This window comes from Dermacentor variabilis, chromosome 1, assembly GCF_050947875.1.
Source record: "Dermacentor variabilis isolate Ectoservices chromosome 1, ASM5094787v1, whole genome shotgun sequence".
Classification (NCBI taxonomy): domain Eukaryota; kingdom Metazoa; phylum Arthropoda; class Arachnida; order Ixodida; family Ixodidae; genus Dermacentor; species Dermacentor variabilis.
In genome coordinates this window covers 29,567,001-29,639,089 of record NC_134568.1, presented here as the reverse complement: position 1 = coordinate 29,639,089, position 72,089 = coordinate 29,567,001, and the positions used below count along the sequence as shown (strand labels likewise).

The 72,089-nt window shown below is 45.1% G+C and overlaps 3 protein-coding genes across 3 annotated transcripts; 2 read left to right on the top strand and 1 right to left on the bottom strand.

The window, feature by feature from the left end:
• The first annotated feature begins 6,920 nt into the window (after positions 1–6,920).
• On the top strand, positions 6,921–10,459 carry LOC142570674 (uncharacterized). Its single transcript, XM_075679052.1, has 2 exons — positions 6,921–7,401; positions 10,303–10,459. Exons 1-2 carry the CDS (start codon positions 6,980–6,982, stop codon positions 10,457–10,459), a joined length of 579 nt encoding a protein of 192 aa, XP_075535167.1. The 5' UTR covers positions 6,921–6,979.
• Positions 10,460–30,740: 20,281 nt separating this feature from the next.
• LOC142570649 (uncharacterized) lies at positions 30,741–31,768 on the bottom strand. The gene has a single exon (XM_075679012.1). It carries the CDS (start codon positions 31,751–31,753, stop codon positions 30,896–30,898), a length of 858 nt encoding a protein of 285 aa, XP_075535127.1. The 5' UTR covers positions 31,754–31,768; the 3' UTR covers positions 30,741–30,895.
• Positions 31,769–43,705: 11,937 nt separating this feature from the next.
• LOC142570639 (uncharacterized) lies at positions 43,706–65,125 on the top strand. The gene is made up of 3 exons (XM_075679003.1): positions 43,706–44,160; positions 47,107–47,259; positions 64,631–65,125. The coding sequence occupies exons 1-3, from the start codon at positions 43,739–43,741 to the stop codon at positions 64,668–64,670; spliced, it is 615 nt and encodes a 204-aa protein (XP_075535118.1). The 5' UTR covers positions 43,706–43,738; the 3' UTR covers positions 64,671–65,125.
• The last annotated feature ends 6,964 nt before the right edge of the window (positions 65,126–72,089 follow it).

Sequence of the window (72,089 nt, the reverse complement as noted above, 5' to 3'; positions counted from 1 at the left end):
TCTGGATGTGTTTCACTCTACAAAAGACTACTGTGGTAGATAATCATAAAGACAAAAGAATTAAAAGAGGTATGTGTCAGTCATCCTTCCATGACTTCCAGTGTTTATAGAAACACTCGTTTCTGTATATGTGCCAAGCTGTAGGGAGGCTTTATGTTACTCAGTCATGCTTTCCAAGTTAAAAATCTGAATAAGGACAATCACAAAAACATTGTATGAGTGATTTGTAAATGTGGCACCTAATGTAACTTATTTACGTGTGTGCTGAGGGTAGATTACAGCCAGTGCATAATCTGCTCTTACAGGATAGCTTGTGATGAGTAAAAGAAGCCTTCCTCACATCTTCCTCTTTCTTTTGGACATTGGTGCACCATGTGTATTGCTACAGCTGCATGCATGCAGCTGGGTATAGTTTGTTTATGTGTTCTGCTTCCTCCCTTGTCCTCATTATTCATGTGCAATCTTTGCCGTAACAAAATACAGCTACCTGTGCTACATATTTTGTCAGCGTGTTTGCAATATGGCAGGTTTTGTATTAGTGGGTATTGCAATCTGTGAAATTGTCTGTGTCAGCTATTATACTTCGTCTTGCAAAAGTATGTTTGTCAACATAAATAAACAATTAGTATAAATTTTGCTGTATTTATTTTTGTAATATCTGTTGTGAAGCTTTTATACACTGTTGCACGTTGTACGACAGAATAAAATTGATGCACAACTTTTTAATGTGGTATTTTTCAGATCAATTTTCAACTGCCACTAACACGCACAAGTTGTGGGGGAAAAGTGCCAACAAGAGTACCATAAGGTAAGACAGCTGTTCTTACTGTTAGATTGGATTATCAATTGCCGACCAGTTGTTTTCAGCAAGCATAGTGTAACGCATAGATTATGTAATCTAAGTTGGAATATTGTTTATTGCACTTGATTATCTGGGTCTCCTTTGTACATAAGTGCGGCCTTTTTTATTTGTTATGTGTAGCTTACTTGCTTAATATGTTAAATCGTAAGTTCTAAATAAAAACACGTCTCGAAGAACAGTGAAATAGGTTTGACTTATAAATGTTTTGACATTAGAGACTTGTGCAGTGCTTAATTGAACTTCTACATGAGTTACCTAATATTTTGGGGTCTCATTATGGTTCTGAGTTGCATTGCAGTGTCATGCATATGCACCTGCAGGCTACATATTGGATGTTTATTTAAGGCTGTTTTGCTTGGTTGGCTATTGATTCCAGTTTAATAGTAATGAGAACTGTCTTGCTTTCATGGTGATTCTGTGCTGACTAATACATTTGAATTTTCCAGAAGACAACAAAGGGTGATGAAATGTTAACTTATTGTTGCTAACCTGCCACGTCCTTTTTGGCAAGTTTGCTATGGGTTCTTATACGTTGTCTTTTCACAGTAGTCATCTTGAGAACTAGCCGTAGTCGTGTGTACTTACAGCAAAAGTTGGTGACACATTTTGAAAAGCGGCTCGACACTGCCATCCGAGAGTCAAACGACTTACATGGATTAGTTATTTTACTCTATTTGCAAGAGTCCTGCACCACACACTAAGGGTAACTTGACACACACTGCTGGAGTCGTCAGACTCATCACGACTAGTTGCCCGAATCCTTGAGCAGTGGTCATGTGACCCTTTATCTTGACTCGTCTGACTCATGCAGAATAGTTAACGGGACTCCCTCAGCAGTAGTCGTGTAACCCTTTTGAGAAGGTTAGGAGACTACTACAAGAGAGTGTGCATGACTATTGTGTGCGGAGTCACGTAACCACCTTGTATCGAGCACAGATAGTCTCGGGACTCTCTGCCGAAAGAGAGTTCGGGTGTCTCCCACAAAGTGTGTCGTATACGTGGCGAGTCCAGACTCCGAAAAGAGTAAGCGGTACTCTTTTTTTTCTTAGTGTGTATGGTCTACCACACTGGAAACTTCCAGACCAATCAACTGGGCAATGCTAAGAACAACAATACCTTGCGATCAAAGCAGCCGCTTCGGAACGCGCCGAACTGGGAGGCATAAGCCATCGCTCAGAGCCAAGGAAGTTCAGCTAAACCGTTGCCGTAAATGAAACTCTATCGTTGCTTTACACATACTGTCGTCAAATCCAGCTAGGTACAAAATAGGAGCGGTAATACGCAAATCAAACAATATCAAGTAATACACTTGGTGCAATACCAGTACAGTACAACGCCATAATGCAGTGCTCGAATATAATAGAATGCAGTACTAAAACAATCGAGTATGATGGAAGACAGCTCCTCATGGTTTTTCTATATTCACAACGTTTACTGGTAGCCTAGCTGTTACAGCTTCGTGCTTCTTTTAAGGAAAACGATTACTGAAACCAGTTTGTGAACCATTTTTGCTCTACATGTGTATTATGTTTGTTTCGTGTAACATACAGTGTTGTCTCGCGCATGTACCGAATTTTTTTCAATTAACACATGGTCGCCCACTTTACTGTGAAAGAGTGTAACCCTGTTGTTATTTATTCTTGAATCAGGAAAGGATAAGTTTGGTAGCTGATAAAGTGAACATACTGAGAATTTTCTACTGTAAGAAGAGGACATAAAACGCTCGCCGTTGAGCCTGTTCCAGTTGTGCGATAAACGTCTGTGTGTGTACGTGCCAGGCCTCGCAGGGGCATTCAGCTGTCGCTCTTAGCAATTCGTAACATGCTAGCTTCGTTTCTGGCGTAGTGTATTTAAGCATTCGTCTGATGTAGCCTAGTCTTTTAGCTTTACGAACTATATGTATTGTCCAGACTGAATTCGGCGTTACGTGGACCCGAAGTGTTAGTATTCTGTTACTTTCTGCATTTACTAAGGATGTTCTGAAAGTAGGTTTCGTCATTTTTTTTTTGAAGGAGAAGATGGTACACCAGGTGAAACAAACAATCATCATAAGAATTGATCCACGCCCGTCGCTGGTTCAACGACGGAAGGAGTGCCAGCGGAGGAGGAATGACGCATGTGCAGAGCGCCGAAAAAGAGAGAGTAGCAGCAAACCGGCGTGCCCTAGGTTGTTCGAGCATAGAGTTTCCTACAATATATCAGAGGGAACTCTAGCGCTGCAATCAATGAGCCACCATGGGAATGACGGAAAGTACATGGATTTTTCTGATCTTCGTGCTTGTGGATTCGACGTTCTTGTTGATTCGTTTTTGCGCTTTGTATGCCTTCATTGTAAATTTCACAGCAATTTAAACTTTTCTAAGTGCAAAAGTCGCCGCCAACAAGCAAAACCGCTGCTAATTGCAACGGTTAAGCTTGTCAAGGTGGCCAAATTGAAACGTACCAAGCGTCTCAAGGCACTGGCTTCCCCGCAATAAATTCATACGGTATTTATATCTTGTTTGATGATACATGCGTCCGTGGTGTAATGCTTTCAATATCGGGAGTCTGTGCTGGAGGTCCAGTGTTCGAATTCTGCCGCCGGATAATTTTAATAATGTTTACTTAATTATTTATTACCCAGCACTTTGTTGAAAACGACGAGTTTGCAAATTCACGAAGCCGAAGCTTAGGCAAATCCATGTTCTTCCCATAATTCCTATGCAGGCTCAACCGCTCCCATTGCAGCTCCCGAAGACACTAGCGCCAGAGTTCCCTCTCGTTATTATTCTATGAAACTGTATGTGTTTGAGTACACATCATGATGGCAGACAGACGTTTGCTGACAACGTGGTTGCCAATGGGAATGCGTATTGTTAGCTGGTATGAATGGACACGTTGGACCAGTGTGTCCGTCATCCATGAACGCCTACAGATCGTGTATGGTGAAGAGGTCAGGTCCCAGGCCTTGCATCGCAGGGCACCAAGCTTTGCCAGAGTGTTTTCTTCAAACTGATTGCACGCTATGACAAATGTCTCAATGTCGATGTCAACTATATGCAAAAATAATGCAAGTTGCACAGTCCATGATTCCATGGTGTATTTTCTTTCGCCAAAAAAGTTTACGTCTGAAAATTAATGACGAAACTTACTTTCGTAACGTCCCTCGTATGTCGAAGGATACCGTCATCGGCCTAAACCATAAAGTCCGCTTGTGGGCTACGTTTGAAAAATCATGGCACAAGGTGCGGCTCTACGCATTTGCAAGGTGTTGGCGTGGATTACAGAGCATTATAGGGAATGAAGCGAAGGGAAACACTAAAGCTTGTGACAATGTCCCCACCATTTGGTGCATGACGATGTTTCATGAAGGCGGCGGTGATAGGTAAACCAGCGATGACATGGCGATCGCAGTGTTGTCAGTTTATATTGTAACTAAGATTATATGGCCCAATATGATTATACAAAAAACTGGTCTTTCAGTGCACACTTCAACTCGAAATTTCAACTTTAGGTCACTGCCTCTAAACGCCTCCTACAGACAGAGACACTCATCTCGCCATTGCTGTATAACGTCTGGAAATGAGAGGCGACAGTTGGGTCGTCTGCTTTGAAACAGTTCGAGACCACATCGGAGGTCTTGGCCCCCACGCTCTGGCGTCCAATGGCCCCGCAAAGAGGTCGCCGTCGAATTGTGCCCGCGATTCGATGCGCCGAAGTCACATGCCTTAGAGGAAGCTGATGGTGCACCCCGGCATATAACACTTTCTTGTAAAAAAAAAAAGTTATTGACGCAGGACATAGCTCTATGAAAGCGACTGAATGTGTTGTTTTAGGTCGTGGGGATTTGGGGAATTCAACGCACCATTGCGCAGGCGCATTTCGCCTGTTCTGCAATCCCTACGCCTCACTTCTTCACTCGCACCGAACCAGTTGTCAGCGGTGGCGCTCCACTAGCGATGGTTCGCGGTGAGGGCGGAGCATGGGGTGGAGCTTCGACGTCACGAAACGGCCCCTGGCGGCTACTCTCGTGGGGTTAGCGTGCCTGTTCTCCCTCGGGACTGTACCGGGTACGTACATGCTTCCTCTCGTCCGCCGACACCTTTGTGACTAGGTCTGAGCTCACGCACGGTGCCTTTGCCCGTGCGGGGAGCGCGTACCTCGTGTTCATCCTGTCCGGACGCTAAGCCGAAGAACGGGCCGCACTCATCGGAGGCCCAATTCGAAGGAGATTGCCTGAGTTCTCGCGAATTGGCCCATTGGTTATCGCAAAAGCAAGTAGCATAGCCGCCGGGACTTTTCCTAGCGCCGTGTCCCAGCTTCAGCTTGTGCTCTCGCAGCGACGTGCTATCGTCGTCCCTGACTACATTTTCCGCCCTTGGTGGGGGACCCCTTTGGTTCCCCGCCGCCTTGAGACCGGGCGTTTGTGCAGTGTCTGGTGGCACCAGATACAATAAACTGTATCAGTTAACTCAGGGCAATACTGTGTTCTTGCGTGCGTCGCCCGGTAGCGCTTGCGGCCTGAGCTCGCGCGCAGCGGCGCTCGAGGCGACGACTGACGCGGCCCTGTGGCTCGCTAAGCTCGAACCCGCGGGGGTCAGTACTCCTGTGAGACCCTAAGACCCCACAAGGTTTCCGGTGTGAAGCCAGGCACAGAATTCAAAAGGCAAAAACTTGTTTAAATTATCTTCTCTCTTTAGTCGGATATTTATCCCAGAATAATTGCAGCTGGTAGAGGACCAATGATCGGACACTCTAAGGTCAAATAATTGTGCGTATTTTAAACCACTTAAAGGCTCAATTAAAGATCAATTCCACCGGTCTACCACACGTAATCTAGAACAAAAGAAACTCAACGAATGTCGTACTGATTACTTTAAAACGAGTGATACGTTTAGAATTCCAGTCTTGTTATACGAGTGACATAAATTTGGAATGTACCTCCCAGCAGCGCGGCATTAAGCAAATATTGCCAGTAACTGAGTATAAGCTTTATCGACATTTCTGTTCCTAGTAATTTGTATTCCTCATATGTCCTCACAGTACTTCTGCAGCACATCGACCCTTTATTTTCCTTATTGATATGTCGCGAAGAGCGAATTTCATACTTGTATAATTAGATGTGTTTATAAGATGTGCCTAGTTGTGTATATGTTACATGTAAATTTACTCTAATGCAGGAGGTTATTTGTTAACCAAAGTGCTCTCTGTACGCTTATCAACTTGCTGCCACTGTATGCCAGTTTTCTCCGTGCCTGAATACCTTGGTAAGATTTCATAGTTAGATAAATTGATTGATTGATTGATATTTCTTAAAACTTGGCTAACGCAACCCAGGACACCCCATTTACGAATGCAAAAACAACGAGTAGATGGTGATAATGCTTAATTTTCTACAGCAAGTCCAAAGGAAATAATTATTCTTATGTCCCAATTACCGTAATCACATTGATGTTAGCAGTTTGTTGACAATTCACGCCTGGTTCTTGTTTTCTTTTTTCTTCTTTTTTTTACGGAGGTACGTCACGCATTCGTGCAGTGGGCGATTGTCCACTAATTCAGAGCTTATGTGAATTGAATAAAGAAAAGTTAAGGGTAAAGAGAAAAAAAAGGATAAAGGCGATTTGGAAGTTGACACTTACGGCAAAAAATGTCATGCTGTGAAAAATAGAATTAAAAATAAAGAATACAAAAATGTATAGACAGATAATTAAGAAAACAAAATTTAGCAAGGTGAGATTATTCTGAATTCCTGCTAACTGTTTGATCTGCCTGGAAATCCCATTATCCCACATTTGGTCCGAATCGGAGTCGTAATACAATGGACTACAGGGTAAATAAAAGTGTTTATTGTCTCTATCTCTCTCTGCCTGGGATATTTTATTTTCCAGAGTCATTGCCATCGTCGAAATGTTTTAAAGTGAGGACCGATGAGATATTGGAGACCAGTCGAAACACAAACCTCAAGATGGAGTAAAGGAAAAAGAAGAACGACACCGAGGTCGTGCCCTCGTGCGCTGGCGCGAGAGGCTCGTGTGGCACAGGAAAAGCCTGCTCGCACTTTCGAACGCGCCGGGGGCTGTGGCGCGCCCATATCCGAGCATCTCTCCGAAGAACGGGCCTGGCTTAGCGTCAGCCATGGGAATCGATGTACCGAGCGGCATCCGAACTTATCGTCTCCTCCACGGCGGTGCATCCGCCTTCTCAGAAGCGCCGTCACCCCAGAAGATGCCTTCGTCCATATTGCACGACCTACTTCCAGAGAAAGCCAAGGCCGACGCGTCCTACACGTTCGGCTACTTGGCCATGGAGGACGTCCTCCCGAGGAGCTGCGACCCTGCGGTCAAGACTGGGAACATGGCTGAGGAGGAGGCTTGCAGCAGCAGTGCCGCACATCGGCGGAGACTGGTTCCGAGGGCCGAGTGCGACCGGTTCGTTGAGATGGACGTCAAGGACAACCTGCCTGAGTACAACTCCATGCAAGCACCGTGCACCGTGCAAGGAGCTGGACTCCAGGTGGAGGACGTATCGCAGGGCACCGGGCACCGAATGATATTCAGGTAAAGATAATTGGGTCTTTTGTGCGCCATATCCAAGGGCCGTTACGAATATCCTCAGTTTGTGAAATGACATTTACTATTTGCTATGTCCTGCTAACAAAACGTAATTGAGGTTATTTATTACTGTGCCCTATAAGGAAAGTATAGCTGTAGTAAGGTGTATCAGCCAGGGTGCATAAAACATATTGATTTGCGTATAGTAATGCGATTTATTGCCGTGCTTATACACCTCACATTGCGCTAAGCCAGCAACAGTATTTCGTGTTGTTGCAATAACTACGCTGTTGTCGCAGAGCGATGATAATGTAGTCACAGAAGTGAAATAAAAAGAAAACTCTAAATGCCCTCGCCGACCGTACACAACGCACCGTTTCGTTCACATTTTTGCACAGTGTGATCTTGAGACACCTGCGTGGTAGTTAGGTTCCTTCTTGATATGCCCCTTTAAACAGTCGCACGCATGATTAGCTGGCGCATCCATGTTGCTGCTTTTACCATGCTCTGACCTTGATGTGCGCTTGGGCGTCGACACTTTTCCGTTGGTCGCTTCACGTTAGGCGGTGAAGGCAGATGAAGTCTTCAACCACCTTCCGGAGGATGTACAGCTGCCTCACGCTGCCTCACAAAGGCGTAACATCGCAATGGTGCAAACTGCACATTTAAAAACATATAACAAGAATAAAAGTGATCAATTAAACACTGCGCTAAGTATACCACTAATGTGTGAGTAAGTAGCTTAAACAACCCTTGCAAATATTGCATCAATTTCATGTAACCTTTGAACTCGCGTGTCACATTTGCCCGTAAGAGATGCTCTAACAGGTTTACAGAACAACGGTACTTTTTTTTGTTGCAGAGTTAAGAATCTTCATGCTTAGTGCTTATATATATCTTTAACGTACCAATTTCTGCAAAACTAGTAAAAGCTCATACGCCCTAAACCGAAATTCTGCTTGCGCCTATCGGAATGTAAGCGCACATAAAAGAATCAACTCTCATGCAAATCGGTTGAGCTCTGTTGTCTAATCACAACATTTCTGCGTTTAGAGAAATAGGAGTTGGTACTGAGCTAAACCCTCCTCTTTAGTCGCCGAGCTCAAATTGCGGTACCGCACGACGTCATTTTCTTTGCGGATGCAAATACGGTTCTCGAGAAATGTATACATTTTTCAGAGAAGTCAGAGGACAACCACTCCTGTTTCTTTTGTTTCTTTCATCTTGCAAGTAGTGCCACTTGCTTCGCTAGTTTTGCACTTTCGCGGTCAATCTCCTGCACCGGTCTCATGCGCCAAATGCACCCGGGACGTCGGTGCTATATTGCGGGCTTTGCACTTTAAGAGATGTACATGGGCGATGACCTGCAGGCACAAACCTTTCGGTAGTCATAATCGGAGGAGATATTCTCGTGCGACCACTATCAGAGATAGTGCCACTTTCGCGAGATTTCGTGAGACTCAGTCCACGTGCGCCAAAGAGGAATCCTTTCTCGCGTTTGGCCTGCCCACTATACCGCCGCCGCAAGTGATCGCCCGAGAATACATCTCCAGAACTGGGTTTGACAAAGGCTTCAGAGTCCACTTTTATTTTATTTATATATTTACACGTACGGCCAATCCCTCATGGCAGTAAAACTTCTTCACAACTGACTGTAGTATTTTCCATAAATAGACGCGCAACAAATCAGACTGTATCGTGTAATGAAATTTCATTTTACGGAAGCTACGAAAGAACGGAGCATTGAAGTCAGTACAATCGATCGAGCGGTAGAAACGCAAGGTGTGTGTATGCGGCACTGCAAGAAGTCTACATAGAAGGACAGGGCTGCAGTTCGCTCACAATGCAAGTAGCGCTCATCGGACGCACTAGTGAGATGACATGTCGCGTCTTGCGTACCGCCGACGACGTGCCCGCCGCTAATCACCGATTCTGGCGATCCACCTTGTCTGCGCGGAGGCACCATGGAGACACCCACATCAGTGGTAATGCACGCTCGTTTCTCGTGGAGAGCGCCGCGACCTGCGCTATATATGCACGCGAAATTTCGTAGAAAGAACAACCACGGGTCAGGGGAATCACGCACCTGTCGGGCACGATTTATCCGCCCTCGAGTTTGGTACCTAGAAAGAAGTCGTCGATCGGTTTACGCGAACACAGCAAGTATTGCGTACTTTCGTCATTCACTCTTTACTTGGCATCTACTTAGCAGACGAATATGAATGCACCCTTTAACTGCCAAAAGAGGGTTGCACAAAACTTAGTCGGCGCGGTGTCACAAGAGAATGCTCTAGAAGCGAAGACGGGATATTGTTGTGGTGGAAAGAGATTCCATTCAGGCTCCTTCAATGATCGAGGCGAGCTTAACATTTTAACAAACGAAAAAACTGCACTCGTATACACTTTGCAAAGCGAGAGAATTCCTGCAGATACCGCCTAATGAATTCTAAACGCAGCTCGGCGAAAAATGAACAGCTGAGCTGCCCTCCACTGAATCTTGGAAGAAAGGCCCCAGCAGAAACAATTTCCTTTTCTTTTCCTTGGGAAAAAGCAAATTTTGCGTCCTATGCCTCAAGAAGAAACTGTCCAGTAAACTGGCGGCAATCACATCGACCAGGAGTGATTTATGAATAGGCCGAACAGTAGCTATTGGTCTTTCAGTGCTCTGGTAGACTTGGGTAAGCACTGGCAGCACAGCTCATCCGAAAACGCCATAACTATACAAAAAAGGAAACGTTTTATTGAAACAGCTGCAGTCTTTGGCAAGTGCGTTTCAAACGCTGTGTTCAGTTACGGCCTGTGTTGTCAACGCATTTCGGAGAAACAGATTACGCGTGGAGTTGAAGCTGCCGTGAGTGGCAATCACCCCGACAAGGATTGGAGCGCAGTTGCTTGGCCCGATTACAGGTTCGAGGTCTTGGGCTGCAGACCACACATCCACCTGCGCGACACGCTGCCGCTTCGGTTGACGGCGCTGAGCTACTGCAAGGGCGAGTGCAACAGCGACATGGCCGGGATGGCTACGCCAAGCAGCAGCTGCCTTTGGAGGCTACGCACGAGGTGAGGCTAACTGGGGCCGTATCCTGAAACGATCCACTTCGGCGATACTATCGGCTCGGCCACGCCTTCACCATCTGCGCGCACTGATTGATTGTTTTAGCAAAAACGTATCAGCTGCCTAATGCGATTTTGCTCAACCAGCCAATTAGCGCATACCTTACGGCAATACTATCGCCGAGGCGATAGTATCGATCATTATATTACGTTTTTTTATTAGTGAATCGTGAGCTAAGTAATTCTTTTTTACCTCGGTTGCACTTACGGTTGTAGTATGTAAACTGGTACGGTTCTATACATGTCATATGTTCTATGTATTGTCTATGTGCTGCCCCCCTTACTGAATGCCTTACTTTGAGGCCTGCAAGGTATTTTTATATAAATAATAAATATATACTCCCTTAGGATCCCATGTATACTTATGGAGGGCATCGTGTCATGCGTTCAGACAGACGGACGGACGTCTGTCCCGGGGAAGCACCCATATAGTGCTTAGTCATTAATACTAGCTGGGGAACCTGGTTGCTGCTAATTGGACACGCTCAGTTTACTGTCATCTGTGTATCGGACCATGCCAATGTCCCCTGACCTGGGCGGGCCCCGTCGCTTCACCAAGTGGGGGCCTTTGAAAATAGCAGCGTGGCACCAGTGTTTGTATCGGGATCTCATGAAGGTAGACGCCAGATGGCGTCGTACGGCAACGTGCGCAGGGCAAGGAGTTTGGTCGCCTGGTACTCCGCCCAGTTGGGGAAAACACTATAGTTTTCGCGAGCTCTAGCCCCTACCTAGGGTACCAGTCTGCGCACTGCCTATATATTTAGGTTGTGCAGGATTGCTCGTTGGCGGCGCGTGATCGTGCGGCAGCTGACGGGCCTTCGACGCGTTTCGCCCAGGTGGTGCGGTCGTCTTTGTGTTTGTAGAGCTGCGCTCTAATTGGTCCAAGCACTGGATGTAATGGCATGGTGCCGAGAGTGGGGGCGCTCGATTCTATTCCTACTCCATTCCGCAGAGTTGTGGTTTATGTGATTCCCCTCCTTTTAACTCGTCGGAATTCTGACAGTTGGACCATTCCCACTCCTCCAGTGGTTGAACTAATCTATTCCAATCCTCCAATTACAGTAAGTAAAACGCTATTGGTACAATTCCTTATTACTTGCGCCACCTTCCCCCCCTCCCCCGTCCCTCTTGCGGGCCTATTAACTAACACATATTTTTGACCTGTTCACAACGTTACAAGTAATGTCACGTACTTTTTTTCCCACGAGAACAAACACGCTATGGGGCCTGTTGTCCTTGCAGTGCATTGTTGCCGGTAATCTCTTTAACATATGTACACTGCTCTTAACCAGGGCTGTTTCAGCAGTAATCTTAGCCGTGCGGGCTGAAATCGCAAATAAATGACGTGATCGAAAAATATGTTCTGTTGTTGCACTTTTAAAACAAATGTCTCCAAGACATGTCAAATTCGTTATATTGGCCGTATGACAGGCTGCAAGCCTGTGATTTATTTGGTCATCTCTTCCGAAACACCTCCCACATAAAAAAAGCCAAGAGACAAAGCAAAGGCTTAGACGCTCTCTAGGTTTCTCCAAACAAAAGCTAAAAAAATTATAAAAGAGAAATTGTAGAAAAAATAGAATTCTATACAGCAGTTCTACTTTTGTAGACTCTAATCTATAATATGTCTATCAGTAAATGTCTATAGGCTATCAATAGACATTTGTCTATAGACATTCCATAGACTTCAGTCTACAAAAATAGAACTCTATACAGCAGCTCTACTTTTGTAGACTCAAATCTATAAAATGTCTATAAGCAAATGTCTTTATACTATCTATAGACATCTGTCTATAGACATTACACAAACTTCAGTCTACAAAAATGGAGCTATATACAGTTTTCCTTTTGCAGACTGAAGTCTGTAACATGTCTATAAGCAAATGTCTATAGGCTATCTATAGACATTTGTCAGTAGGCATTCTATAGACTTAGCATAATAGTCTACAAAAGTAGAACTGTATAGTCCTATACACTTTTCTCTATAGACGTTCTGCAGACATTTGTCTACAAACATGAATTTTCATTAATCTATAAACAGTTTATAGAGTGTCTATAGACTCGCACATTTTTTAGACTAGCTACAAAAGGGTAAGGTCATAAGTTCATAGACTGTCTGTAGAAAATTCCTGCAGATCGGTCTATAGCTAATGCATAGACTTTAGCCTTACACTATTTGTGGACTGTTGTCGATACAAGGTGTCCGAGCTAACATAAATTCAGTGAAGCTGTTCAACGAAGAATAATGCAAAAAAAGACAGTGCAGTAAGATCTGATTTTAGGACTTATAGTGTGCAGCCGTCAGAGATATGGCTTGTAGGTCTTTTTATTCTAGTATATCTTGCACCGGGTTCTTTTAAATCTTTTATTTTCGTTGCCCAGATTGGCTAAAATAGCCGGGATCGACAACCTATATACTAGCTATATAAATAATATATTTTGCCAACTATGTTTCGATTATATATAAACACTCGCTGCTGGGGTTGCTAATAAGCAGTTTATTGGAAATGTCTCTAAATATGTACTGCATCCAGCATGCATATGGGAACATACCCAGGGAACTGTACATAGAAAATCATGCATGCGGTTGGAAGCGGTCGAAAAATCTCAAAGGCATGTAGCCGGGAATCTCTATGGAAGACTGCACGAGTATTTGTGCACGAGAACATCTAAGAAATATTACAGTTGCATGCAGTTCAACCGCTTAATCGTACGATATCTGTTAGCTATCTGTTATCTACAAGTTAACATTTTCGTTTACATATGGCGCCACAAAAAATTTTGAATGTGTATTATGTATGTTGACGTGTTGCTTCTCATCTGTACTTATGCATTAATAACGATAGGTTAATAAATCTCCTGAACCAGCTGCACTCTCATATGTTGCATAAACAGAAAAAAAATTTGCCCTGCTGCGCGACGAATATTTCTTCAACTGCGAGGTTTTTCTTTCGAGGAACCTATGGGTTTCGTTTGTAGCAATTGCTACGAACGGGTGGATGTCGGATTTTTCCTTTATAAATTATGCTACAGTATGAACGGTACGTTTTGTTTCAAGACAGGTTCAAGTGACACATAGCGTATTTATCCAAATAATAAACAAATGCGAGAATCCCAAACAATTCCTATAATAATAATTGCTGAAACAAAGATACCCGGCTGGAATGTGCACATTTTTCGGGTGTTAATGCAATATGCCCGTGCCGAACGAACATGCTGCGAATAGTGACTGCAGTTTTGAACAATCACGTTATGAATTGCAATTTATTTCCGCTTAGAACAGTCTGCATGGGCTCTTTCCTCATACTCCGAGATGAATACATTTGCCACAATTTCAGTAGAATGCTCATCAATGGGGGGGGGGGAGGGTATTGATAAGGTTACTTATCAGCTAAAACATGTTGCGGTCTCTTAGGTCTGTTGATAAGGATAGAACAAGTGCAATGTATGCTAAATTATTTTAATAATATGTGCCTTATCTACTAAGAAAAGACCACCAAATGGATAATCTGGCTTGTTTTTTTTTTCTTTTTTACAGCTCATGTAGTATACAGTCTGTAGAAGACGGCACTGAACGCAAAATTAATGAAAGCCGGAACACTTATTACGCACGACAAGGGCTTCATACCATGCACGATTGGCGAAATGCGACTCTGCGTCAGCAGCTGCCTAGTGATTAACAGCACGTAAACTGCACAACGCCGAAGCATGGAAAGGCGCTTAACGCTTTTCAAATAGCCCAAAAAATAACTTCTGCTGCTAAACTGTTCATAAAAGAGACAGAACAAAAATGAAATCTTCCAACTATCGTCAAACGCGATGCCTTCAGTTTGAAACCTGTAAAGGTGCTTCCCCGAGCAACTAATTTATTGTTCTCTAATTCTTTCGGCTAAGTTACGGAGTAGCGAGTGACTGAGCTTATCGCAGGCTTCATGCTGTTTTCTACTTCATCTCACACCTTACCACAATCGGTATACGGGCAGTTCGCTCAAGTTAACATGGCCTTTGGTGACGCGCCACCCCATATCCTTCATCGGCTGTGATATAGAAAACCGTGGAGAACAATTCGAATTGTAAAGAAGTATACGGGGATTTTCACTTAAGTTGAGCTAGTCTTTGCAATATGGAAATGCTACATAGCTGGAGAGAACCAAGATAATGTTGTTTGTCGTCGCTTGGAGATTTTTTTACATTCCCCCTGATTAGATAGTTAGTGTTATTATAATTTCTCAATTACTATAATTAGATAAAATTGTCAATGGCTAAATGTAGAGCAACATGAGAAACTCCCGATACAGCTTTCTGTTGCTCAAGACGTGCTCCATAGAAGTGTTTTTCCCGAACATCAAGACGCCCGCGATTACAGGCAATGTGCCTCGAGCGGCGCGCGTGTGTGTGTGTGTGTGTGTGTGCGTGTGCGTGCGTGTGTGCGTGTGTGCGTGCGTGCGTGTGTATGTGTGTGTGTGTGTGTGCGCGCGCGTGTGCGCGTGCGTGTGCGTGTGCGTGCGTGTGTGTGTGTGTGTGTGTGTGTCTGTGTGTGTGTGTATGTGTGTGCGTGCGTGTGTGTGTGTGTGTGCGTGTGTGTGTGTGTGTGTGTAGAACTATGTAGGCTGGGAATAGACAAAAAGAAATGTACACATCATCATCATCAGCAGCAGCAGCAGCAGCCTGTTTTATGTCCTGTGCACGACGAAGGCCTTTCCCTGCGATCTCGAATTAACCATGTCCTGCACCAACCGATTCCAACTAGCACCCGCGAATTTCCTAATTTCATCGCTCCACCTAGTCTTCTGTCGTCCTCGATTGCGTTTCTTTTCCCTTGGTACCCATTCTGTAACCCTAATGGTCCAACGGTTATCTAACCTACGCATTACATGACCTGCCTACCTCCATTTCTTTCTCTTGATGTCAATTAGAATGTCGTCTATACCTGTTTGCTCTCGGATCCAAACCGCTCTCTTTCTGTCTTTTAACGTTATGCCTTGCAATCTTCGTTCCATCGCTCTTCGCGCTGTCCTTGTTCACAAGCTTCTTTGTCAGTCCCCAAGTCTCTGCCCTATATGTCAGCATTGGTAAAATGCCCTGATTGTGGACTTTCCTTTTCAATGATAATGGTGAGCTTCCAGTCAGGAGCTGGCAATGTCTGCAGTATACGATCCAACCCATTTTTAATCTTCTGTGAATTTGCTTCTCATGATAAGGGTTCCCTGTGATTAATTGACCAAGGTAAACGTAATCCTTCACAAACTCCAGAGGCCGACTGGCGATCCTGAACTCTTGCTCTTTTGCCCGGCTATTTATCATTATCTTTGTCTTCTGCATATTAATATTCAATCCCGCTTTTACACTCTCTCTGTTAAGGTACTCAATCATTTGTTGTAACTTGTCTGCATTGTTGCTGAATAGAACAATGTCATCGGCAAACCGAAGGTTGCTGAGATATTCGCCGTCGATCTTTACTCCTATCCCTTCCCAGTTTAATAGCTTGAATGCTTCTTCCAAGCACGCAGTGAATAGCATTGGAGAGATTGTGTCTCCCTGTCTGACCCCTTTCTTTATGGGTATCTTCCTGATTTTCTTGTGTATAATTAAGGTACCCGTAGAACTTCTATAGATATTTTCCAAGGTATTTACGTAAGCATTTTGTACTCCTTCATTACGTAATGCCGCTATGACTGTTTGTATCTCTGCTGAATCAAATGCCTTTTTCGTAATCCATGAAAGCCATATTTGAGGGGAGGACTTACGGAGTCGCCATCTGTCGAAAGCGCCGCCCTTGCGTAGTATGAGGGATCACGCTTCGCGCTCCTCATAGGTTTGGCTTACGGCGCTTAATAAAAACACTACGTGGCAGCCCTCCTGTATATTTCTGGAAGTACTCTCAAAACGAGGGAACCTTTGTCGATATAATAGTCTTGGGCAAACTGAAAGCGCAGCATTATTTATAGACGCCATCTCTTTACCGAATACGTACAATGAAAACCACTGCGCGCGGTCGCCGCGATGGAGTCTCCCGAACCGGCATGCGTGAAAGGTCGGCAGTCGCTGAGCGCATTCACGGAGCAATCCAGGCAGCCTTCGCAACCAGGCAGAGGCTAACCGCCTTCTTCGTTCATTGCAGAAATGCGCGTTTGAGGAGCGGAATCCGAAGCTGCTACCGTCACTGCTGGTGGAACCTACACGTGTCCACGGATCGTCCCCCTCCCTCCGTTCTCTACTGGCAAGCCGCACCTGCGCACTACTGTCCGATATCAACGGCGTCCCCTATATAACCGCTGCACGACGGTCCCCACATCATTCACGGAGCAATCCAGGCAGCCTTCGCAACCAGGCAGAGGCTAACCGCCTTCTTCGTTCATTGCAGAAATGCGCGTTTGAGGAGCGGAATCCGAAGCTGCTACCGTCACTGCTGGTGGAACCTACACGTGTCCACGGATCGTCCCCCTCCCTCCGTTCTCTACTGGCAAGCCGCACCTGCGCACTACTGTCCGATATCAACGGCGTCCCCTATATAACCGCTGCACGACGGTCCCCACATCATTCACGGAGCAATCCAGGCAGCCTTCGCAACCAGGCAGAGGCTAACCGCCTTCTTCGTTCATTGCAGGTGTGTATCCTGTATCTTTGATTACATCGATCTTAGGCTACTGGATTGCTCCGTTCGTGTTTGTGTCCAGCATGGGTGATAAGCCTCCTTCAACTATAAAAGAACTTGTAAAGGCTATGACTGACTTGAGTGCACAGTTTAACTCTAAGCAAAGTGAACTAAAGCAAGATATAAAGCATGTGATTGAATCTGTAATGGAATCTGTCAAAACTTCAATGGGCTTTATCAATGAAAAGTTCGAAGAATTTAGAACAGAGATCTCTGAGCTCAAAAAGACCCTGTCTGACGTGAAAAACGTAAACCTGGAAATGAAAAAAGAAAACAACCGACTCACAAATGAAGTGAAAACTCTCAGGCACGAATTGACTGAACTGCAGCAGTACAGTAGAAGAAATAACCTTGAAATCAAAGGCATCCCTCCAGCACCCACTGAAAATCTGATTTCAGTGATGACATCGATCTGTCATCTCTTGAGCACCAAGTTCGATGAATCCGATGTTGAAGCTATCCATCGTGTGCCCTCAAAAAACAAGGACGAACCCAACATCATTGTTAAGTTTGCTTCCAGAAAAGTGAGAGACAGCATTCTGAAAACAGCGAAAAAGCAACGGCTGAACACTACACTTCTGAGCTTTGACGATCACGAAAATCCCGTGTTCATCAACGAACATTTGTGCCCGGCAAACAAAATTTTGCTAGGTAAAGCACGGAAAGCCAAAAATGAAAAACAGTGTAAACACGCATGGGTATCAGATGGCAAGATCCTGATGCGCAAGACAGATACCTCGCATGTTCTACATATAACCTGTGACGCTGATCTTGCTCAGGTAGTCTAGAAACATGGCCTTTTCCGTCGAGGAAATCAGTGCTAAGTGGCACGAGAGCGAAAACCTTTCCATTTTTCATTGCAATGTCCGCAGCATAAATAAAAATTTAGACCAACTCACTGTACATTTATCGCAACATTCTTTCCAGTATGATCTTATCGCTGTAACTGAAACCTGGCTTAAGAAAGGAGAAATACCGTACATACCGGGTTACACAACGCTATCTTTACCAAGAGATAGCACCGCACGAGGGGGTGGCGTTGCTCTTTTTATAAAAAACGGCATAGATTATCAACAGCTCTCGGATTCCTCTCTGAGCTCTAATACCACAGAAGCACTTTTTATTCGCCTTAAGACAGACGTCGTAATAGGCGTGGTATATCGTCCGCCAAACACGTGCACAAGTCAGTTCATATCTGATATGGAGTCCATTCTGGTTCCTCTGATGTCTTTTAATAATCAGTTAGCAATAGTTGGTGATTTCAATATCGACTTATTAAAGGATGACTGTCCAGATTATATTTTCTTACTGGAATCGTTCAACCTCAAGAATGTTATCAATGTGCCCACTAGAATTACACATCAGTCTGCAACAATTATTGATCACATCTTATGTAACCGTGATATGGATGCCTGCGCTGGTGTTTGTAACCAAAACATTGCTGATCACTGTTCAACTTTTCTGTTTCTGCCACGGTCGGGTATCGATTGTATTTGCCCTACCCATACCAATGTATTTTCACGGGTGGACTACGCGCATGTCAGGCGTTTGCTCGAATCTATTCATTTCGAAAATCTGTGTCACAGTGACGTTCACACAGAATTTGCTAACTTCGTATCTGCTGTTTCCGATGCAATTACTAAGTCAACACTGAAGTTTTCTCGGCGCAACTACAAACATGCCATATGTCCTTGGATTACTGAGGAAATACTCACAGTATTGAAAAAGAAGGATTCATACTATAATAAGCTCAAAAACAACAGAACAAATGCTTATTACTTGAAACAGTTTAAGTATTACAGAAACAAATCCGTGGCGCTGATGAGAAAATCAAAGAAATTGTATTATACTAATTTGGTTAATCGTCAAGGAAATGACACAAAGCAAGTATGGAAGATTGTAGGAGAAGTTACGGGAACAGCTAAAAGAAAACAGATTGTTCCTGTCAACTTGTCAATAGAGACTGCAGACCAGTTTAATCAGTTCTTCACAACATACGGTCAGAACAGTGCGCAACCTACTCCCTTAGCTTCAGTGACATCCGACATACCTCGATGTATTAATAATGAATTCAGTTTCTCGAACATTACTAGCGATGAAGTTGCAAGTGTTGTGGCGAACATGCCCACGAATAAAGCGGCCGGGCCAGACGGCATAATGGCTAAGGTAATCAAGGACAACATTGATTTGTTTTGTGTTCCTTTGTGCAGAATATTCAATCATGCGATACACTCTAGCTTATACCCCGATACTTTAAAAGTTGCAAAAGTTGTTCCGATATTTAAAACTGGTGACCCTAACAACCCGTCTAGTTACAGGCCAATATCTGTACTGAGTGTCGTCAATACCATTTTTGAAAAATTAATTGCTTTCCAACTGAAAACCTTTCTTGATGTTAATCATATTATTTGTCCTCAGCAACACGGATTTGTTTCTTACAGGTCCACGTCCACGGCTGTAGTTACTCTATCACAGCTTATCCTATCTGCTCTTCATAACCATAATGTTGCTGTAAGCGTATTTATAGACATCAAAAAAGCTTTCGACACAGTTTCACACTCCATTCTTTTAATGAAACTGGAAGCATATGGTGTGCGTAGCGGGGCCCTTGAATTCTTTAAAAGTTATCTTTCTTCACGACAGCAGCAAGTTGTCCTCAAACAGTTCAAGTCTGCATACCAAACTGTTACGTGTGGTGTACCCCAGGGGTCAGTTCTGGGACCGCTTTTATTTTCGCTCTTTATTAATGACCTCCCCAATGCAATACAGTGTTCTCAAATTTTGATGTATGCGGATGACACTGCACTTATCTTTACTGGCAACTCACTTGAATCAATAGAAAATCCTATTAACAATGAACTCCAACGTATCTCGACCTGGTTTCGTAATAATCATCTAACTTTAAACACTGAAAAAACTAAATATGTTATTTTTCGTTCAAAACAAAAGTGTATTGAATTAAGTGATTTTTCTATATGTGTTGACAACAATGTTATTGATAGTGTGTCTTCTTTTAAATATTTAGGGGTCATGTTCGACTGCCACTTGTCTTGGAAGGAACAGGTGCACAGTGTGTGTAAAAAGGTTGCGTACGGTTGTTTTACCTTGTCTAAGGCACGGCGGCACTTTCCACCTGCTATTCTTAGATCACTGTATTTTTCATTATGTCACAGTCATCTCAGTTATTGCAGTGAATCATGGGGAATCACATACAAAACGTATTTAACACCATTGCTAAGACTACAAAAACGTGCCTTGAAAACCATGGGATTACCTTCTTCGAATAGTTCTAACAATAACATTTTTGACGCAATGCAAATCATGTCATTCACAACCTTACGCGATTACAAAATAGCTCTTATGGTTAATAATATTATAAATACCAACTACCCCTTACCTCTTGGTGCATTCAGTATTCCCGTCCGCAACACTAGACAAGCCAGCAATGGCAATTTTAACCTTCCTATTTGCCATAATGCGTACGGAGAAAGACGAATAGAATTTACAGGAGCGAAAATTTGGAACTCGTTGCCAATTGAAGTAAAGCAAGCTAGGAATTTCAAACTGACATGCAAGAAACATTTTTTTGGAATGGAAGCAAGGCTACAAAGTTAGTTTTTCTTCAATGTGTTTGTGATTGCTGTCCTATATGTTATTTTGTATTGGACCGCTTACTAGCCTCATTGGCTATCGGTCCAAATATCTGTGTATACATTTTGTTTGTGTTACTCAATAAAGACTTCTTGATTCTTGATTCTGATTCTGATTCATGTGAAATATGTTCTTACAGTGGGTTGTCCGTATAACCAAATGGCGCATAACGGAACGAAGCCTCAATGCATGCAGCGATCGCACGTGTTCGCAGCGACCGACTGCGCATCTGCATGCATGTCCGCGCAGAATGGTTTGCTTTCGCTGTGAGCGCGTTTTCGCACCATGCCGTGAGATTTAGCCAGCAGAAAATGAGCATTTGACAGTCCACAAGTAACCAATGTTGCGTGGACGTTATCAGAGCTGTTCAAAAACAATTTCCTTCTAACAAGGGACTTCGACGCCTACGGCGCTTGTGATGTACCGTCGCGACGATTCAGTATTATTTTTCTTCTAATATATTGGACGTTTCAGTATTATTTCTAAAGTTGCGTCCCACTGTATGCACTCAGCGGGCAATTTCGCGCTGCTTTTTCGTAATCCAGTGCGTTAATTCATAACACAAACATGACCATATGCCATGCCTTTGTTTAATGTGTTGCTTACCACTCCCTTTCCATTTCCGTAAACTTCCCAGTGTCTAGCACCAACAAGTTCATAGGCCAAACCGTCGTGACATTAGTCGGCCAGCGAGCGCTGGCGAACGTCTCAGTGCGCGTTCTCTGCTACTGTGCTTGCTGCATACCCGAGTTGTAGCTGATGGCTGTTTGCCGGTCCTAAGTTTCGCGAGCCAAGCTTCACGCAGCTTCTTGTCCTGCGGCTACGTGTGAATAAGGCTGTCACCGGGTCTCCGTTGCGCACGTCCGGCCCTGTGGCACCGAGCAGTAGCCTACCATGCTGCACGCCTCCAAAGGCAGCCACTACCTATTATAGTGATTTCAAATGTTGTCAAGGAGACACCCAATGCGTGAAAGCCTCAACGCTTAATTAGAATCGCAGCGCAGGTGGGACTTCAAATTTTCGTTTTCAGCTCGCTTCGGCGCTTCCGAAGCAGCCGACGCGGTCGCTGTTTCCACGTGATCCCTCATAAATGTCACTCTGACGGTGGCGCCTGCTTTTCCAGTGGTGCAGCCCGCTCCCAATCGAGAGGCTGATTGTACTCAGCGGATTTCTCCATTACCTGAATAATGACAGGGATGTGGTCCATTGTAGAGTATCCCTTCCTGAAGCTAGCCTGTTCCCTTGGTTGACTACAGTCCAGTGTTGGCTTTAATCTATTGGAGATTATTTTGGTAAATATTTTATATAATACTGGGAGTAAGCTAATGGGCCTATAATTTTTCAATTCTTTAACGTCTCCCTTTTTGTGAATCAGTATAATGTTTGCATTCTTCCAGTTTTCTGGGACCCTTGCAGTCGATAGACATTTCTTATTAAGAGCCGCTAGTTTTCCAAATATTATGTCTCATCCATCTTTGAATAAATCGACCGTTATTCCACCTTCTCCAGCCGCACTTCCTCGTTTCAAGTCTTGCAAGGCCCTTCCGACTTCATCGCTAGTTATAGGAGGAATTTCTGCATCCTGTTCATTACTGTTTCTAATTGAGGTTCCCGACTGCTCTGGGTACTGCACAGGCCAGTATAGAATTCTTCTATATCTTAGAGATTGCTTATGATATTACCCTGCAATGCCGCCTCCCCACCCGGCACTTAGTCGGGAGGAGGCCGTAATCCTAAGGCAATTACAGACCGCGTCACTCCTCGCCCCCGCAATGCTGCACGTGCTTCACCCGGAGCTCAATCCGAGTGGGCTGTGCGGTGTTTGTGCAGCTGGTCCGGTGGACCAATGGCACATCATGTGGGACTGTGCCAGGTTCCCGACAGCAGCTACCTCCAGGACTTACCCGCCCGGACTGCAAGGTGCACTGCAGTCTGCAGACAAGGACACACAACTATGGGCCGTCCAGCAGGTCCGGGGTGCGCTCGAAAAGCACAAGCCTCATGACCCACTACAAACGGGCCCAACTGGGGTAGTGCACAGTAGGGCATAATCCCCGGTCGACGCTTGCCCAGCGTCACCACGCGTTAAACCGTCGTTTGCCGGCACTTTATTAATGTTATCCCCATCCTATTACCCTGCTTACCTTTTAGTGCATACATCTTGGTTTGTCCTATGCCAAGTTTCTTTCTCACTTATTTCCGGCTGCGTCCATTTTTTACGGCTTCTTCAGCCTTTCTCACGTTATAGTTTCCAATATCGCTTATTTTCTCCTTGTTGATCAGTTTTGGCAGTTCCGCGAATTCTATCTTATCTCTTTAGTTGAACACTCTCATTTTTCGTCGTTTCTTTATTAGGTCCTTTGTTACTTGGGAGAGTTTTACTACTGGTTGCCTTGGTGCCTTGCCTCCCACTTCAATTGCTGCCTCTGAAGCCAACCTAGTTACGGTTTCATTCATTAGCTCTATATCATCATCTCTCTCTTCTAAGGCTGCATATTTGTTTGCAAGTACCAGCCTGAATTTGTATGCTTTTACTCTCACTGCCTCTAGGTTGACCTGTTTCTTCTTGACTAATTTTGTTCTTTCTGTCTTCAAATTGAGGTGAATCCTAGCCCTCACTAACCTATTATCACTTCACTTTACCCTACCTATCACTTCTAAATCCTGCACTATGTTGGGATCAGCAGAAAGTATGAAGTTAATTTCATTTCTTGTTTCACCGTTAGGGCTTTTCAAGGTCCATTTTCTGTTGCTACGCTTCCTGAAAAAGGGGTTCATTATTCGAAGCTTATTCATTTCGGCGAATTCTACCAGCATCGCTCCTCTAGCGTTCCTAGAATCAACGCCGTAGTTGCCAAATGCTAGTTCACCAGCCTGCTTTTCCCCCACTTTTGCATTGAAGTCGCCCATTACTACATTATACTGAGTTTACACTTTTCTCATCGCTAATTCAACATCGTCATAAAACTGATCTACTTCCTCATCACCGAGACTGGATGTTGGAGCGTAGGCTTGTACCACCTTTAATTTACACCTCTTATTGCAGATACCCTCTCATTAATGCTGTAGAATTTGTCAATGTTGCCCGCTATGTCCTTATGGATTCTTGCTTCTTATCTAGGAGACGTCTATACAGAGGACATGTCCGTTATTCAGCAATGTATAAGCTTCACCAGTTCTCCGAATCTCACTAAGACCGATGATATCCCGAACAATGTCTGATAGTTCCTCAAAGAGTCCCGCTAAGTTACCCTCACTCGAGAGGGTTCGGGTGTTAAACGTTGCAAGGGTCAGTTTCCGTTGGCGGCCTGTCCGGACCCAGAGATTCTTAGCACACTCTGCTGCGTTACAGGCCTGACCGTCGTCTTGGTCAAGAGCTCCGCAACTGCTTGGTACTGAAGGTCATTAGGTAATTGACTGAGCCATGTTGGAAAGGGTCGCCGAATGCTGCACCAGGGAGGCCAATTCCTGTTCTGGTGAGGGAGTGTCGTGTTGAAGCTTAGTGGGCCTTCCTAATTTGGTTGTACCTGGATTAGTTTAGCCCCACTCGCTTTCAGCATCTTTTGCCGGTGACTGGCGTCACTCCAAGCATGCAAATGCTGTGTACTGGAGGATGCGAATTTCAAGCTCACCATCATAGAAAAAAAAACCTTATCCTTATCAACTTTTGTCTACAGACAATCTATAAACCGGTAGTAGACAACAGTAATCAATGCCTTACCGACTCTCGTCTATAGGCAGTCTATAGACAGTCTATAGACAAAGAAGCAATAAGGATAAATGAAGACTGCATCGAATTTTGTCTACCATTAATCTATAGGGCGAAAGTAGACAAAATGAAACAAATATCTTATCGACTTCTATCTACAGACAGTCTATAGAATTCGAGTACGCAAAAAGGAATATTAACTTTATCGACTCTCATCTATAGATGGTCTATAGGTATAGAATGGACAAAAGTAAATAGAAGCTGTATTGAGTTTCGTCTACAGCCACCCTATAGAGCGGACATAGATAAAAAGAAACAAACGTCTTAGCGACTTTTTTTCTATAGACGGTCTATAGAATGCCCGCAGACAAAAATAAATAGAAATCTCATCGACTTTCGCCTATAGACAGTCTATAGGCAAATAATGTACAAAATTAAGCAGAATTTATTGACTTTCGTCTATAGACAGTCTATAGAGGAGACATAGACAAAAAGAAATAGTAACCTTATGGACTTTCGTCTATGAACTTTGTATCAACTAAAGACCAAATCTATAGAAAGGCAAGGTCGTCTATAAAAAGTATATAGACTTTCTATAGACAGTGCAACCTCATTTTTGTAAGGGGCAGGCCACGACACGGCAGCGGTGCACTGCATAGATTACTGCACATTAACGGTACTCTTTGATCACTGAGAAAATAGTACCATTGGTCACCACGCCAACTATATGCCCCGGTAGCGTGTGCCAGCTGCTCATTTTTGAGACGCACCGGCGGTGTAGGCTAGAGTTATTGTCGCAGAACACATGTCACGATGAGTGTCGACGTTAATGCGATTGGCAATGAAGCAGTGTAGCAATACACCGTATAGACACCGCAGAGATGCGTCATGTCTGAAGCATGTATGCAGCCTGGCTCCTCTCTCGCGCTTCGCTCTGGACACACTGCTCCATCTAGCGCCACCACAACGAATTTCTCGTGTGACGCACGTGTGCATTAAAATTGAGACAATATGTTCTAAATACTAGACAAGAGTTTGACTCCACCCAAAAGTCAAATTTGTGACTTTTGTCGTTGAATGACAGCGTATATACGCAGTGGCATGGCAAATACTCAGTGAATCAAGTTGGCGTCACAGAAGTTCATTGAAGGTCGGCATATACCCAGTTACACATAGCTAGTGACCCAAGTCGGCGTAAAATACGTTCATTGAAGAGCGGAACGTACTCAGTAACCCAAGTTGGCCGTGAAAAACGGTTATTGAATAGCGACACGTACCTTTTGGCGCATTCAGTGATATGCACCCAATTACCAAGTTTGCGGTTAAGAGGTTCATTGAACAGCGGCATGTACCCACTTGCACACACCCAATTACCCAAATTGCCATGAATGATGTTCACTGATGTGGGGCACATGGCTAGTTTCACGACCCCTGTAATCCAAGTTGAGGTGAACAAGGTTCATTGAAGAGCTGCACTTAAGTAGTAGTACATCCCCAATAACACAAATTGGCTGAAGCGGGCTAACTCATGAGCGGCAGATATAAAATCTCACATACCCATGACCCAAGTTGGCCCGCCTATTGCTTTCGAACGCGGTTCCCTCACCACAACGGCGCGATGCTCTAACCAGTAGACCATGAACTACCCAGTGACCCAATATGGCGGGAAAACGGTTAGATACGCAGTCACACAGGCAGCCAGATGTACAGACCGACAGATATCCCCGGCAAAATGCGTGAAATATCTTAATAATGCTAACCGCATTTAAAACCGCTGAACCCACCTCGCGATGACTATTGACGGTAATGGTTTCAGCATTGAATCAATACAGCAAAACAACATATTGCCACCGTCGTAACGAGTGGCACATACCAAGCTTACACAAGTTGGCTTCAAATACGGTTCATTGATGAGCGGCACGCACTTACTGGCACATACCTAGTGCTCTATGTTGGCGCCAAAGAGTTTCATTGAAAAGCAGTTCATACCCAGTCCCGCATCTACAGTGACCCATGTCGGCTGTAAAGCGGTTCATTGAAGAGCGGCGCATACATATATACAAGATTCCCACATGCTCATTGAGTCAAGTTTGTCAGACAGTTGGTTTGGAAACCAGTTCCCTAAGCATATCAGCCCGATGCTCTAATCATTCGGCCATGGATTACACAGTGACCCAGGTGTGCGAGAAAACCGTTAGATACAAACATACAAAGATACTTCTTGGTGTTCTAGCGCAGAACTTGCAAAGCAGCAGACAGAGACACGAACGAAACAGGCTGTTATGAGATGCACCAAGCTCCCATGGGCAGCATGACACGAAGGTCAAAGGTATGGGCAGAAGGAGATGCTGACAGTGACGAGGCAAGAGGTAGGTCAAGGAATAATGCGTTTACTTCTTAACGAGGACGAAGTACGATGACGAAAAGGCACGGAACGCCAGAGGCGCCGGCCTTTTATGTACACCGGAGGAGGAGGTTGCAGCTCTGCACTACCGGGCGCGTGCAGTGTGTCCAAGAAGGGTGCCATCAAGGGAGAGAGCACTGCGCGTTCCGACATGGCCGCAGCTCGGCGGCGAAGCACCTTCTCAGGAAGCGGTGTTTGGAGTCTAGCGGTGAAGCATCACCGTGGAAGCCTTTGCGGCTGAGGGCCCCCGCGCGTTTACGACAAGGCACTAACTTCCAACTAACGCTTAATGCCAGATGTTCTGAATATATACTGAAAAATATACAAAAAAGAAAAGAACATAACGAATCAATTGATCATACCAACGCGTGTGCATTACTAAGCGCTTGTTACCAGCTGCCTTCAATAAAGGTTTATTTCGCAAATAACAAAAGAAGCGATGAGCTGACGCACAACTAATCCTCATTATTCATTACCGTAGCTTCAACATTCACGCGCGTGCAACCATCTTTTTCTCTGAACAAGACTGCAGTGTTGTCAAAAGACTGAGCACACCCACAATCACGGGAGTGTAACACCAATTTTCCTTGTCCTCCCTTTGTCGTGTTCCTGCCGTGCTCCTTTGATATTTTCCCAATCCGCCGTGGTTGCTCAGTAGCTATGGTGTTGGGCTGCTGAGCACGAGTTGGCGGGATGGAATTCCGGCCACGGCGGCCGCATTTCGATGGGGGCGAAATGCGAAAACACCGGTGTACTTATATTTAGCTCATCAACATCAGCATGGTTACGCCCACTGCAGGGCAAAGGCCTCTCCCACACTTCTTTAACTACCCCGGTCATGTACTAATTGTGGCCATGTTGTCCCTGCAAACGTCTTAATGTCATCCGCCCACCTAACTTTCTGCCGCCCCCTGCTACGCTTCCCTTCCCTTAGAATCCAGTCCGCAACCCTTAATGACCATCGGTTATCTTCCCTCCTCATTACATGTCCGGCCCATGCGCATTTCTTCAGTTCAGTTCAGTTCAGTTTTATTCCTTAAAGGCCCCCATTTCAGGGGGTGTTACATAAGGGGTGGGATTACATTTGTAGTGAGGAAAACAAAACAGCGATGGTGATTTAACATTGAAGGTGATCTGTTACGCGTTCTTGAAAAGCAGGTGTTGAAGCGATGGCGACGATGTCATGGGGTAGGCCGTTCCAGTCCGTGGCTGCTCGAAGAAATAACGAAGCTGAAAACGTAGTAGTACGTGATAGTGGGCGGGCAACTTGAAGGGGATGACTGGTGCGATGAGATATGCGTGATGCGGCGGTGATATACGGTACTTGATTGAGAGGAGAATAAAAGAATTTGTGATAAAGGGTGAGGCTAGCAATGCGACGACGAAAAGAGAGGGGTGACAGTCCGGATGTAGCTTTCAAGGATGAAACACTGACGTCATATGAGTATGAGGAATGAATGAATCGGGCAGCACGATTCTGTACAGCTTCCAACGCGGTGATTAGATATGCTTGATGTGGGCTCCAGATGGGGGATGCATATTCTAATTTGGGTCTTATAAGTGAATTATACGCGAGCAATTTAACACGTGGTGGGGCAAGACGAAGGTGACGTTTTAGAAAACCGAGTGTTTTGTTTGATGCTGAAATGATGTTACCGATATGAACCTGCCATGATAGATTAGAAGAGAGGGTGACTCCTAGATATTTATATGATTGTACTTGCTCAATCTGTGTGTTAGAAATTAAATAATGAAAGAGATATGGATTGTGACGACGAGTGAAGGACATGAGTTTACATTTACTAGGATTGAGGGACATTAGCCAGTTATTACACCAATTTAGTACGTTGTTAAGCTCTGTCTGAAGAGTGTATTGATCGTGACAGTTATTAATGGCACGGTAAATAACACAATCATCTGCGAAAATTCGAATATTACAGGAAACATGCAGGGGCAAGTCGTTAATATATATTAAGAATAGGAGGGGACCCAGGACAGAACCTTGTGGGACGCCTGAAGTAACCGGGAGAGATGTAGACAGATGGCCGTTAAGATAGACTGACTGAGAACGGTTAGTTAGGAATTCTTCAATCCATTTGAGAATATTAGGGGGTAAGTTCAGCTTTGAGAGTTTTAGTAATAGCCGGCGGTGGGGAACCTTGTCAAAAGCTTTAGCGAAATCAAGAAAGATGGCGTCGGTCTGCATATTACGGTCTAGATTAGTGTGCAAGTCGTGAAGGAAAAGCGCTAGTTGGGTTTCGCAAGAGAGGCCCTTACGAAACCCATGTTGTGAAGGGTGAAAAAAATGGTTTTGGTCCAAGAAGTTTACGATTTGTGAGTAGATGACATGTTCCATGATTTTACAAGGCACACTAGTCAATGAAATGGGGCGGTAATTCAAGGGCGAGTCTCTGTTACCTGATTTGTAGACTGGAACGACCTTCCCCGTTTTCCAATCAAGAGGCAAAATTCCTGAGGAGAGTGACTGTGAGAAAATGAGACATAAATATGATGCACAAATTGATTCCACATTTTTCAATAGTTTTGAATTAATCAGGTCCATACCAGCTGATGATGAAAGTTTCATATTGTGAATTATGGATGAAATGCCTTCTTCGACGAATGTGACTGCCGGCATGGGGGTTTCTAAGTTAAAGGGTGGTAATTGTGAAGGTGCGTCGAGTTCGGTAGTGAACACAGATGTGAATGCATGGTTAAATATTTCTGCGCATTCATGGTCAGTCATCGCTTCATTTGAATAATTCGTCAGTTTAATATCGGGAGGATGTGATGGGTGTAAAACTTGCCAGAATTGCTTGGGGTTTCTTATAAGTAAGTTTGGTAAGTCATTGTGATAAAATGAGTACTTGGCGTTACGAACAGAAAGTAGGTATGATTTTTCGGCCTCGAAGTATTTTCCCCATGCGGCAGGCGTGTCGTTTCGTTTGGCGGTACGAAACAATCGTTTCTTTTTGTTTTCGAGTCGTTTTAAGTGCTGGGTAAACCATGGTTTATTGCGATTAGTATGAAAGGTAATCCTTGGTACGAACATATTAGTGAGATGATTTAATTTGTTCTTGAATATCAGCCAGTTTTCATGAATTGAGCGAGTGTGAAATGCGGATACGTATCCAGGAAAAAAGGTGTTAAGTTCTTCAGTTATTGCATTATAGTTACCCTTATCGTAGAGTTGTATCGTTTTATCGGATGTCTGTTTTTGAGTCGAGGTAAATGAGAATAAAGCATGCATGACTTTGTGATCGCTGATTTCAGGAAGGTAATTGATGGATGATACATTCTCGGGGCTGCTTGTTAGTATCAGGTCGAGCGTGTTTGCTGATTCTCGTGAGACACGGGTTGGTTGGGAAATTAATTGAGTGAGTTTAAAATTTAAACAGACATCGATGAAGTTCTTCGCCTCTGCATGACACGTTATTGTGGAACTAGCTATGTTCTGCCAATCAATATCCGGGTAATTAAAATCACCAAAAAGAAGAATATGGGCATTTGGATATGTGAAAACAAGTTTATGAAGGATGTTGTTCAGATGACGTGGGAAGTCTGGATTAGTCTGGGGGTGCCTGTAGCAAACGCCAAGCAGAACTGTTACGGGGGGAGCGCGACAGATGAGCCATATGGCTTCAATGTCGGATGCGACGTCAACAACAGAGCATGATATGCCTCGATGAATGGCAACGAGAACACCGCCCCCCCGTTTGCCTTTTCGATTGTTTCGATACACTTCGAAGTTGGGTAAATCGGCCAAAACTTCCGTATCCGTTACATCACTATTTAGCCAAGTTTCTGTTAGTATTAGTATGTTGCTCCCGGATGACGACATGATGTTTGATATGAGTTCGCGCTTTGGAAGAAGACTACGGATGTTAGTGAATATTATCGAAAACGAGAGAACATTGTGCGGTGGAGCGGGTCGACGATTTGTTAAAGTTTTGTGACGGGGCAATTGCTATGCTATTTCCTTAACGGCTTGGGATGATGCGTCAAATACATAGCGTTTTGAGCCGATGTGCAGGGTTTTGAAGCGCAAGGAGTACTTGTTGGAATTGGCTTTGGCAAACACTAGTAACTGTTTACGCGCGTGCCGAACGGTGCGGGAGAAGTCCTCTCCAATACTGTAGTTTGTGTCTTTCAATTTACGGCCATTTGATAACAGTGCGTCTTTGGTTTTATGAGATAGGAATTTTACGATTACGGGACGAATTCGGTCGGCTGAATGATTTCCGAGGCGATGCGCTCTTTCAATGTCGTTAGGTTCCAAGGTTATATCAAGATTTTTGCGGCAAACATCAATGATTAGTTTTTCTGACTCAGCCCACGTTTCAGCGCTAGCAGGGTCAGGGATGCCATAGAAAATAAGGTTATTCCGACGTGATTGGTTTTCCGCGTCATCCAGGCGTGTTTCTAGTTCTTTAATCTTTTTAGCTTGGTCGATTGTGGTTGACTGCATTATTTCAATATCGTTTCTGAGGTGAAGAAGTGTTTGGTAATGCGTTTCGAGATCGGCCATTCGTTTGTCTAGGCTTGCTATAGTTTGGTCTGTTGTGTTCAGCTGTGTTTTGAGGCCCTGTATTTCTGTAATCAACAGGGTCTGTCCCGCGTTTAGCTTCTGTAGTTCAGCGAGTACAGCAGCGTTGCCCTCAGGACCAGGGTTAGTCTCAACGTCTCCTGATAGCATGAGCAAGGAATGAATTACGTGAGCACACTCAACGGCAATGGCAACACAGCAGTGCGAGCTCGGAAACTGCACCAAAATATAATTACTGGATTTTTTAGCGAAGAGGGCATATGATGTACTGACCTGCATCGCAAAGGTAAGCGGATTAGGCGGCTGCGCTGTGGTGCAGTCACCGAGCCCACGAAGCGGTGTCAGCGGGTGCAGCTCTTTTATACATGTTGGCATTGTTGCTGATGTCGATGTGGCCATCCATGGTACTGTGATTTCCGGTGTGTGCAGCTTTTCTTGATTTCAACTAAGATGTCATTTACCCCTGTTTGTTCCCTCAACCAATCTGCTCTTTTCTTATCCCTTAACGTTGCACCCATCATTCTCCTTTCCATAGCTCGTTGCGTCGTCCTCAATTTCAGCAGAATCCTTTTCGTAAGCCTCCAGGTTTCTGCCCCATACGTGAGTACTGGTACGACACAGCTGCTATACACTTTTCTCTTCAGGGATAGCGGCAACCTGCTGTTCATGATTTGAGAATGCCTGCCAAATGCACCCTAGCCCATTTTGAGTCTTCTGGTTATTTCAGTCTCATAATCCGGATCCGTGCTCACTACCTGCCCTAAGTAGATGTATTCCCTTACCACTTCCAGTGCCTCGCTACCTATTGTAAACTGCTGTTCTCTTCCGAGACAGTTAAACATTACTTTACTTTACTGCAGATTAATTTTCAGACCCACCCTTCTGCTTTGACTCTCCAGGTCAGTGAGCATGCATTGCAATCGGTCTCCTGAGTTACTAAGCAAGCCAATATCATCAGCGAATCTCAAGTTGCTAAAGTATTCTCCATCAACTTTTATCCCCAATTGTCCCCACTCAAGGTCTCTAAATACCTCCTGTAAACATGCTGTTAATAGCATTGGAGAGATCGTATCTCCCTGTCTGACGCCTTTCTTTATTGGGATTTTGTTGCTTTCTTTATGGAGGACAACGGTTGCTGTGGAGCCGCTATAGATATCTTCCAGTATTTTTACATATGGCTCATCTACGCCATGATTCCGTAATGCCTCCATGACTGCTGATGTTTCGGGTGAATCAAACGCTTTTTCGTAATCAATGAAAGCTATATATAACGGTTGGTTATATTCCGCACATTTCTCTATCACCTGATTCATAGTGTGAATATGGTCTATTGTTGAGCAGCCTTTACGGAATCCTGCCTGGTCCTTTGGTTGACAGAAGTTGTTACTGATTCTATTTGCGATTACCTTAGTAAATACTTTGTAGGCAACGGACAGTGAGCTGATCGGTCTATAATTTTTCAAGTCTTTGGCGTCCCGTTTCTGATGGATTAAGATTATGTTAGCGTTCTTCCAAGATTCCGGTACGTTTGAGGTCATGAGGCATTTTGTATATAGGGTGGCCAGTCTTTCTTGGACAATGTTCCCACCATCCTTCAACAAATCTGCTGTTACCTGATCCTCCCAGCTGCCTTCCCCCTTTCCATAGCTCCCAAGGCGTTCTTTACTTCTTCCGGCGTTACTTGTGGGGTTTCAAGTTCCTCTAGACTATTCTCTCTCACATTATCGTCGTGGGTGTTACTGGTACTATATAAATCTCTATAGAACTCCTCAGCCACTTGAACTATCTCATCCATATTAGTAACGATATTGCCGGCTTTGTCTCTTAACGCGTACATCTGATTCGTGCCTATTCCTAGTTTCTTGTTCCCTACTTTTAGGCTTCCTCCGTTCCTGAGAGCGTGTTCAATTCTATCCATATTATACTTTCTGATGTCAGCTGTCTTACGCTTGTTGATTAACTTAGAAAGTTCTGCCAGTTCTATTCTAGCTGTAGGGTTAGAGGTATCATACATTGGCGTTTCTTGATCAGATCTTTCGTCTCCTGCGATAGCTTACTGGTCTCCTGTCTAACGGAGTTACCACCGACTTCTATTGCGCACTCCTTAATGATGCCCATAAGATTGCCGTTCATTGCTTCAACACTAAGGTCCTCCTCCTTAGTTAAAGCCGAATACCTGTTCTGTATCTTGATCCGGAATTCCTCTAGTTTCCCTCTTACCAATAACTCATTGATTGGCTTATGTACCAGTTTCTTCTGTTCCCTCCTCAAGTCTAGGCTAATTCGAGTTCTTACCATCATATGGTCACTGCAGCGCACCTTGCCGAGCACGTCTACATCTTGTATGATGCCAGGGTTAGCGCAGAGTATGAAATCGATTTCATTTCTAGTCTCACCATTCCGCCTCCTCCACGTCCACTTTAGTCTAACCGGCTTGCGGAAAAAGGTATTCATTATGCGCATATTATTCTGTTCTGCAAACTCTACTAATAACTCTCCCCTGCTATTCCTAGAGCCTATGCCATATTCCCGCACTGACTTGTCTCCAGACTCCTTCTTGCCTACCCTGGCATTGAAGTCGCCCATCAGTATAGTGTATTTTGTTTTGACTTTACCCATCGTTGATTCCACGTCTTCATAAAAGCTTTCGACTTCCTGGTCATCATGACTGGATGTAGGGGCGTAGACCTGTACTACCTTCGATTTGTACCTCTTATTAAGTTTCACAACAAGACCTGCCACCCTCTCGTTATAGCTATAGAATTCCTGTATGTTACTAGCTATATCCTTATTAATCAGGAATCCGACTCCCAGTTCTCGTCTCTCCGCTAAGCCCCGGTAGCACAGTATGTGCCCGCTTTTTAGCACTGTATAAGCTTCTTTTGTCCTCCTAACCTCACGGAGCCCTATTATATCCCATTTACTACCCTCTAATTCCTCCAATAACACTGCTAGACTCGCCTCACTAGACAACGTTCTAACGTCAAACGTTGCCCGGTTCAGATTCCAATGGCGGCCTGTGCATGTTAAGGAACCCCAGGTGGTCCAACTTTCCGGAGTCCTCCACTATGGCGTGCCTCATAATCAGCAAGTGGTTTTGGCACGTAAAACCCCACAATTTATTTTAAATATTTTCCCACATTTGTTATTTATTTCTTAAAACAGAAACTGCAGCGGCAATCGACCCAGTGAAATCTACCTCTTCAAGTTTGTGTGCGTTTAGTATCTTCAAAATAACTGAGAACTTCACCATGCTTCGCATACACTCAAGGGCTAACTGGTTGAACCGGACCGAGTTTTCCCGGCCGGACAGGGCCTGAATATATTGGGCCCGGTAGAGATCCTAAAGGACGCCGCGCGCAGTGCTCTTCGTTGCGATACAAGCAAGGTTTATATGCTTTCTGAATAAAATCCACCATTTTACAAAATCTTTCATTATTCTGACGAAATTCTGATTATAGTGAAGCAAAGTACAATATAATCTTACACGGTTGCACATGTCATGCGTCCAGCTAGCTCATTCTGTTCCTTTGAAGACTAACACGAAGCAAAAGGCGAAACGCATTGATATGTATTGCGGGATCTATTTTTTTTTTTGTTCAAAGCCACTGGAGCGTTTACGAACACCATTTTTTTCAGCACGCCTCTCTACCTCTTCACGCGTCTTCTCGGTAATAGACAGTGATTGAAAAAAAAACATCGTGTACTTTCCGAATCAACGTAGACTTGCGCAGGGTGTGACCGTTTGTTTTTAGCCTCAATCCTTGAGTCGTACAGGTCAAGCTGTTGTCTTTCAATGCAGTTCAAGATTGGAATGCAGAAATTCTCCCGGGTCTTCAAAAGCGTAGACTACCGTGTTCCCTATAATTACCGTGGCAGAGGTAGTCACCTGTAGGTGAATACTAAAAGAGCCGATATTGAGTAAAAATTAAGAACTGTAGTGAATTTAACAAGTCTACTCTAGTCTAATTGGCAAGTTTTCCGGTCTTGTAGACTCATTTAAAATAGACACTGCCTTTCAAGGACTACGTGCCCATTCCATTCAAACTACAGTGCGCAATCTCGGGCTCCCATTCCACTGCCATGCCACCTTGCCGACTGGTCCATCATTTCGCTTACATTCCATACCGATTGTTGGAAAATGTGTGGAATATTTCCAGAATCATTCCAACTCCGGCGTTCCACTTCCCCATGGCCTGGTGGTTGCCGAATCATGGAGTGAGGGGAGTTAGTTTATTCTACTACTTTTTGGGAGCTCATGCGTCTCGGAGCACGGAAGCCTGAAACCACGGCATTTTTTCACATTTTTGTTGCTACAGGGAAAGTGCTGCAAAAAATAATTACACAGGACATATCGGGCTGAAAAAGATTCAGTGAGAGCTGTGAATGACTTAACCAAAGCTTCCTCGTCGAAAGACATATTCTTAATTTAAAAATTATTATCTTCTTTATCTAACCTTCTCTGGCCCGCGAAGTAATTACATAACAATACTGACCCGGTGGCTCAAGAAGACTGAATACCGAACTCTGTGGGAGCTCATATTCTATATTGTAAACTCTGTTTTTAACAATTTGGCTAACGTTAGTTGGAACACCATGTATAGCATGGAAATTCGACTAACAAAGTATTAACATTAAACGCACTATTATTGTGTGTAAATAAAGAATAAATAATGTATATTACCTTCACATATCATTCTACCTATAGGTATCACAAAAATCACTTAATGGAATAGCGCGGGACATTTAGTGGCTTCTGTGAATTTCTTGCATTTGTCACATATGGCCTATCCTGTTATAGGGGCACTGGTTAAGTACCACTCTGACACAGAGACGTCAAAGCCCTTGGTGTATCTACACATGCCTATTAGATTTCTCTGCGTACACTTCTCCTTGCTCCTATTCCTTGAACAAACATCTAAAATCGCCTTGGTCCTCGTGACATCGTTGCGAATCATTTCGGGCAAAACTTCGATAATCTTCTAACGTCATGTGACTGCGGTTAGGCCTTCTTGCCTAGAAGAGACAGATAAGTGTACAGTTCATTCTTCAAACTAAAGAATTTGAAATAACTATGGTTTCCTCTGCAGCATAATACGTTATCCGTACAGAAACACCCTTATTAGCCGCTTCAGACACGCCCGAATACTCGAATAGTCCTACACGGTCCGATGGGGCTTTCAATCTGCTATACAAAATATTTTATTTCCTGCGTGTGCCGCATGTTACACATTTCATTTCATTTCATCTATTTATCCTTAAAGGCCTGAACGCATTACATAAGGGGGCATAAGGGCATAAAGATCATGTGAACTTCAATGATCTGAACAAAAATGCAAGAGTACACGCCAGAAATACAGTCAGTGATGTGAAAAATACAATTGACAATACGTTGAGTAAATGAAGGTAAACAGTAGAAAAATATGAGAGCTGGTGCGTATCTATTAAGACGTGTTAAGTTTATTAGGATATTTATTAAGAGTTATTGATTCTCTTCGTGGCTCAGTCGCACAGAATCGCACAATTTCCTCTTCTTCCGGCAGGTTGCCCCGGCCAAGGGTTGCCGGCCGTACGGCGGTTTAGGCTCGGGACGCAGCGCGATGTCGACCGGAGGCGCCCGTCAGCTGGTGCAGCATCGCGCTTGTGCCGGCCGCCATCTCGGCAGCACCGCGTCCCAGCTGTCCCTGCGGAACAGCAGCAGGTCCTCCGGGCGCTCGTGCTGCCTCCCGTCCTGTATCGTCGGTAGCTGAGGAGCAGACGGTGCGCTCGCTGCTGTCACCGTGGCGGGCAACACCCGTATCTTCCCTAGACGCGTGGAGGCGGGTTGTACACCCCGCCACGCTGAGCTGCTGGTCTCGTCGGCCGAGGCTTGTCGAGGACGCTCGCGGCTACCGCTGCGAGCTAGTCTCGGCGCCGCCGAAATCGGGACGATGGTGCAGCGAAGCGGGGGCGCCGCTCTCTTTCAGCGCCTTTGTTTATCGTTTGATTTTTTGTTTATTTTCGCAATTTATTCGTGTGAATGTCTTATTGTTCTGTGTGCTTGAAATAAACGTTATTGTAATTGAAGTGGCGTTCCTAAGAAAGATTCCGCGATCCCGCTTTTAATGCGCGACGCTACGGGGCAAGAAAAAAAGGGGGAAAATGTCACTTCCTTCTTACTGTTCCTCTCATTTTCAATACTATTCCTGGGAACACCAGCAACGAGAGCGCAATCATTTCAGAGGCTATAACGTGATGTGGACAACACCACGTAATCACATGCGTGCCAGGCCAGACGAAAGGTATTGTAAAACCATTCGGCTCTGGCCTACTCAAATGAAATCTTGTTCACACTAGGATAAAGTTCACTTGGAAATGCACTAAGGCCCATTGCACCACTCGCTAAGAAGTCGTGTCAACCTTTCTTTCGGAAATTCTTTGGAATAAGTGCAGCAGGACACGGACACATCTTCGTATGCAGACAAGTGTGTTCACCTCTGCCATAGATGTAAGAGGCACCTGTGGTCTGCTCGTTATCGCGGGAACCTAGAATATTCACTGATTAGGGCCTGAATGTTATCTCAACAAAAAAGATTGAGTGCAGGTATGCACTGTAGTGTTCCTGGTCGCTGGCGCCCTTTTCTGTCACCCTACCATTACGGAGTGAACGAGGAGCAGTCAAGTGGTTTTTACTCAGTGGGAGCTGTTCTTGACACTTCTCGCGAATTTCACAGCCATGATTATGGTGCTCGCAGTAATTCCGCCATTATCGTCACAGTGTTTTGATAAGGAGAGGCATCGCAATGAGTCATTACGTGTATATGCCTCAAAAGTTCCATCACCCGGCCCCGTAAGTATGGTCTACCACTCTGGAAACTTCCAGACCAATCAACTGGGCAATGCTAAGAACAACAATACCTTGCGATCAAAGCTGCCGCTTCGGAACGCGGCGAACCAGGGAGGCATAAGCCATCACTCAGAGCCAAGGAAGTTCAGCTAAACCGTTGCCATAAATGAAACTTTATGGTTGCTTTATACATACTGTCGTCAAACGTAGCTAGGTACAAAATAGGAGCGGTAATACGCAAATCAAACAATATCAAGTAATACACTTGGTGCAATACCAGTACAGTACAACGCCATAATGCAGTGCTCGAATATAATGGAATGCAGTACTAAAACAATCGAGTAGGAAGGAAGACAGCTCCTCATGGTTTTTCTATATCCACAACGTTTGCTGGTAGCCTAGCTGTTACAGCTTCGTGCTTCTTTTAAGGAAAAGACTACTGAAACCAGTTTGTGAACCATTTTTGCTCTACATGTGTATTATCTTTGTTTCGTGTAACATACAGTGTTGTCTCGCGCATGTACTGAATTTTTTCCATTTAACACATGGTCGCCCACTTTACTGTGAAAGAGAGTAACCCTGTTGTTATTTATTCTTGAATAAAGAACAACTGGGTTTGACTTTCGTGGTCGTAGCATTCCGGCTGCGGCGGAATGCTACGACCACGAAAGTCAAACCTGGGCCGTCCAGCAGGTCTCGGCGGCTCTTGAAAGACAAAGGCCGAGCGAAACCGACGGAACGTTGCCCCTCAGGGCGACCGACCGCGGGAGTAACACGCGCTGGAGTTGAGTAGAGACCACCCGCTGAGAAGACGTTAGGGCCCGCGTCACGGCGCCATGTAGTCATGGTGTCGTTCTGCAGGCGACTACATGAAGTTACTCTCTCTCTCTCTCTCTATTCTTGAATCAGGAAAGGATAACTCTGGTAGCTGATAAAGTGAACATACTGAGTATTTTCTACTGAGAGAAAAGGAAATAAAACGCCCGCCGTTGAGCGTGTTCCAGTTGTGCGATAAACGACTGTGTGTGTAGGTCCCAGGCCTCGCAGGGGCATTCAGCTATCGCTCTTACCAATTCGTAACATGCCAGCTTCGTTTCTGGCGTAGTGTACTTAAGCATTCGTCTAATGTAGCCTAGTCTTTTGTTAGCTTTACGAACTATATGTATTGTCCATACTAAATTTGGCGTTATGTGGACCCGAAGTGTTAGTATTCTGTTACTTTCTGCAGTTACTAAGGACGTTCCGAAAGTAGGTTTCGTCATTTTTTTTTGTAGGAGAAGATGGTACACCAGGTGATACAAACAATCGTTATAAGAATTGATCCACGCCCGTCGCTGGTTCAACGACGGAAGGAGCTACAGCGGAGGAGGAATGACGCATGTGCAGAGCGCCGAAAAAGAGAAAGTAGCAGCAGACCGTCGCGCCCGAGGATGTTCGAGCATAGAGTTTCCTACAATATATCAGAGGGAACTCTAGCGCTGCAGTCAATGAGCCACCATGGGAATGACGCGAAGTACATGGCTTTTTCTGATCTTCGTGCTTGTGGATTCAGACGTTCTTGTTGATTCGTTTTTCCGCTTTGTATGCCTTCATTGTAAATTTCACAGCAATCTAAACTTTTCTAAGTGCCAAAGTCGCCGCCAACAAGCAAAACCGCTGTTAATTGCAACGGTTAAGCTTGTCGAGGTGGCCAAATTGAAACGCGCCAAGCGTCTAAAGGCACTGGCTTCCCCGCGATCAATGCATAAGGGATTTATATGTTTTTTGACGATACATGCGTCCGTGGCGTAATGCTTTCAATATCGGGAGTCCGTGCTAGAGGTCCTGCGTTCGAATTCTGCCGCCGGATAATTTTAATAATTTGTACTTAATTATTTATTACCCAGCACTTTGTTGAAAACGACGAGTTTGCAAAGTCACGAAGCCGTTTGAAGCCAGAAGGACGAAGCTTAGGCAAATCCATGTTCTTCCCATAATTCCTATGCTGGCTCAACCACTCCCATTGCAGCTCCCAAAGACACTAGCGCCAGAGTTCCCCCTCGTTATTATTCTATGAAACTGTATGTGTTCTAGTACACATCACGATGGCAGACAGACGTTTGCTGACAACGTGGTCGCCAATGGGAATGCGTATTGTTAACTGGTATGAATGGACACGTTGGACCAGTGTGTCCGTCATCCATGAACGCCTACAGATCGTGTATGGTGAAGAGGTCAGGTCTCAGGCCTTGCATCGCAGGGCACCAAGCTTTGCCAGAGTGTTTACTTCAAACTGATTGCACGCTACGACAAATGTCTATATGTCGATGTCAACTATATGCAAAAATAATGCAAGGTGCACAGTCCATGATTCCATGGCGTATTTTCTTTTGCCAAAAAAGTTTACGTCTGAAAATTAATGACGAAACTTACTTTCGTAACGTCCCTCGTATGTCGAAGGATACCGTCAACGGCCTAAACCATAAAGTCCGCTTGTGAGCTACGTTTGATAAATCATGGCACAAGGTGCGGCTCTACGCATTTGCAAGGTGTTGGCGTGGATTACAGAGCATTATAGGGAATGAAGCGAAGGGAAACACTAAAGCTTGTGACAATGTCCCCACTATTTGGTGCATGACGATGTTTCATGAAGGCTGCGGTGATAGGTAAACCAGCCATGACATGGCGATCGCAGTGTTCTCAGTTTATATTGTAACTAAGATTATATGGCCCAATATGATTATACGAAAAAACTGGTCTTTCAGGGCACACTTCAACTCGAAATTTCAACTTTAGGTCACTGCGTCTAAACGCCTCCTACTGACAGAGACACTCATCTCGCCATTGCTGTATAACGTCAGGAAATGAGAGGCGACAGTTGGGTCGTCTGCTTTAAAACAGTTCGAGACCACATCGGAGGTCTTGGTCCCCACGCTCTGGCGTCCAATGGCCCTGCAAAGAGGTCGCCGTCGAATTGTGCCCGCGATTCGATGCGCCGAAGTCACATGCCTTAGAGGAAACTGATGGTGCACCCCGGCATATAACACTTTCTTGTAAAAAAAAAAGTTATTGACGAAGGACATAGCTCTATGAAAGCGACTGAATTTGTCGTTTTAGGTTGTGGGGATTTGGGGAATTCGACGCACCATTGCGCAGGCGCATTTCGCCTGTTCTGCAATCCCTACGCCTCACTTCTTCACTCGCTCCGAACCAGTTGTCAGCGGTGGCGCTCCACTAGCGATGGTTCGCGGTGAGGGCGGAGCATGGGGTGGAGCTTCGACGTCACGAAACGGCCCCTGGCGGCTACTCTCGTGGCGTTAGCGTGCCTGTTCTCCCTCGGGACTATACCGGGTACGTACATGCTTCCTCTCTTCCGCCGACACCTTTGTGACTACGTCTGAGCTCACGCACGGTGCCTTTGCCCGTGCGGGGAGCGCGTACCTCGTGTTCATCCTGTCCGGACGCTAAGCCGAAGAACGGGTGCCTAGTGCTCGCGCGAGGTCGTACCACGCCGAGCCGCACTCATCGGAGGCCCAACTCGAAGGAGATTGCCTGAGTTCTCGCGAATTGGCCCATTGGTTATCGCGAGAGCAAGTAGCATAGCCGCCGGGACTTTTCCTAGCGCCGTGTCCCAGCTTCAGCCTGTGCTCTCGCAGCGACGTGCTATCGGCGTCCCAGACTGCATTTTCCGCCCTTGGTGCGGGACCCCTTTGGTTCTCCGCCGCCTTGAGACCGGGCGTTTGTGCTGTGTCTGGTTGCGCCAGATACAATAAACTGTATCAGTTAACTCAGGGCAATACTGTGTTCTTGCGTGCGTCGCCCGGTAGCCCTTGCGGCCTGAGCTCGCGCGCAGCGGCGCTCGAGGCGACGACTGACGCGGCCCTGTGGATCGCTAAGCTCGAACCCGCGGGGGTCAGTACTCCTGTGAGACCCTAAGACCCCACAAGGTTTCCGGTGTGAAGCCAGGCACAGAATTCAAAAGATAAAAACTTGTTTAAATTATCTTCTCTCTTTAGCCGGATATTTATCCCAGAATAATTGCAGCTGGTAGAGGACCAATGATCGGACACTCTAAGGTCAAATAATTGTGCGTATTTTAAACCACTTAAATGCGCAATTAAAGATCAATTCCACCTGTCTACCACACGTAATCTAGAACAAAAGAAACTCAAAGAATGTCGTACTGATTACGTTAAAACGAGTGATACGTTTAGAATTCCAGTCTTGTTATACGAGTGACATAAATTTAGAATGTACCTCCCAGCAGCCGCGGTATTAAGCAAATATTGCCAGTAACTGAGTATAAGCTTTATCAACAGTTCTGTTCCTAGTAATTTCTATTCCTCATATGTCCTCACAGTACTTCTGCAGCACATCGACCCTTTATTTTCCTTATTGATATGTCGCGAAGAGCGAATTTCATACTTGTATAATTAGATGTGTTTATAAGATGTGCCTAGTTGTGTATATGTTACATGTATAGTTACTCTAATGCAGGAGGTTATTTGTTAACCAAAGTGCTCTCTGTACGCTTATCGACTTGCTGCCACTGTATGCCAGTTTTCTCCGTGCCTGAATACCTTGGTAAGATTTTATAGTTAGATAAATTGATTGATTGATTGATTGATATTTCTTAAAACTTGGCTAACGCAACCCAGGACACCCCATTTACGAATGCAAAAACAACGAGTAGATGGTGATAATCCTTAATTTTCTACAGCAAGTCCAAAGGAAATAATTATTCTTATATCACAATTACCGTAATCACATTGATGTTAGCAGTGTGTTGGCAATTCACGCCTGGTTCTTGTTTTCTTTTTTCTTCTTTTTTTTACGGAGGTACGTCACGCATTCGTGCAGTGGGCGATTGTCCACTAATTCAGAGCTTATGTGAATTGAATAAAGAAAAGTTAAGGGTAAAGAGAAAAAAAAGGATAAAGGCGATTTGGAAGTTGACACTTACGGCAAAAAATGTCATGCTGTGAAAAATGGAATTAAAAAGAAAGAATACAAAAATTTATAGAGAGATAATTAAGAAAATAAAATTTAGCCAGGTGAGATTATCCTGAATTCCTGCTAACTGTTTGATCTGCCTGGAAATCCCATTATCCCACATTTGGTCCGAATCGGAGCCGTAATACAACGGACTACACGGTAAATAAAAGTGTTTATTGTCTCTATCTCTCTCTCCCTGGGATATTTTATTTTCCAGAGTCATTGCCATCGTCGAAGTGTTTTAAAGTGAGGACCTATGAGATATTGGAGACCAGTCGAAACACAAACCTCAAGATGGAGTAAAGAAAGAAGAAGAACGACACCGAGGTCGTGCCCTCGTGCGCTGGCGCGAGAGGCTCGTGTGGCACAGGAAAAGCCTGCTCGCACTTTCGAACGCGCCGGGGGCCGTGACGCGCGCACATCCGAGCATCTCTCCGAAGAACGGGCCTGGCTTAGCGTCAGCCATGGGAATCGATGTACCGAGCGGCATCCGAACTTATCGTCTCCTCCACGGCGGCGCATCCGCCTTCTCAGAAGCGCCGTCACCCCAGAAGATGCCTTCGTGCATATTGCACGACCTACTTCCAGAGAAATCCAAGGCCGACGCGTCCTACACGTTCGGCTACTTGGCCATGGAGGACGTCCTCCCGAGGAACTGCGACCCTGTGGTCAAGACTGTGAACATGGCTGCGGAAGAGGCTTGCAGCAGCAGCGCCGCACATCGGCGGAGACTGGTTCTGAGGGCCGAGTGCGACCGGTTCGTGGAGATGGACGTCAAGGACAACCTGTCTGAGTACAACTCCATGCAAGGACCGTGCACCGTGCAAGGAGCTGGTCACCAGGTGGAGGACGTATCGCAGGGCACCGGGCACCGAATGATATACAGGTAAAGATAATTCGGTCTTTTTTGCGCCATATCCAAGGGCCGTTACGAATATCCTCAGTTTGTGAAATGACATTTACTGTTTGCCATGTCCTGCTAACAAAACGTAATTGAGGTTATTTATTACTGTGCCCTATAAGGCAAGTATAGCTGTAGTAAAGTGTATCAGCCAGGGTGCGTAAAACATATTGATTTGCGTATAGTAATGCGATTTATTGCCGTGCTTATACACCTCGCATTGCGCTAAGCCAGCAACAGTATTTCGTGTTGTTGCAATGAGTACGCTGTTGTCGCAGAGCGATGATAACGTAGTCACAGAAGTGAAACAAAAAGAAAACTCTAAGTGCCCTCGCCGACCGTACACAATGCACCGTTTCGTTCACATTTTGGCACAGCGTGATCTTGAGACACCTGCGTGGTAGTTAGGTTCCTTCTTGATATGCCCCTTTAAACAGTCGCACGCATGATTAGCTGGCGCATCCTTGTTGGTGCTTTTACCATGCTCTGGCCTTGATGTGCGCTTGGGCGTCGACACTTTTCTGTTGGTCATCTCACATTAGGCGGTGAAGGCAGATGAAGTCCTCAACCACCTTCGGGAGTATGTACAGCTGCCTCACGCTGCCTCACAAAGGCGTACCATCGCAATGGTGTAAACTGCACATTTCGAAACATATAACAAGAATAAAAGTGATCAATTATACACTGCGCTAAATATACCACTAATGTGTGAGTAAGAAGCTTAAACAACCCTTGCAAATATTGCAACAATTTCATGTAACCTTTGAACTCGCGTGTCATATTTGCCCGTAAGAGATGCTCTAACAGGTTTACAGAACAACGGTACTTTTTTTTTTCAGAGTTAAGAATCTTCATGCTTAGTGCTTATATATATTTTTAACGTACCAATTTCTGCAAAACTAGTAAAAGCTCATACGCCCTAAACCGAGATTCTGCTTGCATGCGCCGATCGGAATTTAGGCGCACATAAAAGAATCAACTCCCATGCAAATCGGTCGAGCTCTGTTGTCTAATCACCACATTTCTGCGTTTAGAGAAATAGGAGTTGGTACTGAGCTAAACCCACCTCTTTAGTCGCCGAGCTCAAATTGCGGTACCGCACGGCGTTCCTTAAGCCTTGCGCACGACGTCATTTTCTTTGCGGATGGAAATACGGTTCGCGAGAAATGTATACATTTTTCAGAGAAGTCAGAGGACAACCACTCCTGTTTCTTTTGTTTCTTTCATATTGCAAGTAGTGCCACTTTCTGCGCTAGTTTTGCACTTTCGCGGTCAATCTCCTGCACCGGTCTCATGCGCCAAATGCACCCGGGACGTCGGCGCTATATTGCGGACTTTGCGCTTTAAGAGATGTACATGGGCGATGACCTGAAGGCACAAACCTTTCGGTAGTCATAATCGGAGGAGATATTCTCGTGCGACCACTATCAGAGATAGTGCCACTTTCGCGAGATTTCGTGAGGCTCAGTCCACGCGTGCCAACAAGGGATCCTTTCTCGCGTTTGGCCTGCCCACTATACCGCCGACGAAAGTGATCGCCCGAGAATACATCTCTGGGACTGGGTTTGACAAAGGCATCAGAGTGCACTTTTATTTTATTTATATATTTACACAAACGGTCAATCCCTCATGGCAGTAAAACTTCTTCACAACTGACTGTAGTATTTTTCATAAATAGACGCGTAACACATCAGACTGTATCGTGTAATGAAATTTCATTTTACGGAAGCTACGAAAGAACGGAGCATTGAAGTCAGTACAATCGATCGAGCGGTAGAAACGCAAGGTGTGTGTATGCGGCACTGCAAGAAGTCTACATAGAAAGACAGGGCTGCAGTTCGCTCACAATGCAAGTAGCGCTCATCGGACGCACTAGTGAGATGACATGTCGCGTCTTGCGTACCGCCGACGACGTGCCCGCCGCTAATCACCGATTCTGGCGATCCACCTTGTCCGCGCGGAAGCACGATGGAGGCACCCACATCAGTGGTAATGCACGCTCGTTGCTCGTGGAGAGCGCCGCGACCTGCGCTATATATGCACGCGAAATTTCGTAGAAAGAACAACCACGGGTCAGAAGAATCACGCGCCTGTCGAGCACGATTTATCGGCCCTCGAGTTTGGTACCTAGAAAGAAGTCGTCGATCGGTTTACGCGAACACAGCGAGTATTGCGTACTTTCGTCATTCACTCTTTACTTGGCATTTACTTAGCAGACGAATATGAATGCACCCTTCAACTGCCAAAAGAGGGTTGCACAAAACTTAGTCGGCGCGTTGTCACAAGAGAATGCTCTAGAAGCGAAGACGGGATATTGTTGTGGTGGAAAGAGATTCCATTCAGGCTCCTTCAATGATCGAGGCGCGCTTAACATTTTAACAAACGAAAAATCATGTGCGATATTGACGACTCCACTCGTATACACTTTGCAAAGCGAGAGAGAATTCCTGCAGATGCCGCCTAATGAATTCTAAACGCAGCCCGGCGAAAAATGAACAGCTCAGCTCCCCTCCACTGAATCTTGGAAGAAAGGCCGCAGCAGAAACAATTTCCTTTTCTTTTCCTTGCGAAAAAGCAAAATTTTGCATCCTATGACTCAAGAAGAAACTGTCCAGTGAACTGGCGGTATTCACATCGACCAGGAGTAATTTAAGAATAGGGCGAACAGTAGCTATTTGTCTTTCAGTTCTCTGGTAGACTTGGGTAAGCACTGGCAGCACAGCTCATCCGAAAACGCCATAACTATACAAAAAATGAAACGTTTTATTGAAACAGCTGCAGTCTTTGGCAAGTGCGTTTCAAACGCTGTGTTCAGTTACGGCCTGTGTTGACCACGCAGTTCGGAGAAGCCGATTACGCTTGGAGTGGAAGCTGCCGTGAGTGGCAGTCACCCCGACAAGGATTGGAGCGCAGTTGCTTGCCCGATTACAGGTTCGAGGTCTTGGGCTGCAGACCACACATGCACCTGCGCGACACGCTGCCGCTTCGGTTGACAACGCTGAACTCCTGCAAGGCCGAGTGCAACAGCGACATGGCCGGGATGGCTACGCCAAGCAGCAGCTGCCTTTGGAGGCTACCCACGAGGTGAGGCTAACTGGGGCCGCATCCTGAAACGATCCACTTCGGCGATACTATATAGGCTCGGCCACGCCTTCACCATCTGCGCGCACTGATTGATTGTTTTAGCAAAAACGCATCAGCTCCCTAATGCGATTTTGCTCAACCAGCTAATCAGCGCATACCTTACGGCAATACTATCGCCGATGCGATAGTATCGATCATTATATTACGTTTTTTATTAGTGAATCGTGAACTATGTAATTCTTTTTCACCTCGGTTGCACTTAGGGTTGTAGTATGTAAACTGCTACGGTTCAATACAAGTCATATATTCTATGTATTGTCTATGTGCTGCCCCCCTTACTGAATGCCTCACTTTGAGGCCTGCAAGGTATTTTTATATAAATAATAAATATATACTCCCTTAGTATCCCATGTATACTGATGGAGGGCATTGTGTCATGCGTTCAGACAGACGGACGGACGGACGTCTTTCCCGGGGAAGTACCCATGTAGTGCTTAGTCATTAATACTAGCTGGGGAACCTGGTTGCTGCTAATTGGACACGCTCAGTCTACTGTCATTTGTGTATCGGACCATGCCGATGTCCCCTGACCTGGGCGGGCCCTGCCGCTTCACCAAGTGGGGGCCTTTGAAAATAGCAGCGTGGCACCAGTGGTTGTATCGGGATCTCATGAAGGTAAACGCCAGCTGGCGTCGTACGGCAACGTGCGCAGGGCAAGGAGTTTGGTGGCCTGGTACTCCGCCCAGTTGGGGAAAACACTATAGTTTTCGCGAGCTCTAGCCCCTACCTTGGGTACCAGTCTGCGCACTGCTTATATATTTAGGTTGTGCAGGATTGCTCGTTGGCGGCGCGTGATCGTGCGGCAGCTGACGGGCCTTCGACGCGTTTCACCCAGGTGGTGAGGTCGTCTTTGTGTTTGTAGAGCTGCGCTCGAATTGGTCCAAGGACTGGATGTAATGGCATGGTGCAGAGAGTGGGGGCGCTCGATTCTATTCCTACTCCATTCTGCAGAGTTGTGGTTTATGTGATTCCCCTCCTTTTAACTCGTCGGAATTCTGACAGTTGGACCATTCCCACTCCTCGAGTGGTTGAACTAATCTATTCCAATCCTCCAATTACAGTAAGTAAAACGCTACTTGTACAATTCCTTACTACTTGCGCCACCTTCCCCCCCTCCCCCGTCCCTCTTGCGGGCCTATTAACTAAAACATACTTTTGAACTGTTCACAGCGTTACAAGTAATGTCACGCACTATTTTTCCCACGAGAACAAACACGCTATGGGGCCTGTTGTCCTTGCAGTGCATTGTTGCCGGTAATCTCTTTAACATATGTACACTGCTCTTAACCAGGGCTGTTTCAGCAGTAATCTTAGCCGTGCGGGTTGAAATCGCACATAAATGACGTGATCGAAAAATATGTTCCGTTGTTGCAATTTTAATACAAATGTTTCCAAGACGTGTAAAATTCGTTTTAGTTGGCCGCATGACAGGCTGCAAGCCTGTCATTTATTTGGTCATCTCTTCCGAAACACCTCCGACATAAAAAAAGCCAAGAGACAAAGCAAAGGCTTAGACACTCTCTAGGTATCTCCAAACAAAAGCTAAAAAAATAAAATAGAAATTGTAGAAAAAATGGAATTCTATGCAGCAGTTCTACCTTTGTAGACTCTAATCTATAAAATGTCTATAAGTAAATGTCTATAGGCTATATATAGACATTTGTCTATAGACATTCCATAGACTTCAGTCTACGAAAGTAGAACTGTATACAGCAGCTCTACTTTTGTAGACTCAGATCTATAAAGTGTCTATAAGCAAATGTCTTTATACTATCTATAGATATCTGTCTATAGACATTACACAAACTTCAGTCTACAAAAATGGCGCTATATACAGTTTTCCTTTTGCACACTGAAGTCTGTAAAATGTCTATAAGCAAATGTCTATAGGCTATCTATAGACTTAGCATAATAGTCTACAAAAGTAGAACTGTATATTCCTATACACTTTTCTCTATAGACATTCTGCAGACATTTGTCTAGAAACATGAATTTTCATTAATCTATAAACAGTTTATAGAGTGTCTATAGGCTCGCACATTTTTTAGACTAGCCTACAAAAGCGTAAGGTCATAAGTTCATAGACGGTCTGTAGAAAATTCCTGCAGATCGGTCTATATCTAATCCATGGAATTTAGCCTTACACTATTTGTCGATTGTTGTCGATACAGGGTGTCCAAGCTAACATAAATTCTGTGAAGCTGTTCAACGAAGAATAATGTAAAAAATGACGGTGCAGTAAGATCCGAATTTAGGACTTATGGTGTGCAGCCGTCAGAGATATGGCTTGTAGGTCTCTTTATTATAGTATAGCTTGCACCGGGTTCTTCAATATCTTTTATTTTCGTTGCCCATATTGGCTAAAATAGCCGGGAACGACAACCTACATACTAGCTACATAAATCATACATTTTGCCAACTATGTTTCGATTATATATAAACATTTGCTGCTGGGATTGCTAATAAGCAGTTTATTGGAAATGTCTCTAAATATGTACTGCATCCAGCATGCATATGGGAACATACCCAGGGAACTGTACATAGAAAATCATGCATGCGGATGGAAGCGGTCGAAATATATCAAAGGCATGTAGCCGTTAATCTCTATGGAAGACTGCATGAGTATTTGTGCACGAGAACATTTAAGAAATATTGCAGTTGCATGCAATGCAACCGCTTAATCGAAGGATCTCTGTTAGCTATCTGTTATCTACAAGTTAGTTAACATTTTCGTTTACATATGGCGCCACAAAAAATTTTAAATGTGTATTATTATGTCGACGTGTTGCTTCTCATCTGTACTTATGCATTAATATCGATAGCTTAATAATTCTCCTGAACCAGCTGCACTCTCATATGTTGCATAAACAGAAAAAAAAATTTTCCCTGGTGCGCGACGAATTTTTCTTCAACTGCGAGGTTTTTTCTTTCGAGGAACCCCTATGGGTTTCGTTTGTAGCAATTGCTACGAACGGGTGGATGTCGGATTTTCCCTTTATTAATTATGTTAGAGTATGACCGGTACGTTTTGTTTCAAGACAGTTTCATGTGACACATAGCGTATTTATCAAAATAATAAACAAATGCGAGAATCCCAAACAATTCCTGTAATAATAATTGCTGAAACAAAGATACCCGGCTGGAATGTGCACATTTTTCGGGTGTTAATTCAATATGCCCGTGCCGAACGAATATGCTCCGAATAGTGACTGTAGTTTTGAACAATCACGTTATGAATTGCAATTTATTTCCGCTTAGAACAGTCTGCATGGGCTCTTTTCTCACACTCCGAGGTGAATACGTTTGCCACACTTTCAGTAGAATGCTCATGAATGGGGGGGGGGGGGGGGAGGAGGGTATTGATAATGTTCCTTATCAGCTAAAAGATATTGCGGTCTCTTAGCTCTGTTGATAAGGATAGAACAAGTACAATGTACACTAAATTATTTTAATAATATTTGCCTTATCTACTAAGAAAAGTCCACCAAATGGATAATCTGGCTGTATTTTTTTCTATTCTACAGCGCATGTAGTATACAGTCTGTAGAAGACTGCACTGAACGCAGCATTAATGAAAACCGGAACACTTATTACGCACGACAAGGGCTTCATACCATGCACGATTGGCAAAATGCGAATCTGCGTCAGCAGCTACCTAGTAATTAACAGCACGTATACTGCACAACGATGAAGCATGGAAAGGCGCTTAAGGCTTTTCAAATAGCTCGAAAAATAACTTCTGCTGCTAAACTGTTTATAAAAGAGACAAAAAAAATGAAATCTTCCAACTATCGTCAAACGCGATGCCTTCAGTTTGAAACGTGTAAAGGTGCTTCCCCGAGCAACTAATTTATTGTTCTCTAATTCTTTCGGCTAAGTTACGGAGTAGCGAGTGACTGAGATTATCGCAGGCTTCATGCTGTTTTCTACTTCATCTCACACCTTACCACAATCGGTATACGGGCAGTTCGCTCAAGTTAACATCGCCTTTGGTGACGCGCCACCCCATGGCCTTCATCGGCTGTGATATAGAAAACCGTGGAGAATAATTCAAATTGTAAAGAAGTATACGGGGATTTTCACTTAAGTTGAGCCGCACTTTGCAATATGGAAATGCTACGTAGCAGGAGAGAACCTAGATAATGTTGTTTGTCGTCGCTTGGAGAAAGATTAATTTTTTTGCACTCCCCCTGATTAGATAGTTAGTGTTATTATAATTTCTCAATTACAATAATCAGATAAAATTCTCAATGGGAAAATTGTAGAGCAACATGAGAAACTCCCGATACAGCTTTCTGTTGCTCAAGACGTATTCCATAGAAGTGTTTTTCCCGAGCATGAAGGCGCCCGCAATTACAGGCAATGTGCCTCGAGCGGCGCGCTCGCGCGTGTGTGTTTGTGTGTGTGTGTTTGTGTGTGTGTGTTTGTGTGTGTGTGTGTTTTTGTGTGTCTGTGTGTGTGAAGAACTATGTAGTGTGGGCATAGACAAAAAGAAATGTACACATCATCATCATCAGCAGCAGCAGCAGCCTGTTTTATGTCCAGTGCACGACGAAGGCCTCTCCCTGCGATCTTGAATTAACCTTGTCCTGCGCCAACCGATTCCAACTAGCGCCCGCGAATTTCCTAATTTCATCGCTCCACCTAGTCTTCTGTCGTCCTCGATTGCGTTTCCCTTCTCTTGGTACCCATTCTGTAACCCTAATGGCCCAACGGTTATCTAACCTACGCATTACATGACCTGCCTAGCTCCATTTCTTTCGCTTGATGTCAATTAGAATATCGTCTATACCTGTTTGCTCTCGGATCCAAACCGCTCTCTTTCTGTCTCTTAACGTTATGCCTAGCAATCTTCGTTCCATCGCTCTTCGCGCTGTCCTTATTCTCAAGCTTCTTTGTCTGTTCCCAAGTCTGTGCCCCATATGTCAGCACTGGTAAAATGCCCTGATTGTGGACTTTCCTTTTCAATGATAATGGTCAGCTTCCAGTCAGGAGCTGGCAATGTCTGCAGTATGCGATCCAACCAATTTTTATTCTTCTGTGAATTTCCTTCTCATCATAAGGGTTCCCTGTGATTAATTGACCTAGGTAAACGTAATCCTTCACAAACTCCAGAGGCCGACTGGCGATCCTGAACTCTTGTTCCTTTGCCCGGCTATTTATCATTATCTTTATCTTCTGCATATTAATATTCCAATCATACTCTTACACTCTCTCTGTTAAGATACTCAATCATTTGTTGTAACTCGTCTGCATTGTTGCTGAATAGAACAATGTCATCGGCAAATTGAAGGTTGCTGAGATATTCGCCGTCGATCTTTACTCCTAAGCCTGCCTTCCCAGTTTAATAGCTTGAATGCTTCTTCTAAGCACGCAGTGAATAGCATTGGAGAGATTGTGTCTCCCTGTCTGACCCCTTTCTTTATGGGTATCTTCCTGATTTTCTTGTGTAGAATTAAGGTACCCGTAGAACTTCTGTAGATATTTTCCAAGGTATTTACGTAAGCATTTTGTACTCCTTCATTACATAATGCCGCTATGACTGTTTGTATCTCTGCTAAATCAAATGCCTTTTCGTAATCCATGAAAGCCAATTTGGGGGGAGGACTTACGGAGTCGCCATCTGTCGGAAGCGCCGCCCTTGCGTAGTATGAGGGATCACGCTTCGCGCTCCTCATAGGTTTGGCTTACGGCGCTTAATAAAAACACTACGTAGCAGCCCTTCTGTACATTTCTGGAAGTACTCTCAAAACGAGGGAACCTTATTGCTGTCGATATAATAGTATTGGGCAAACTTATATCTATAGACGCCATGTCTTTACCGAATACGTACAATGAAAACCACTGCGCGCGGTCGCCGCGATGGAGTCTCCCGAACCGGCTTGCGTGAAAGGTCGGCAGTCGCTTAGCGCAAACTATGTGAAATATGTTCTTACTGTGGGTTGTCCGTATAACCAAATGGCGCATAACATAACGAAGCCTCGATGCATGCAGCGATTGCACGTGTTCGCAGCGACCGACTGCGCATCTGCATGCATGTCCGCGCACAATGTTTGGCTTTCGCTGTGAGCGCGTTTTCGCATCTTGCCGTGAGATTTAGCCCGCAGAATATGAGCATTTGACAGTCCACAAGTAACAAATGTTGCGTGGACGTTATCAGAGCTGTTCAAAAACAATTTCGTTTTAACAAGAGACTTCGACGCCTACGGCGCTTGTGATGTACCGTCGCGACGATTCAGTATTATTTTTCTTCTAATTTCTTGGACGTTTCAATATTATTTTTAAACTTGCGTCCCACTGCACGCACTGAGCGGGCAATATCGCGCTGCTTTTTCGTAATCCAGTGAGTTAATTCATAACAGAAACATGACCATATGCCATGTCTTTGTTTAATGTGTTTCTTTCCACTCCCTTTCCATTTCCGTAAACTTCCCAGTGTCTAGCATCACCAATTTCACAGGCCAAACCGCCGTGGCATTAGTCGGGCAGCGAGCGCGGGCGAACGTCTCAGTGCGCGTTTTCAGCTACTCACCGAACATCGCAGCCGCTGCGCCGTAGAAGAAATATTTCTGGCGTCTGTGCTTGCTGCATACCCGAGTTGTAGCTGATGGCTGTTTGCCAGTCCTAAGTTTCGCGAGGCAAGCTTCACGCAGCTTCTTGTCCTGCGGCTACGTGTGAATAAGGCTGACACCGGGGCTCCGTTGCGCACGTCCGGCCCTGTGGCACCGAGCAGTAGCCTACCATGCTGCACGCCTCCAAAGGCAGCCACTACCTATTATAGTGATTTGAAATGTTGTCAGGGAGACACCCAAGGCGGGAAAGCCTCAACGCTTAATCAGAATCGCAGCGCAGGTGGGACTTTAAACTTTCGTTTTCAGCTCGCTTCGGCGCTTCCGAAGCAGCCGACGCGGTCGCTGTTTCCACGTGATCCCTCATACATGTCACGCTGACGGTGGCGCCTGCTTTTCAAGTGGTGGAGCTCGGCCCCAATCGAGAGGCTGATTGTACTCAGCGGATTTCTGCATTACCTGATTAATGACATGGAGGTGATCCATTGCAGAGTATCCCTTCCTGAAGCTAGCCTGTTCCCTCGGTTGACTAAAGTCCAGTGGTGGCCTTATTCTATTGGAGATTATTTTGGTAAATATTTTATATAATAATGGGAGTAAGCTAATGGGCCTATATTTTTCCAATTCTTTAACGTCTCCCTTTATGTGAATAAGTATAATGTTTGCATTCTTCCAGTTTTCTGGGACCCTTGCAGTCGATAGACACTTCTTATAAAGAGCCGCCAGTTTTCCAAGTATTATGTCTCATCCATCTTTGAATAAATCGACCGTTATTTCACCTTCTCCTGCCGCTCTTCCTCGTTTCATGTCTTGCAAGGCCCTTCCGACCTCATCGCTAGTTATAGGAGGAATTTCTCCATCCTGTTCATTACTGTTTCTAATTGAGGTTCCCGACTGCTCTGGTTACTGCACAGGCCAGCATAGAATTCTTCCGCTGCTTTTGCTATATCTTAGAGATTGCTGATGATATTACCCTGCAATGCCACCTCCCCACCCGGCACTCAGTCGGGAAAAGGCCATAATCCTAAGGCAATTACAGACCGCGCCACTCCTCGCCCCCGCAATGCTGCACGTGCTTCACCCGGAGCTCAATCCGAGTGGGCTGTGCGGTGTTTGTGCAGCGGGTCCGGTGGACCAATGGCACATCATGTGGGACTGTGCCAGGTTCCCGACAGCAGCTACCTCCAGGACTTTCCCGCCCGAACTGCAAGGTGCACTGCAGTCTGCAGACAAGGACTCACAACTATGGGCCGTCCAGCAGGTCCGGGGTGCGCTCGAAAAGCACAAGCCCCATGACCCACTACAAACGGGCCCAACTGGGGTGGTGCAGAGTAGGGCATAATCCCGGGTCGACGCTTCGCCAGCGTCACGACGCGTTAAACCGTCGTTTGCAGGCACTTTATTAATGTTATCCCTATCCTATTACCCTGGTTATCTTTTAGTGCATACATCTTGGTTTGTCCTATGCCAAGTTTCTTTCTCACTTGTTTCGGGCTGCGTCCATTTTTTACGGCTTCTTCAGCCTTTCTCACGTTATAGTTTCCAATATCGCTTATTTTCGCCTTGTTGATCAGTTTTGGCAGTTCCGCGAATTCTATCTTATCTCTTTAGTTGAACACTCTTTTTTCGTCGTTTCTTTATTAGGTCCTTCGTTACTTGGGAGAGTTTTGCTACTGGTTACCTTGGTGACTTGCCCCCCACTTCAATTGCTGCCTCTGAAGCCAACCTAGTTACAGTTTCATTCATTAGCTCTATATCACCATCTCTCTCTTCTAAGGCTGCATATTTGTTTGCAAGCACCAGCCTGAATTTGTATGCTTTTACCCTCACTGCCTCTAGGTTGACCTGTTTCTTCTTGACTAATTTTGTTCTTTCTGTCTTCAAATTGAGGTGAATCCTAGCCCTCACTTACCTATGATCACTTCACTTTACGCTACCTATCACTTCTAAATCCCGCACTATGCTGGGATCAGCAGAAAGTATCAACTCAAGTCGCTTCCTGAAAAAGGGGTTCATTATTCGAAGCTTATTCATTTCTGCGAATTCTGCCAGCATCGCTCCTCTAGCGTTCCTAGAATCAACGCCGTAGTTGCCAATTGCTTGTTCACCAGCCTGCTTTTCCCCCACTTTTGCATTGAAGTCGCCCATTACTACATTATACTGAGTTTGCACTTTTCTCATCGCTAATTCAACATCGTCATAAAACTGATCTACTTACTCATCATCGAGACTGGATGTTGGAGCGTAGGCTTGTATCACCTTTAATCTACACCTCTTGTTGCAGCTACCCGCTCATTAATGCTGTAGAATTTGTCAATGTTGCCCGCTATGTCCTTATGGATTAGGAATCTTACCCCGTATTACTTCTTATCTAGCAGACGTCTATAGCAGATGACATGTCCGTTATTCAGCAATGTATAAGCTTCACCAGTTCTCCTAATCTCACTAAGGCCGATGATATCCCAAACAATGTCTGATAGTTCCTCAGAGTCCTGCTAAGTTACCCTCACTCGAGAGGGTTCGGGTGTTAAACGTTGCAAGGGTCAGTTTCCATTGGCGGCCTGTCGGGACACAGAGATTCTTAGCACACTCTGCTGCGTTACAGGTCTGACCGTCGTCTTGGTCAAGAGCTCCGCAGCTGTTTGGTACTGAAGGCCATTAGGTAATTGAGTGAGCCATGTGGGAGGGGTTCGCCGAATGCTGCACCAGGGAGGCCAATTCCTGTTCTGGTGAGGGAGTGTCTTGTTGAAGCTAAGTGGGCCTTCCTAATTTGGTTGTACCTGGATTAGTATAGCCCCACTTGCTTTCAGCATCTTTTGCCGGTGACTGGCGTCACTCCAAGCCGGCAAATGCTGTGTACTGGAGGATGTGAATTTCAAGCTCCCCATCATAGAAAAAAAACCTTATCCTTATCAACTTTTGTCTACAGACAATCTATAAACCGGTAGTAGACAAAAGTAATCAATACCTTACGGACTCTCTACAGACACAGAAGCAATAAGGATAAATGGAGACTGCATCGAATTTTGTCTACAGGTAATCTATAGGGCGAAAGTCGACAAAACGAAACAAATATCTTATCGTCTTCTATCTACAGACAGTCTATATAATTCGAGTATACAAAAAGGAATAGAAACTTTATCGACTCTCATCTATAGACAGTCTATAGGTATAGAATGGACAAAAGTAAATAGAGGCTGTATTGACTTTCGTCTACAGCCAGTCTATAGAGCAGACATAGACAAAAAGAAACAAACGTCTTAGCGACTTTTTTTCTATAGACGGTCTATAGAATGCCCGCAGACAAAAATAAATAGAAATCTTATCGACTTTCGTCTATAGACTTTGTATCAACAAAAGACCAAATCTATAGAAAGGCAAGGTCGTCTATGAAAAGTATATAGACTTTCTATAGACAGTCCAACCTCATTTTTCTAAGGGGCAGGCCACGACACGGCAGCGGTGCACTGCATAGATTACTGCACATTAACGGTACTCTTTTATCACTGAGAAAATCGTACCATTGGTCACCACGCCAACTATATGCCCCGGTAGCGTGGGCCAGCTGCTCTTTTTTGAGACGCACCGGCGGTGTAGGCTAGAGTTATTGTGGCAGAACACATGTTTCGATGAGTGTCGACGTTAATGCGATTGGCAATGAAGCAGTGTAGCAATACACCGTATAGACACCGCAGAGATTCGTCATGTGTGAAGCATGTATGCAGCCTGGCTCCTCTCTCGCGCTTCGCTCTGGACACACTGCGCCATCTAGCGCCACCACAACAAATTTCTCGTGTGGCGCACGTGTGCATTTAAATTCAGGCAATATGTTCTAAATACTTATGACACGAGTTCGACTCCAGCCGCCATCCGAGAAATTTTTTACTTTTGTCGTTGAATGACACAGTATATACGCAGTGGCATGGCAAATACTCAGTGAATCAAGTCGGCGTCACAGAGGTTCATTGAAGGTCGGCATATACCTAGTTACACATAGCTAGTGACCCAAGTCGGCGTAAAATACGTTCATTGAAGAGCGGAACGTACTCAGTAATCTAAGTTGGCCGTGAAAAACGTTTATTGAATAGCGACACATACCTTCTGGCACATTCAGCGATATACACCCAATTACCAAGTTTGCGGTTAAGAGGTTCATTGAACAGCGGCATGTACCCACTTGCACACACCCTATTACCCAAATTGCCATGAATGATGTTCACTGATGTGGGGCACATGGCTAGTTTCACGACCCCTGTAATCCAAGTTGAGGTGAACAAGGTTCATTGAAGAGCTGCACTTAAGTAGTAGCACATCCCCAATAACACAAATTGGCGTGAAGCGGGCTAACTCATGAGCGGCACATATAAAATCTCGCATACACATGACCCAAGTTGGCCCGACTATTGCTTTCGAACCCGGTTCCCTCACCACAACCGCTCCATGCTCTAACCAGTAGACCTTGAACAACCCAGTGACCCAATTTGGCGGGAAAACGGTTAGATACGCAGCCACACAGGCAGCCAGATATACAGACCGACAGATATCCCCGGCAAAACGCGTGAAATATCCTAATAATGCTAACCGCAATAATGCAAGAGGTAGGCCAAGGAATAATGCGTTTACTTCTTAACGAGGACGAAGTACGATGACGAAAAGGCACGGAACGCCAGTGGCGCCGGCCTTTTATGTACACCGGAGGAGGAGGTTGCAGCTCTGCACTACCGGGAGCGTGCAGTGTGTCCAAGAAGGGTGCCATCAAGGGAGAGAGCACTGCGCGTTCCGCCATAGCCGCAGCTCCGCGGCGAAGCACCTTCCCAGGGAGCGGCGTTTGGAGTCTAGCGGTGAAGCATCACCGTGGAAGCCTTTGCGGCTGAGGGCCGCCGTGCGTTTATGACAAGGCGCTAACTTCCAACTAACGCTTAATGCCAGATGTTCTGAATATATACTGCAAAATAGACAAAGAAGAAAAGAACATAACAAATGAATTTATCATACCAACGCGTGTGCATTACGAAGCACTTGTTACCAGCTGCCTTCAAGAAAAGTTGTTCATTTCGCAAATAACAAAAGAGGCGATGAGCTGACGCACTACTAATCATCACTATCCATTACCGTAGCTTCAACATTTATGCGCGTGCAACCATCTTTGTCTCTGAACAAGACTGCAGTGTTGTCAAAAGACGGAGCACACCCACAATCACGGGAGTGTAACACCAATTTTCCTTGTCCTCCCTTTGTCGTGTTCCTGCCGTGCTCCTTTGATATCCGCCGTGGTTGCTCAGTGGCAGTAGTGTTGGGCTGCTGAGCACGAGTTGGCGGGATCGAATCCTGGCTACGGCGGCCGCATTTAAATAGGGGCCAAATGCGAAAACACCGGTGTACTTATATTTAGGTCATCATCATCAGCCTGGTTACGCCCACTGCAGGGCAAAGGCCTCTCCCATACTTCTCCAACTGCCCCGGTCATGTACTAATTGTGGCCATGTTGTCCCTGCAAGCTTCTTAATCTCATCCGCCCACTTAACTTTCTGCCCCCCCCCTTCTACGCTTCTTTTCCCTTGGAATCCAGTCCGTAACACTTAATGACCATCGGTTATCTTCCCTCTTCATTATACATGTCCTGCCCATGCCCATTTCTTTTTCTTGATTTCAACTTAGATGTCATTAACCCGCGTTTGTTCCCTCGCCCAATCTGTCCTTTTCTTATCCCTTAACGTTACACCCATCATTCTTCTTTCCATAGCTCGTTGCGTCGTCCTCAATTTCAGCAGAACCCTTTTCGTAAGCCTCCAGGTTTCTGCCCCATACGGGAGTACTGGTAAGACACAGCTGTTATGCACTTTTCTCTTGAGGGATAGCGGCAACCTACTGTTCATGATTTGAGAATGCCTGCCAAATGCACCCCAGCCCATTTTGAGTCTTCTGGTTATTTCAGTCTCATGATCCGGATCCGTGGTCACTACCTGCCCTAAGTAGATGTATTCCCTTACCACTTCCAGTGCCTCGCTACCTATCGTAAACTGCTGTTCTCTTCCGAGACTGTTAAACATTACTTTAGTTTACTGCAGATTAATTTTCAGACCCACCCTTCTGCTTTGCCTCTCCAGGTCAGTGAGCATGCATTGTAATCGGTCTCCTGAGTTACTAAGCAAGGCAATATCATCAGCGAATCTCAAGTTGTTAAGGTATTCTCCATCAACTTTTATCCCCAATTCTTCCCACTCCAGGTCTCTGAATACCTCCTGTAAACATGCCGTTAATAGCATTGGAGAGATAGTATCTCCTTGTCTGACGCCTTCCTTTATTGGGATTTTGTTGCTTTCTTTATGGAGGACTACGGTGTCTGTGGAGCCGCGATATATATCTTCCGGTATTTTTACATATGGCTCATCTACACCCTGATTCCATAGTGCCTCCATGACTGCTGCGGTTTCGACTGAATCAAACGCTTTTTCGTAATCAATGAAAGCTATATGTAAGGGTTGGTTATATTCCGCACATTTCTCTATCACATGATTGATAGTGTGAATATGGTCTATTGTTGAGCAGCCTTTACGGAATCCTGCCTGGTCCTTTGGTTGACAAAAGTATAAGGTGTTCCTGATTCTATTTGCGATTACCTTAGTAAATACTTTCTAGGCAACGGACAGTAAGCTGATCGGTCTATAATTTTTCAAGTCTTTGGCGTCCCCTTTCTTAGGGATTAGGATTATGTTAGCGTTCTTTCAAGATTCCCGTACGTTCGAGGCCATGAGGCATTGTGTATATAGGGTGGCCAGTCCTTCTAGGACAATGCTCCCACCATCCTTCAACAAATCCTCGGTTACCTGATCCTCCCCAGCCGTCTTCGCCCTTTGCATAGCTCCCAAAGCGTGCTTTACTTCTTCCGGCGGTACTTTTGGGATTTCAAGTTCCTCTAGACTATTCTCTCTCACATTATCGTCTTGGGTGCCACTGGTGCTGTATAAATCTCTATGGAACTCCTCAGCCACTTGAACTATCTTATCCATATTAGTAACGATATTGCCGGCTTTGTCTCTTAACGCATACATCTGATTCTTGCCTATTCCCATTTTCTTCTTCACTGCTTTTAGGCTTCCTCCGTTCCTGAGAGCATGTTCGATTCTATCCATATTATACTTCCTTATATGAGCTGTCTCACGCTTGTTGATTAACTTAGAAAGTTCTGCCAGTTCTATTCTAGGTGTAGTTTTAGAGGCTTTCATACATTGGCGTTTCTTGATCAGATCTTTCGTCTCCTGCGATAGCTTACTGGTCTCTTGTCCAACGGAGTTACCACCGACTTCTATTGCACACTCCTTAATGATGCCCATAATATTGTCGTTCATTGCTTCAACACTAAGGTCCTCTTCCTGAGTTAAAGCCGAATACCTGTTCTGTAGCTTGATCCGGAATTCCTCTAGTTTCCCTCTTACCGCTAACTCATTGATTGGCTTCTGATGTACCAGTTTCTTCCGTTCCCTCCTCAAGTCTAGGCTAATTAGAGTTCTTACCATCCTATAGTCACAGCAGCGCACCTTGCCGAGCACGTCTACATCTTGTATGATGCCAGGGTTAGCGCAGAGTATGAAGTCGATTTCATTTCTAGTCTCACCATTCGGGCTCCTCCACGTCCGCTTTCGGCTAACCTGCTTGCGGAAAAAGGTATTCCTTATGCGCATATTATTCTGTTCTGCAAACTCTACTAATAACTCTCCCCTGCTAATCCTAGAGCCTATGCCATATTCCCCCACTGACTTGTCTCCAGCCTGCTTCTTGCCTACCCTGGCATTGAAGTCGCCCGTCAGTATAGTGTATTTTGTTTTGACTTTACCGATCACCGATTCCACGTCTTCATAAAAGCTTTCGACTTCCTGGTCATCATGGCTGGATGTAGGGGCGTAGACCTGTACTACCTTCAGTTTGTACCTCTTATAAGGGGTCACAACAAGACCTGCCACCCTCTCGTGAATGCTATAGAATTCCTGTATTTTACCAGCTACATCCTTATTAATCAGGAATCCGACTCGCAGTTCCCGTCTCTCCGCTAAGCCCCGGTGGCACAGTACGTGCCCGCTTCTTGCACTGTATATGCTTCTTTTGTCCTCCCAACCTCACTGAGCCCTATTATATCTCATTTACTACCCTCTAATTTCGCCAATAACACTGCTAGACTCGCCTCACTAGATAACGTTCTAACGTTAAACGATTCCAATGGCGGCCTGTGCACGTTAAAGAACCCCAGGTGGTCAAACTTTCCGGAGTCCTCCACGCTGGCGTGCCTCGTAATCAGCAAGTGGGTTGGGCACGTAAAACCCCATAATTTATTTTAAATATTTTCCCACATTTATTATTTATTCATTAAAACAGCAACTGCAGCGGCAAGCGACCCAGTGAAATCTACCTCTTCAAATTTGTGTGCGTTTAGTATCTTCAAAATAACGGAGAACTTCACCATGCTTCGCATACACTCAAGGGTTAACTGGTTGAACCGAACCGGGTTGGCCCGGGCCGGACAGGGCCTGAATCTATTGGTCCCGGTAGGGGTCCTAAAGGACGCCCCGCGCAGTGCTCTTCGTTGCGATACAAGCAAGGTTTATATGCTTTCTGAATAAAATCCACCAATTTCCAAAATCTTTCATTATGACGAAATTCTGAGTATAGTGAAGCAAAGTAAAAAATAATCTTACACGTTTGCACATGTCATGCGTCCAGCTAGCTCCTTCTGTTCCTTTGAAGACTAACATGAAGCAAAAGGCGAAACGCATTGATATGTATTGCGGTATGATCTGTTCTTTTTGTTCACAGCCACTGGAGCGTTTACGAACGCCATTTTTTTCACCACGCCTCTCTGCCTCTTCTCGCACCTTCTCGTTAGTAGACAGTGATTGAAAAAAACATCGTGTGCTTTCCTAATCAACGTAGATTTGCGCAGGGTGTGACCGTTTGTTTATGGCCTCAATCCTTGAGTCGTACAGGTCAAGCTGTTGTGTTTCAATGCTGTTCAAGATCGGAATGCAGAAATTCTCCCGGGTCTTCGAAAGCGTAGACTACCGCGTTCCTTATAATTACCGTTGCAGAGGTAGTCACCTGTAGGTGAATACTAAAAGAGCCGATATTGAGTAAATATTGAGAAGTGTAATGAATTTACCACGTCTACTTTACTCTTATTGGCAAGTTTTCTTGTCTTGTAGACTCATGTAAAATAGACACTACCTTTCCAGGACAACGTGCCCATTCCACTCAAAGTACAATGCGCAATCTCGGGCTCCCATTCCACTGCCATGCCACCTTGCCGACTGGTCCATCATTCCGCTTACATTCCATACCGAGTGTTGGAAAATGTGTGGAATATTTCCTGAATCATTCCAACTCCGGCGTTCCACTTCGCCATGGCCTGGTGGTTGCCGAATCGTGGAATGAGGGGAGTTAGTTTATTCTACTAGTTTTTGGGAGCTCATGCGTCGCGGAGCACGAAAGCCTAAAACCACGTCATTTTTTCGGATTTTTGTTGTTACAGGGAAAGTGTTGAAAAAAATAATTACGCAGGACATATCGCGCTGAAAAAGATTCAGTGAGAGCTATGAATGACTTAACCAAAGCTTCCTCGTCGAAAGACATCTATTTAATTTAAAAATTATTATCTTCTTTATCTAACCTTCTCTGGCCCGCTATGTAACTAAATAACAATACTGTCCCGGTGGCTGAAGAAGACTGAATACCGAACTCTGTGGGAGCTCATATTCTATATTGTAAACTCTTTTTTTAACAATTTGGCTAACGTTAGTTGGAACACCATGTATAGCATGGAAATTCGACCAACAAAGTATTACCATTAAACGCACTATTATTTTGTGTAAATAAAGAATAAATAGTGTATATTACCTTCACATATCATTCTACTTATAGGTATCACAAATATCACTTAATGGAATAGCGCGGGACATTTAGTGGCTTCTGTGAATTTCTTGCATTTGTCACATACGGCCTATTCTGTTATAGGGGCACTGGTTAGGTACCACTCTGACAGAGACGTCAAAGCCCTTGGTGTATCTACACATGCCTATTAGATTTCTCTGCATACACTTCTCCTTGCTCCTATTCCTTGAACAAACATCTAAAATCGCCTTGGTCCTCGTGACATCGTTGCGAATCATTTCGGGCAAAACTTCGATAATCTTCTAACGTCATTGGACTGCGGTTAGGCCTTCTTGCCTAGAAGAGACAGATAAATGTTCAGTTCATTCTTCAAACTAAAGAATTTGAAATAACTATGGTTTCCTCTGCAGCTTAATACGTTATCCGTACAGAAACACCCTTATTAGCCGCTTCAGACACGCCCGAATACTCGAATAGTCCTACACGGTCCGATGGGGCTTTCAATCTGCTATACAAAATATTTTGTTTCCTGCGTGTGCCGCATGTTACACATTTCATTACATATCATCTATTTATCCTTAAAGGCCTGAACGCATTACATAAGGGGGCATAAGGGCATAAAGATCATGTGAACTTCAATGATCTGAACAAAAATGCAAGAGTATACGCCAGAAATACAGTCAGTGAAGTGAAAAATACAATTGACAATACGTTGAGTAAATGAAGGTAAACAGTAGAAAAATATGAGAGCTGGTGCGTATCTATTAAGACGTGTTAAGTTTATTAGGATATTTATTAAGAGTTATTGATTCTCTTCGTGGCTCAGTCGCACAGAATCGCACAATTTCCTCTTCTTCCGGTAGGTTGCCCCGGCCCAGGGTTGCCGGCCGTACGGCGGTTTAGGCTCGGGACGCAGCGCGATGTCGACCGGAGGCGCCCGTCAGCTGGTGCAGCATCGCGCTTGTGCCGGCCGTCATCTCGGCAGCACCGCGTCCCAGCTGTCCCTGCGGAACAGCAGCAGGTCCTCCGGGCGCTCGTGCTGCCTCCCGTCCTGTATCGTCGGTAGCTGAGGAGCAGACGGTGCGCTCGCTGCTGTCACCGTGGCGGGCAACACCCGCCTCTTCACTAGGCGCGTGGAGGCGGGTTCTACACCCCGCCACGCTGAGCTGCTGGTCTCGTCGGCCGAGGCTTGTCGAGCACGCTCGCGGCTACCGCTGCGAGCTAGTCTCGGCGCCGCCGAACTCGGGTCGATCGTGCAGCGAGGCGGGGGCGCCGCTCTCTTTCAGCGCCTGTGTTTCTTGTTTGTATTTTTTTGGATTTTCGCAATTTATTCGTGTGAATGATTTATTGTTCTGTGTGCTTGAAATAAACGTTATTGTAATTGATGTGGCGGTTCCTAAGAAAGATTCCGCGATCCCGCTTTTAATGCGCGACGCTACGGGGCAAGAAAAAAGGGGGGAAAATGTCACTTCCTTCTTACTGTTACTCTCATTTTCAATACTATTCCTGGGAACACCAGCAACGAGAGCGCAATCATTTCAGAGGCTGCAACGGGATGTGGACAACACCACGTAATCACATGCGTGCCAGGCCAGACGAAAGGTATTGTAAAACCACTCGGCTCTGGCCTACTCAAATGAAATCTTGTTCACACTAGGATAAAGTTCACTTGGAATTGCACTAAGGCCTATTGCACTTCTCGCTAAGAAGTCCTGTCAACCTTTCTTTCGGAAATTCTTTGGAATAAGTGCAGCAGGACACGGACACATCTTCGTATGCAGACAAGTGTGTTCACCTCTGCCATAGATGTAAGAGGCACCTGTGGTCTGCTCGTTATGGCGGGAACCTAGAATATTCACTGATTAGGGCCTGAATGTTATCTCAACAAAAAAGATTGAGTGCAGGTATGCACTGTAGTGTTCCTGGTCGCTGGCGCCGTTTTCTGTCACCCTACCATTACGGAGTGAACGAGGAGCAGTCAAGTGGTTTTTACTCAGTGGGAGCTGTTCTTGACACTTCTCGCGAATTTCACAGCCATGATTATGGTGCTCGCAGTAATTCCGCCATTATCGTCACAGTGTTTTGATAAGGAGAGGCATCGCAATGAGTCATTACGTGTATATGCCTCAAAAGTTCCATCACCCGGCCCCGTAAGTATGGTCTATCACTCTGGAAACTTCCAGACCAATCAACTGGGCAATGCTAAGAACAATACCTTGCGATCAAAGCTGCCGCTTCGGAACGCGGCGAACGAGGGAGGCATAAGCCATCACTCAGAGCCAAGGAAGTTCAGCTAAACCGTTGCCATAAATGAAACTTTATCGTTGCTTTATACATACTGTCGTCAAACGTAGCTAGGTACAAAATAGGAGCGGTAATACGCAAACCAAACAATATCAAGTAATACATTTGGTGCAATACCAGTACAGTACAACGCCATAATACAGTGCTAGAAAATAATGGAATGCAGCACTAAAACAATCGAGTAGGATGGAAGACAGCTCCTTATGGTTTTTCTATATCCACAACGTTTGCTGGTAGCCTAGCTGTTACAGCTTCGTGCTTCATTTAAGGAAAACGATTACTGAAACCAGTTTCTGAACCATTTTTGCTCTACATGTGTATTATGTTTGTTTCGTGTAACATACAGTGTTGTCTCGCGCATGTACTGAATTTTTTTCATTTAACACAGGGTCGCCCACTTTACTGTGAAAGAGAGTAACCCTGTTGTTATTTAATGAAAAAAGAGAGCGCTACGAAGACAAGGACGAAAGAACAACGAGTACGACAGACAAGGCGCTTGTCTGTCGTACTCGTTGTTCTTTCGTCGTTGTCTTCGTAGCGCTCTCTTTTTTCATTAAGTATGCTCAACCAACTCGCCCACATCAAGCTTCTGCTGTTGTTATTTATTCTTGAATAAAGAACAACTGGGTTTGACTTTCGTGGTCGTAGCATTCCGGCTGCGGCGGAATGCTACGACCACGAAAGTCAAACCTGGGCCGTCCAGCAGGTCTCGGCGGCTCTTGAAAGACAAAGGCCGAGCGAAACCGACGGAACGTTGCACCTCAGGGCGACCGACCGCGGGAGTAACACGCGCTGGAGTTGAGTAGAGACCACCCGCTGAGAAGACGTCAGGGCCCGCGTCACGGCGCCATGTAGTCATGGTGTCGTTCTGCAGGCGACTACATGAAGTTACTCTCTCTCTCTCTCTCTATTCTTGAATCAGGAAAGGATAACTCTGGTAGCTGATAAAGTGAACATACTGAGTATTTGCTACTGTAAGAAGAGGAAATAAAACGCGCGCCGTTGAGCCTGTTCCAGTTGTGCGATAAACGTCTGTGTGTGTAGGTCCCAGGCCTCGCAGGGGCATTCAGCTATCGCTCTTACCAATTCGTAACATGCCAGCTTCGTTTCTGGCGTAGTGTATTTAAGCATTCGTCTAATGTAGCCTAGCCTTTTGTTAGCTTTACGAACTATATGTATTGTCCAGACTGAATTCGGTGTTATGTGGATCCGAAGTGTTAGTATTCTGTTACTGTCTGCAGTTACAAAGGACGTTCCGAAAGTAGGTTTCGTCATTTTTTTTTTTGAAGGAGAAGATTGTACACCAGGTGAAACAAACAATCGTCATAAGAATTGATCCACGCCCGTTGCTGGTTCAACGACGGAATGAGCTACAGCGGAGGAGGAATGACGCATGTGCAGATCGCCGAAAAAGAGAAAGTAGCAGCAGACCGGCGTTCCCGAGGCTGTTCGAGCATAGAGTTTCCTACAATATATCAGAGGGAGCTCTAGCGCTGCAATCAATGAGCCACCATGGGAATGACGCGAAATACATGGATCTGTCTGATCTTCGTGCTTGTGGATTCGACGTTCTTGTTGATTCGTTTTTGCGCTTTGTATGCCTGCATTGTAAATTTCACAGCAATAAAAACTTTTCTAAGTGCAAAAGTCGCCGCCAACAAGCAAAACCGCTGCTAATTGCAACGGTTTAGCTTGTCGAGGTGGCCAAATTGAAACGCGCCAAGCGTCTAAAGGCACTGGCTTCCCCGCGATCAATTCATAAGGGATTTATATGTTGTTTGACGATACATGCGTCCGTGGCCTAATGCTTTCAATATCGGGAGTCTGTGCTAGAGGTCCTGTGTCCGAATTCTGCCGCCGGATAATTTTATTAATGTTTACTTAATTATTTATTACCCAGCACTTTGTTGAAAACGACGAGTTTGCAAAGTCATGAAGCCGTTTGCAGCCAGAAGGACGAAGCTTAGGCAAATCCATGTTCTTCCCATAATTCCTATGCTGGCTCAACCACTCCCATTGCAGCTCCCGAAGACACTATAGCCAGAGTTCCCCCTCGTTATTATTCTATGAAACTGTATGTGTTCTAGTACACATCACGATGGCAGACAGACGTTTGCTGACAACGTGGTCGCCAATGGGAATGCGTATTGTCAGCTGGTATGAATGGACACGGAGGACCAGTGTGTCCGTCATCCATGAACGCCTACAGATCGTGTATGGTGAAGAGGTCAGGTCTCAGGCCTTGCATCGCAGGGCACCAAGCTTTGCCAGAGTGTTTTCTTCAAACTGATTGCACGCTACGACAAATGTCTCAATGTCGATGTCAACTATATGCAAAAATAATGCAAGGTGCCCAGTCCATGATTCCATGGCGTATTTTCTTTTGCCAAAAAAGTTTACGTCTCAAAATTAATGACGAAACTTATTTTCGTAACGTCCCTCGTATGTCGAAGGATACCGTTATCGGCCTAAACCATAAAGTCCGCTTGTGAGCTACGTTTGATAAATCATGGCACAAGGTGCGGCTCTACGCATTTGCAAGGTGTTGGCGTGGATTACAGAGCATTATAGGGAATGAAGCGAAGGGAAACACTAAAGCTTGTGACAATGTCCCCACTATTTGGTGCATGACGATGTTTCATGAAGGCTGCGGTGATAGGTAAACCAGCCATGACATGGCGATCGCAGTGTTCTCAGTTTATATTGTAACTAAGATTATATGGCCCATTATGATTATACACAAAAAAACTGGTCTTTCAGTGCACACTTCAACTCGAAATTTCAACTTTAGGTCACTGCCTCTAAACGCCTCCTACTGACAGAGACACTCATCTCGCCATTGCTGTATAACGTCAGGAAATGAGAGGCGACAGTTGGGTCGTCTGCTTTGAAACAGTTCGAGACCACATCGGAGGTCTTGGTCCCCACGCTCTGGCGTCCAATTGCCCTGCAAAGAGGTCGCCGTCGAATTGTGCCCGCGATTCGATGCGCCGACGTCACATGCCTTAGAGGAAGCTGATGGTGCACCCCTGCATATAACACTTTCTTGTAAAAAAAAAGTTATTGACGCAGGACATAGCCTTATGAAAGCGACTGAATGTGTTGTTTTAGGTTGTGGGGATTTGGGGAATTCGACGCACCATTGCGCAGGCGCATTTCACCTGTTCTGCAATCCCTACGCCTCACTTCTTCACTCGCTCCGAACCAGTTGTCAGCGGTGGCGCTCCACTAGCGATGGTTCGCGGTGAGGGCGGAGCATGGGGTGGAGCTTCGACGTCACGAAACGGCCCCTGGAGGCTACTCTCGTGGCGTTAGCGTGCCTGTTCTCCCTCGGGACTGTACCGGGTACGTACATGCTTCCTCTCGTCCGCCGACACCTTTGTGACTAGGTCTGAGCTCACGCACGGTGCCTTTGCCCGTGCGGGGAGCGCGTACCTCGTGTTCATCCTGTCCGGACGCTAAGCCGAAGAACGGGTGCCTAGTGCTCGCGCGAGGTCGTACCACGCCGAGCCGCACTCATCGGAGGCCCAACTCGAAGGAGATTGCCTGAGTTCTCGCGAATTGGCCCATTGGTTATCGCGAGAGCAAGTAGCATAGCCGCCGGGACTTTTCCTAGCGTCGTGTCCCAGCTTCAGCCTGTGCTTTCGCAGCGACGTGCTATCGTCGTCCCTGACTACATTTTCCGCCCTTGGTGGGGGACCCATTTGGTTCACCGCCGCCTTGAGACCAGGCGTTTGTGCAGTGTCTGGTGGCGCCAGATACAATAAACTGTATCAGTTAACTCAGGGCAATACTGTGTTCTTGCGTGCGTCGCCCTTTAGCCCTTGCGGCCTGAGCTCGCGCGCAGCGGCGCTCGAGGCGACCACTGACGCAGCCCTGTGCCTCGCTAAGCTCGAACCCGCGGGAGTCAGTACTTCTGTGAGACCCTAAGACCCCACAAGATTTCCGGTGTGAAGCCAGGCACAGAATTCAAAAGGTAAAAACTTGTTTAAATTATCTTCTCTCTTTAGTCGGATATTTATCCCAGAATAATTGCAGCTGGTAGAGGACCAAAGATCGGACACTCTAAGGTCAAATAATTGTCCGTATTTTAAACCACTTAAAGGCTCAATTAAAGATCAATTCCACCGGTCTACCACACGTAATCTAGAACAAAAGAAACTCAACGAATGTCGTACTGATTACGTTAAAACGAGTGATGCGTTTAGAATTCCAGTCTTGTTATACGAGTGACATAAATTTAGAATGTACCTCCCAGCAGCCGCGGTATTAAGTAAATATTGCCAGTAACTGAGTATAAGCTTTATCAACAGTTCTGTTCCTTGTAATTTGTATTCCTCATATGTCCTCACAGTACTTCTGCAGCACATCGACCCTTTATTTTCCTTATTGATATGTTGCGAAGAGCGAATTTCATACTTGTATAATTAGATGTGTTTATAAGATGTGCCTAGTTGTGTATATGTTACATGTAAATTTACTCTAATGCAGGAGGTTATTTATTAACCAAAGTGCTCTCTGTACGCTTATCAACTTGCTGCCACTGTGTGCCAGTTTTCTCCGTGCCTGAATACCTTGGTAAGATTTTATAGTTAGATAAATTGATTGATTGATTGATATTTCTTAAAACGTGGCTAACGCCACCCAGGACACCCCATTTACGAATGCAAAAACAACGAGTAGATGGTGATAATCCTTAATTTTCTACAGCAAGTCCAAAGGAAATAATTATTCTTATGTCACAATTACCGTAATCACATTCATGTTAGCAGTTTGTTGGCAATTCACGCATGGTTCTTGTTTTCTTTTTTCTTCTTTTTTTTACGGAGGTACGTCCACTAATTCAGAGCTTGTCCACTAATTCAGAGCTTATGTGAATTGAATAAAGAAAAGTTAAGGGTAAAGAGAAAAAAAGGATAAAGGCGATTTGGAAGTTGACACTTACGGCAAAAAATGTCATGCTGTGAAAAATGGAATTAAAAGAAAGAATACAAAAATTTATAGAGAGATAATTTAGAAAACAAAATTTAGCAAGGTGAGATTATTCTGAATTCCTGCTAACTGTTTGATCTGCCTGGAAATCCCATTATCCCACATTTGGTCCGAATCGGAGTCGTAATACAATGGACTACACGGTAAATAAAAGTGTTTATTGTCTCTACCTCTCCCTGCCTGGGATATTTTATTTTCCAGAGTCATTGCCATCGTCGAAGTGTTTTAAAGTGAGGACCTATGAGATATTGGAGACCAGTCGAAACACAAACCTCAAGATGGAGTAAAGAAAGAAGAAGAACGACACCGAGGTCGTGCCCTCGTGCGCTGGCGCGAGAGGCTCGTGTGGCACAGGAAAAGCCTGCTCGCACTTTCGAACGCGCCGGGGGCCGTGACGCGCGCACATCCGAGCATCTCTCCGAAGAACGGGCCTGGCTTAGCGTCAGCCATGGGAATCGATGTACCGAGCGGCATCCGAACTTATCGTCTCCTCCACGGCGGTGCATCCGCCTTCTCAGAAGCGCCGTCACCCCAGAAGATGCCTTCGTCCATATTGCACGACCTACTTCCAGAGAAAGCAAAGGCCGACGCGTCCTACACGTTCGGCTACTTGGCCATGGAGGACGTCCTCCCGAGGAGCTGCGACCCTGCGGTCAAGACTGGGAACATGGCTGAGGAGCAGGCTTGCAGCAGCAGTGCCGCACATCGGCGGAGACTGCTTCCGAGGGCCGAGTGCGACCGGTTCGTTGAGATGGACGTCAAGGACAACCTGTCTGAGTACAACTCCATGCAAGGACCGTGCACCGTGCAAGGAGCTGGACTCCAGGTGGAGGACTTATCGCAGGGCACCGGGCACCGAATGATATTCAGGTAAAGATAATTGGGTCTTTTGTGCGCCATATCCAAGGGCCGTTACGAATATCCTCAGTTTGTGAAATGACATTTACTATTTGCTATGTCCTGCTAACAAAACGTAATTGAGGTTATTTATTACTGTGCCCTATAAGGAAAGTATAGCTGTAGTAA

Excerpts from the sequence above, each read along its gene's own strand:
- LOC142570649 (XM_075679012.1), bottom strand. The coding sequence starts at position 31,753 with ATGCAGGTCAGTACATCATATGCCCTCTTCGCTAAAAAATCCAGTAAT.
- LOC142570674 (XM_075679052.1), top strand. The coding sequence starts at position 6,980 with ATGGGAATCGATGTACCGAGCGGCATCCGAACTTATCGTCTCCTCCAC. Across the intron at positions 7,402-10,302 it reads GGGCACCGAATGATATTCAG|GTTCGAGGTCTTGGGCTGCA; the intron begins GTAAAGATAATT and ends GCCCGATTACAG.
- LOC142570639 (XM_075679003.1), top strand. The coding sequence starts at position 43,739 with ATGGGAATCGATGTACCGAGCGGCATCCGAACTTATCGTCTCCTCCAC. Across the intron at positions 44,161-47,106 it reads GGGCACCGAATGATATACAG|GTTCGAGGTCTTGGGCTGCA; the intron begins GTAAAGATAATT and ends GCCCGATTACAG. Across the intron at positions 47,260-64,630 it reads CTTTGGAGGCTACCCACGAG|GTTGCCCCGGCCCAGGGTTG; the intron begins GTGAGGCTAACT and ends TTCTTCCGGTAG.